The sequence below is a fragment of the Triticum aestivum genome, chromosome 2B (genome assembly GCF_018294505.1).
Source record: "Triticum aestivum cultivar Chinese Spring chromosome 2B, IWGSC CS RefSeq v2.1, whole genome shotgun sequence".
NCBI lineage: Eukaryota > Viridiplantae > Streptophyta > Magnoliopsida > Poales > Poaceae > Triticum > Triticum aestivum.
Genome location: NC_057798.1, coordinates 524,743,160 through 524,815,248, shown reverse-complemented (window position 1 = coordinate 524,815,248; position 72,089 = coordinate 524,743,160). Strand labels below are relative to the sequence as shown.

Here is a 72,089-nt window from a genome sequence, read left to right as displayed (position 1 = left end):
GAAGTACTGCTATGAATGAAGAACGATACAAATAGTGTGATAAGCAAGGGACGGGACTATTAAACATGTCCCCCTCCAGGGGTAGGCTGTGGAGTGGTGTATAAAACAGATTTAATGGTCGTAAGGGAGACCACCTGGATATTCGTCGTAGCCTTTCTCCTTCCCTGGCTGTTGCATCGTGAGTTCGGCCGGTCTACTGCCGGACAGGGCCTCTGGTGGACGGAGTCCTGTAAGAAAGAAAAAAGGAAATAAAAAAGAAATGACACACTTGGGAGCCCCTGATGTGGTTGATCCGCATTCTGGGCCTGTCGTGGTCGTGCCCCTTCCCCTATGCCCATGGTATCTCCAGAGCGTAATGATGTACGCGAAGGACCAGTCTTGCGATCTTGTGAGGGCTGGGGTTGGGGCCGCATTGCTACGCGTGCTCGGAACGCGCCAGGTGGTCTTCTTGTAGGTTACTTCGGGTGCGTTTGGCCGTGTCTGGTCGCTTAACGGTCGGACTCGAGAATTGCCTTAAGAGGCTGCATTGTACTTCTGCCGCGAGAGCCGCTGTATGTTCCTCCGTTCGAAGGGAGCGCTTGGTGTTTCCGTTGACCGTGATGACTCCTCGAGGGCCTGGCATCTTGAGCTTGAGGTATGCGTAGTGCGGCACCGCATTGAACTTTGCAAACATGGTCCGTCCGAGCATATCATGATAGCCGCTGTGAAACGGAACTATGTCAAAGATTAACTCCTCGCTTCGGAAGTTATCCAGGGATTCGAAGACCACTTCCAGTGTGACTGAGCCCGTACAATTGGCCTCTACACCTGGTATGACGCCTTTGAAGGTCGTCTTTGTGGGTTTAATCCTTGAGGGGTCTATGCCCATCTTGCACACTGTGTCCTGATAAAGCAGGTTCAGGCTGCTGCCGCCGTCCATCAGGACTCGGGTGAGGTGAAATCCATCGACGATTGGGTCTAAAACCAATGCGGCGAATCCACCGTGACGGATGCTGGTGGGGTGGTCCCTTCGATCAAAAGTGATCGGGCAGGAGAACCATGGGTTGAACTTCGGGGCGACTGGCTCCATCGTGTATACGTCCCTGAGTGCACGCTTCCTCTCCCTCTTGGGTATGTGGGTTGCGTATATCATATTCACCGTCCGCACTTGTGGGGGAAAACCCTTCTGTCCTCTATTGTTCGGCGGTCGGGTCTCTTCTTCGTCAGCGCTATGCAGCCCCTTGTCATTATTTTTGGCGATTAGCTTGTCTGCCTGCTTGAATACCCAACAGTCCCTGTTGGTGTGGTTGGCTGGCTTTTCGGGGGTGCCGTGTATCTGGCACGAGCGATCGAGTATTCGGTCCAAATTGGACGGACCCGTAGTAGTTCTTTTGAATGGCTTCTTCCGCTGACCGGGTTTGGAGCCTCTGAATCCAGCGTTGACTGTCGTATCCTCATTATTGTCGCCGTTAATGCGGCGTTTATTCTTGTTGCAACGCGACCTGCCATTGCGATCCTTGGTATCCGGACTGCCAGAATTTTTGCTGAGGTTGTTGCTGCGAGCTAGCCAGCTGTCCTCTCCCGCGCAAAAGAGGGTCATGAGTGATGTGAGGGCTGCCATGGATTTCGGCTTTTCCTGTCCCAGGTGCCGGGCAAGCCACTCGTCACGGATGTTATGTTTCAAGGCCGCGAGGGCCTCCGCATTCGGACAGTCGACGATTTGATTTTTCTTAGTTAAGAACCGTGTCCAAAATTGTCTGGCCGATTCGTCTGGTTGCTGAATTATGTGGCTTAGGTCGTCAGCGTCTAGTGGTCGCACATACGTGCCCTGGAAGTTATCAAGGAATGTGGCTTCCAGGTCCTCCCAACATCCAACTGACTCTGTTGGCAAGCTGTTAAGCCAATGCCGAGTTGGTCCTTTAAGCTTGAGTGGGAGGTATTTGATGGCGTGAAGATCGTCACCACGGGCCATGTGGATGTGAAGGAGATAGTCTTCGATCCAAACCGCGGGGTCTGTTGTGTCGTCATAGGATTCGATATTCACGGGTTTAAACCCTTCGGGGATTTGATGATCCATTACTTCGTCTGTGAAGCATAGTGGGTGTGCGGCGCCTCTATATTGGGCTATATCGCGACGAAGCTCCAACGAGCTTTGTCTATTGTGTTCGGCCCGGCCGGACTTACTGTGTCCAGCGCGACGGTTGTCGTCATGTATCATGGGGCGCCCACGCAATCCGTAGATCGATCTTGATTGTCTTGCCTTATCCTCCAATATATCTCGCAAGTCTGGAACATTCCCCTGTGGCCTTGTGCTGTTCGAGCGATGCCGGGGTACGGTTCTAGTGAAGGGCCTAGAGGCCTCTCTGTCGCGGCCACGAGGTGGCCGGTCATCCGTATTGTGCTCTGGTGATGCAGGTTTATATGCCTCCTCCTCTAATCGGGGGAGCAACTTGCATTTGGGGTAGCTTTTGGAGGGGCGTTCGAGCTCATGCTCTTCGGCCGCCAGGACTTCCGTCCATCTGTCGGCTAGCAGATCCTGATCAGCTCTAAGTTGTTGCTGCTTTTTCTTGAGGCTGTTTGCCGTGGCCATAAGCATGCGTTTAAAATGCTCTTGTTCGACGGGATCCTCAGGCACGACAAATTCGTCGTCGTCGAGGCTTGCCTCGTCTCCAGAAGGAGGCATGTAACTATCGTCCTCTACCTCTTCGTCTGCCGCCCTCTTGTGAGGGCTGGCATCTCCGTCCTCCTGCGCTGAATCCTGCTGGAGGGGGTTGTCTTCGGCACTGTCTGGGGTATTATTATCTCCGGTGCTGGAATCGCCATTCTTGTTGTGGCGGGATTTAGAGCGGCGCCGCTGACGCCGGCGCTTGGGCTGTTTCTTGGAGGGGTCTTCCTCCGTTGTTCCTTCGCCATTCCCATCCTTTGGGATATCCACCATGTATATGTCATATGACGAGGTGGCTTTCTAGTGCCTAGTAGGCGCTGGTTCTTGGTCGTCTCCGGCATCGTCGTCCATACCGTCGATGTTTTCGGAGTCGAAGTCTAGCATGTCGGTTAGATCGTCGATAGCGGCTATTAAGTGGGTGGTGGGTGGGTGTTGAATTTCTTCGTCATCCGCATCCCAACCATCCTGACCGCAGTCCGGCCAGGGCTCTCCTGATAGCGAGAGATATTTTAGCGAGCTTAGAACGTCGCCAAAAGGTGAGTGTTGAAAGATGTCCGCGGCGGCGAACTCCATGATCGGCACCCAATCGGATTCGATTGGTTGGGGTGCGGGAGGTTCGGAGTCCGGCACCTTGGAGTCACGAGCTTCATAAGGGACAAAGTCAGTATTCGGCTCTATCACCGTAGAGGTTGCAGCCCCCGAGGCAGTGTCTAACCATCCATCCTCGATCTGCGCAGCCGGCTCCGAATCGAGGGTCGGAGCGCATTCGTGTGCGGCCTCCAGGGCACTATCCGGCAGCAGAGCTAGATCATGCCCATCGTGACAGTGCGGCGCGCTCGGCTGTGGCTCGAATCTGTTGAAGATCAAGTCTCCGCGGATGTCAGCCATGAAGTTAAGACTTCCAAATCTGACCTGACAGCCAGGGGCGTAGCTTTCGATCTGCTCCAGATGGCCAACCGAATTAGCCCGCAGTGCAAATCCGCCGAATACGAAGATCTGTCCGGGGAGAAAAGTCTCACCCTGGACCGCGTCGTGGTTGATGATCGAAGGAGCCATCGATCCTATCGGTGACGACACAGAGGAACTCTCAATGAAAGCACCAATGTCGGTGTCAAAACCGGCGGATCTCGGGTAGGGGGTCCCGAACTGTGCGTCTAGGCGGATGGTAACAGGAGACAAGGGACACGATGTTTGACCCAGGTTTGGGCCCTCTTGATGGAGGTAAAACCCTACGTCCTGCTTGATTGATATTGATGAATGTGGGTATTACAAGAGTAGATCTACCACGAGATCAAGGAGGCTAAACCCTAGAAGCTAGCCTATGGTATGATTGTTGTTATTGTTGTTGTCCTACGGACTAAAACCATCCGGTTTATATAGACACCGGATAGGGCTAGGGTTACATAGAGTCGGTTACAATGGTAGGAGATCTACATATCCGTATCGCCAAGCTTGCCTTCCACGCCAAGGAAAGTCCCATCCGGACACGGGACGAAGTCTTCAATCTTGTATCTTCATAGTCTTGGTGTCCGGTCGATGATGGTAGTTCGGCTATCCGGACACCCCCTAGTCCAGGACTCCCTCACCAACCTTATGAAAATGCCAAGTTGTTTAAAGAAAAGGTTAAAAGATGGCATGACAAAAGGATACAAAAGCGTGAGTTTAATGTAGGTGATTATGTATTGCTATACAACTCTCGTTTAAGATTTTTTGCAGGAAAACTTCTCTCCAAATGGGAAGGTCCTTACGTTATCGAGGAGGTCTATCGTTCCGGTGCCATAAAAATCAACAACTTTGCAGGCACAAATCCGAAGGTGGTAAACGGTCAAAGGATCAAACACTATATCTCAGGTAATCCTATAAATGTTGAAACTAATATTATTGAAACCGTAACCCTGGAGGAGTACATAAGGGACACTTTCCAGAACGTTCCAGACTCCGAAAAGGAATAGGTATGTGGTACGGTAAGTAAACCGACTCCAAAACAATTTTTAAGGCAATATTTCTCCATTTTGGAATATTTAGAAAAATAGAAAAATAAGTAGCAGTCCGGGGAGGACACGAGGCCTCCACGAGGGTGTAGGGCGCGCCCTACCCCCCTGGGTGCGCCCCCCTACCTCGTGAGCACCTTGTGTGCCCTCCGGACTCTGTTTCCTTGCACGATACGTATTGTGGTCGGTACAAATTCATTATATATACTCCCGAAGGTTTTGACTCCCGTATCACGCAAATATCCTCGGTTTTTGTTTCGAGCTGTTGTTGTTGCAGATTAGAGCAAGATGTCTTCCCAAGAGTCAGTCAGGGAGAGCCGGGTGTCTAACCCGGCACCGGAACCAAGGGCAAACAGCAATGCTGACCACTTTGGGCCGGCAACGGAGGAAGAGATGGAGGCTGACCTGATGAGAGTAGATGCCATGGAAGATCAAGAAGTCACTTCTCGCCTCCGAGCTGGGTTTACGATGGGGGAACTACAGAGCTCAGCTATTCCAAACTCGGTTATCCCTTCCAATGTTAAATTTCTTTCCTATGAAAATATGAGGAGGAGTGTCTCTTGTTCTCCCACAGCTATGCAACACCCTTGGGTGCAAGGAGCTTTAGCCGTTACAGGAAAGCTTCACAAGGAAATAATGGACCTCAAGAAGCAAGTCAATAAGCTCGAGGAGGAGAACCGTATTCTGAGGGGAATCATCGCCAAGAATATTACGCCAACAACAAAGAAGGAGAAATAATCACATGGGTATGGGTACTCCCCTTGGCAACTGCCAAGCTTGGGGGAGGTGCCCTGGTATCGTATCACTATCACAACTCCTATCTTTACCGTTTTTCTTAGTTCGATCCTTTTAGTAGTATCTTGATTTAGTAGAATAAAGTCATGGCATGATCTAGTTTTGAGTTTTGCTTTATGATCCTTCTTTGTAATCGAGTCCGTGAGCTATATAATAAAGATTAGTGTTGAGTCAAGGGCTTGAGTGTTTTGCCATGACCTTGGGTGATTAGAAGAAAAAGAATAAAAAGAATCAAAGAGTTCATATTGATCTTAGTGAAAGTAATGACTTCACATAGAAAGAGTATGATGATTAAAAGTTGTTGGGAGTTGGCAAATATAGCTTTGGTCATCGTTGCAATTAATAGGAAATAATAAGGAAAGAGAGGTTTCACATATAGATATATTATCATTGACATCTTTTATGATTGAGAGCACTCATTAAAATATGACATGCTAAAGAGTTGATGTTGGACAAGGAAGACAACATAATGAGTTATGTTTTCTTACATCTGAGATAAAGTATGTTGTTGTTGGGGAACGTAGTAATTTCAAAAAAATTCCTACGCACACGCAAGATCATGGTGATGGTATAGCAACGAGAGGGGGAGTGTATCTTCATACCCTTGAAGATCGCTAAGCGGAAGCGTTTATCAACATGGTTGATGTAGTCGTACGTCTTCATGATCCGACCGATCCAAGTACCGAACGCACGGCACCTCCGAGTTCTGCACACGTTCAGCTTGATGACGTCCTCGCCTTCTCGATCCAGCAAGACGGGCGAAGTAGTAGATGAGTTCCGGCAGCACGACGGCGTGGTGACGGTGTTGGTGAAGAACAATTTCCGCAGGGCTTCGCCTAAGCGCTACGGAAACTATGACGGAGGATAAACTAGAGGGGACGGGGTTGCCGGCACATAGCTTGGTGTTTCTTGATGTGTCTTTGGTGCTAGCCCTGCCCCTCTATTTATATGTTGAGCCTTGGGGTCGAAACTTGGAGTAAAAGCCTCCACAAAGTCGGTTTCACCCGAAAGGCAAGAGTCCTTCTCGGACTCCAGGGCCAGACGCCAGGGTTCCCGGCGTCTGGACCCAGATGCCAGGGACCCTGGCGTCTAGCCCCTGGACTCCGCAAAACTTCCTTTTGCGCTTTCCAAAAACCTTGTGGGCTTTCCCCTTTGGCCCAAATAACGTGTTCTCGTACCCAAACATTTTGGGAAACATCCGGAACCCCTTCCGGTGAATTCCGGAACCCTTCCGGAGATCAAACACTATTATCCCATATATCAAACTTTATCTCCGGACCATTCCGGAGTTCCTCGTCATGTCCATGATCTCATCCGGGACTCCGAACAACATTCAATTACCAACATACATAACTCATATAATACTATATCGTCAATGAAACGTTAAGCGTGTGGACCCTACGGGTTCGAGAACTATGTAGACATGACCTAGAAATGTTTCCGGTCAATAACCAATAGCGGGACCTGGATGCCCATATTGGCTCCCACATATTCTACGAAGATCTTTATCGGTCAAACCGCATAACAACATATGTTGTTCCCTTTGTCATCGGTATGTTACTTACCCGAGATTCGATCGTTGGTATCCAATACCTAGTTCAATCTCGTTACCGGCAAGTCTCTTTACTCGTTACGTAATGTATCATCCCGTAACCAACTCATTGGTCACATTGCTTGCAAGGCTTATAGTGATGTGCATTACCGAGAGGGCCCAGAGATACCTCTCCGACAATCGGAGTGACAAAACCTAATCTCGAAATACGCCAACTCAACATGTACCTTCGGAGACACCTGTAGTACTCCTTTATAATCACCCAGTTACGTTGTGACGTTTGGTAGTACCCAAAGTGTTCCTCCGGTAAACGGGAGTTGCATAATTCTCATAGTTACAGGAACATGTGTAAGTCATGAAGAAAGCAATAGCAGTATACTAAATGATCAAGTGCTAGGCTAACGGAATGGGTCATGTCAATCACATCATTCTTCTAATGATGTGATCCCACTAATCAAATGACAACACATGTCTATGGTTAGGAAACATAACCATCTTTGATTAATGAGCTAGTCTAGTAGAGGCATACTAGTGACTATATGTTTGTCTATGTATTCACACATGTATCATGTTTCCGGTTAATAAAATTCTAGGATGAATAATAAACATTTATCATGATATGAGGAAATAAATAATAACTTTATTATTGCCTCTAGGGCATATTTCCTTCAGTCTCCCACTTGCACTAGAGTCAATAATCTAGATTACATAGTAATGATTCTAACACCCATGGAGTCTTGGTGCTGATCATGTTTTGCTCGTGAGAGAGGCTTAGTCAACGGGTCTGCAACATTCAGATCCGTATGTATCTTGAAAATCTCTATGTCTCCCACTTGGACTTGGTCCCGAATGGAATTGAAGCGTCTCTTGATGTGCTTGGTCCTCTTGTGAAATCTGGATTCCTTTGCCAAGGCAATTGCACCAGTATTATCACAGAAGATCTTCATTGGTCCCGATGCACTAGGTATGACACCTAGATCGGAAATGAACTCCTTCATCCAGACTCCTTCATTTGTTGCTTTAGAAGCAGCTATGTACTCCGCTTCACATGTAGATCCCGCCACGATGCTTTGTTTAGAACTGCACCAACTTACAGCTCCGCCGTTTAATAAAAACACATATCCGGTTTGCGATTTAGAATCGTCCGAATCAGTGTCAAAGCTTGCATCGACGTAACCATTTACGACTAGCTCTTTGTCACCTCCATATACGAGAAACATATCCTTAGTCCTTTTCAGGTATTTTAGGACGTTCTTGACCGCTGTCCAGTGATCCACTCCTGGATTACTTTGGTACCTTCCTGCCAAGCTTATTGCTAAGCATACATTAGGTTTGGTACACAGCATTGCATACATGATAGAGCCTATGGTTGAAGCATAGGGAACATCTTTCATTTTCTCTCTATCTTCTGTTGTGGTCGGGCATTGAGTTTGACTCAACTTCACACCTTGTAGCACAGGCAAGAACCCTTTCTTTGCCTGATCCATTTTGAACTTTTTCAAAATTTTGTCAAGGTATGTGCTTTGTGAAAGTCCTATTAAGCGTCTTGATCTATCTCTATAGATCTTGATGCCCAATATGTAAGCAGCTTCACCGAGGTCTTTCATTGAAAAACTTTTATTCAAGTATCCCTTTATGCTATCCAGAAATTCTATATCATTTCCAATTAATAATATGTCATCTACATATAATATCAGAAATGCTACAGAGCTCCCACTCACTTTCTTGTAAATATAGGCTTCCCCAAAAGTCTGTATAAAACCATATGCTTTGATCACACTATCAAAACGTTTATTCCAACTCCGAGATGCTTGCACCAGTCCATAAATGGATCGCTGGAGCTTGCACACTTTGTTAGCACCTTTTGGATCAACAAAACCTTCTGGCTGCATCATATACAACTCTTATTCTAGAAATCCATTCAAGAATGCTGTTTTGACATCCATTTGCCAAATTTCATAATCATGAAATGCAGCAATAGCTAACATGATTCGGACAGACTTAAGCATCGCTACGGGTGAGAAAGTCTCATCGTAGTCAACCCCTTGAACTTGTCGAAAACCTTTTGCAACAAGTCGAGCTTTATAGACAGTTACATTACCATCAGCTTCAGTCTTCTTCTTAAAGATCCATTTATTCTCAATGGCTTGCCGATCATCGGGCAAGTCAACCAAAGTCCATACTTTGTTTTCATACATGGATCCCATCTCAGATTTCATGGCCTCTAGCCATTTTGCGGAATCTGGGCTCATCATCGCTTCCTCATAGTTCGTAGGTTCATCATGGTCAAGTAACATGACTTCCAGAATAGGATTACCATACCACTCTGGTGCGGATCTTACTCTGGTAGACCTACGAGGTTCAGTAGAAACTTGATCTGAAGTTTCATGATCAATATCATTAGCTTCCTCACTGATTGGTGTAGTTGTCACAGGAACCGGTTCTTGTGATGAACTACTTTCCAATAAGGGAGTAGATACAGTTATCTCATCATGTTCTACTTTCCTCCCACTCACTTCTTTCAAGAGAAACTCCTTCTCTAGAAAGGATCCGATTTTAGCAACGAAAATCTTGCCTTCAGATCTGTGATAGAAGGTGTACCCAATAGTTTCTTTTGGGTATCCTATGAAGACACATTTCTCCGATTTGGGTTCGAGCTTATCTGGTTGAAGTTTCTTCACATAAGCATCGCAGCCCCAAACTTTAAGAAATGACAACTTTGGTTTCTTGCCAAACCACAGTTCATAAGGTGTCGTCTCAATGGATTTTGATGGTGCCCTATTTAACGTGAATGCGGCCGTCTCTAAAGCATAACCCCAAAACGATAGCGGTAAATCAGTAAGAGACATCATAGATCGCACCATATCTAGTAAAGTGCGATTACGACGTTCGGACACACCATTTCGTTGTGGTGTTCCGGGTGGCGTGAGTTGCGAAACTATTCCGCATTGTTTCAAGTGTAGACCAAACTCGTAACTCAAATATTCTCCTCCACGATCAGATCGTAGAAACTTTATTTCCTTATTACGATGATTTTCCACTTCAGTCTGAAATTCTTTGAACTTTTCAAATGTTTCAGACTTGTGTTTCATTAAGTAGATATACCCATATCTGCTCAAATCATCTGTGAAGGTGAGAAAATAACGATACCCGCCGCGAGCCTCAACATTCATTGGACCACAAACATCAGTATGTATGATTTCCAACAAATCAGTTGCTCGCTCCATAGTTCCGGAGAACGGCATTTTAGTCATCTTGCCCATGAGGCACGGTTCGCAAGTACCAAGTGATTCATAATCAAGTGATTCCAAAAGCCCATCGGTATGGAGTTTCTTCATGCACTTTACACCGATATGACCTAAACGGCAGTGCCACAAATAAGTTGCACTATCGTTATCAACTCTGCATCTTTTGGTTTCAACACTATGAATATGTGTATCACTACTATCAAGATTCAATAAAAATAGACCACTCTTCAAGGGTGCATGACCATAAAAGATATTACTCATATAAATAGAACAACCATTATTCTCTGATTTAAATGAATAACCGTCTCGCATCAAACAAGATCCAGATATAATGTTCATGCTCAACGCTGGCACCAAATAACAATTATTTAGGTCTAAAACTAATCCCGATGGTAGATGTAGAGGTAGCGTGCCGACCGCGATCACATCGACTTTGGAACCATTTCCCACGCGTATCGTCACCTCGTCCTTAGCCAATCTTCGCTTAATCCGTAGTCCCTGTTTCGAGTTGCAAATATTAGCAACGGAACCAGTATCAAATACCCAGGTGCTACTGCGAGCATTAGTAAGGTACACATCAATAACATGTATATCGCATATACCTTTGTTCACTTTGCCATCCTTCTTATCCGCCAAATACTTGGGGCAGTTCCGCTTCCAGTGTCCAGTCTGCTTGCAGTAGAAGCACTCAGTTTCAGGCTTAGGTCCAGACTTGGGTTTCTTCTCTTGAGCAGCAACTTGCTTGTCGTTCTTTTTGAAGTTCCCCTTCTTCTTCCCTTTGCCCTTTTTCTTGAAACTGGTGGTATTGTTAACCATCAACACTTGATGCTCCTTCTTGATTTCTACCTCCGCAGCTTTTAGCATTGCGAAGAGCTCGGGAATAGTCTTGTTCATCCCTTGCATATTATAGTTCATCACCAAGCTCTTGTAGCTTGGTGGCAGTGATTGGAGAATTCTGTCAATGACACTATCATCAGGAAGATTAACTCCCAGTTGAATCAAGTGATTATTATACCCAGACATTTTGAGTATGTGTTCACTGACAGAACTATTCTCCTCCATCTTGCAGCTGTAGAACTTATTGGAGACTTCATATCTCTCAATCCGGGCATTTGCTTGAAATATTAACTTCAACTCCTGGAACATCTCATATGCTCCATGACGTTCAAAACATCGTTGAAGACCCGGTTCTAAGCCATAAAGCATGGCACACTGAACTATCGAGTAGTCATCAGCTTTGCTCTGCCAGACGTTCTTAACATCGTCAGTTGCATCAGCAGCAGGCCTGGCACCCAGCGGTGCTTCCAGGATGTAACTTTTCTATGTAGCAATGAGGATAATCCTCAGGTTACAGACCCAGTCCGTGTAATTGCTACCATCATCTTTCAACTTTGCTTTCTCAAGGAACGCATTAAAATTCAAAGGAACAACAGCATGAGCCATCTATCTACAAACAAACATAGACAAGCAAAATACTATCAGGTACTAAGTTCATGATAAACTTAAGTTCAATTAATCATATTACTTAAGAACTCCCACTTAGACAGACATCTCTCTAGTCATCTAAGTGATCACGTGATCCAAATCAACTAAACCATGTCCGATCATCACGTGAGATGGAGTAGTTTCAATGGTGAACATCACTATGTTGATCATATCTACTATATGATTCACGTTCGACCTTTCGGTCTCCGTGTTCCAAGGCCATATCTGTATATGCTAGGCTCGTCAAGTATGACCTGAGTATTCCACGTGTGCAACTGTTTTTGCACCCGTTGTATTTGAACGTAGAGCCTATCACACCCGATCATCACGTGGTGTCTCAGCACGAAGAACTTTCGCAACGGTGCATACTCAGGGAGAACACTTCTTGATTATTTAGTGAGAGATCATCTTAAAATGCTACCGTCAATCAAAGCAAGATAAGATGCATAAAGGATAAACATCACATGCAATCAATATAAGTGATATGATATGGCCATCATCATCTTGTGCTTGTGATCTCCATCTCCGAAGCACCGTCGTGATCACCATCGTCACCGGCGCGACACCTTGATATCCATCGTAGCATCGTTGTCGTTACGCCATCTATTGCTTCTACGACTATCGCTACCGCTTAGTGATAAAGTAAAGCAATTACAGGGCGTTTGCATTTCATACAATAAAGCGACAACCATATGGCTCCTGCCAGTTGCCGATAACTTTGGTTACAAAACATGATCATCTCATACAATAAAATATATCATCACATCTTGACCATATCACATCACAACATGCCCTGCAAAAACAAGTTAGACGTCCTCTACTTTGTTGTTGCAAATTTTACGTGGCTGCTACGGGCTTAGCAAGAACCGTTCTTACCTACGCATCAAAAACCACAACGATAGTTCGTCAAGTTAGTGCTGTTTTAACCTTCTCAAGGACCGGGTGTAGCCACACTCGATTCAGCTCAAGTGAGAGAGACAGACACCCGCCAGCCACCTTTAAGCACGAGTGCTCGTAACGGTGAAACCAGTCTCGCGTAAGCGTACGCGTAATGTCGGTCCGGGCCGCTTCATCTCACAATACCGCCGAACCAAAGTATGACATGCTGGTAAGCAGTATGACTTGTATCACCCACAACTCACTTGTGTTCTACTCGTGCATATGACATCTACGCATAAAACTTGGCTCGGATGCCACTGTTGGGGAACGTAGTAATTTCAAAAAAATTCCTACGCACACGCAAGATCATGGTGATGGTATAGCAACGAGAGGGGGAGTGTATCTTCATACCCTTGAAGATCGCTAAGCGGAAGCGTTTATCAACGCGGTTGATGTAGTCGTACGTCTTCACGATCCGACCGATCCAAGTACCGAACGCACGGCACCTCCGAGTTCTGCACACGTTCAGCTCGATGACGTCCTCGCCTTCTCGATCCAGCAAGACGGGCGAAGTAGTAGATGAGTTCCGGCAGCACGACAGCATGGTGACGGTGTTGGTGAAGAACAATTTCCGCAGGGCTTCGCCTAAGCGCTACGGAAACTATGACGGAGGATAAACTAGAGGGGACGGGGTTGCCGGCACACGGCTTGGTGTTTCTTGATGTGTCTTTGGTGCTAGCCCTGCCCCTCTATTTATATGTTGAGCCTTGGGGTCGAAACTTGGAGTAAAAGCCTCCACAAAGTCGGTTTCACCCGAAAGGCAAGAGTCCTTCTCGGACTCCAGGGCCAGACGCCAGGGTTCCCGGCGTCTGGACCCAGACGCCAGGGACCCTGGCGTCTGGCCCCTGGACTCCGCAAAACTTCCTTTTGCGCTTTCCAAAAACCTTGTGGGCTTTCCCCTTTGGCCCAAATAACGTGTTCTCGTACCCAAACATTTCGGGAAACATCCGGAACCCCTTCCGGTGAATTCCGGAACCCTTCCGGAGATCAAACACTATTATCCCATATATCAAACTTTATCTCCGGACCATTCCGGAGTTCCTCATCATGTCCATGATCTCATCCGGGACTCCGAACAATATTCGGTTACCAACATACATAACTCATATAATACTATATCGTCAACGAAACGTTAAGCGTGCGGACCCTACGGGTTCGAGAACTATGTATACATGACCTAGAAATGTTTCCGGTCAATAACCAATAGCGGGACCTGGATGCCCATATTGGCTCCCACATATTCTACGAAGATCTTTATCGGTCAAACCGCATAACAACATATGTTATTCCCTTTGTCATCGGTATGTTACTTACCCGAGATTTGATCGTCGGTATCCAATACCTAGTTCAATCTCGTTATCGGCAAGTCTCTTTACTCGTTACGTAATGTATCATCCCGTAACCAACTCATTGGTCACATTGCTTGCAAGGCTTATAGTGATGTGCATTACCGAGAGGGCCCAGAGATACCTCTCCGACAATCGGAGTGACAAAACCTAATCTCGAAATACGCCAACTCAACATGTACCTTCGGAGACACCTGTAGTACTCCTTTATAATCACCCAGTTACGTTGTGACGTTTGGTAGTACCCAAAGTGTTCCTCCGGTAAACGGAGTTGCATAATTCTCATAGTTACAGGAACATGTATAAGTCATGAAGAAAGCAATAGCAGTATACTAAACGATCAAGTGCTAGGCTAACGGAATGGGTCATGTCAATCACATCATTCTTCTAATGATGTGATCCCACTAATCAAATGACAACACATGTCTATGGTTAGGAAACATAACCATCTTTGATTAATGAGCTAGTCAAGTAGAGGCATACTAGTGACTATATGTTTGTCTATGTATTCATACATGTGTCATGTTTCCGGTTAATACAATTCTAGCATGAATAATAAACATTTATCATGATATGAGGAAATAAATAATAACTTTATTATTGCATCTAGGGCATATTTCCTTCAGTTGTCATGGATCCTCTACCGTGTTGATCTTGCCTTTCCCCCTCATGCTAGCCAAATTCTCAGCACTAAGTAGAAATACTACTTGTGCTTCCAAATACCCTTAAACCAGTTTTGCCATGAGAGTCCACCATATCTACCTATGGATTGAGTAAGATCCTTCAAGTAAGTTGTCATCGGTGCAAGCAATAAAAATTGCTCTTTAAATATGCATGACTTATTAGTGTAGAGAAATAAGCTTTGTACGAACTTGTTGTGGACGCAATAAAAGCGACAGACTGCATAATAAAGGTTCACATACAAGGGGCAATATAAAGTGACGTTCTTATGCATTAAGATTTTATGCATCAACCCTAAAAGCGCATGACAACCTCTGCTTCCCTCTGTGAAGGGCCTATCTTTTATTATTATCCTCTACCTTATGCAAGAGTCACGGTGATCTTCACCTTTCCCTTTTTATTTTATCCTTTGGCAAGCTCAGCATGTTGGAAAGAACATGATATATATATATATATATATATATATATATATATATATATATAATTGGATGTAGGGGAGCATGAATTATTATTGTTGACATTACCCTTGAGGTAAAAGGTTGTGGGGCAAAACTATAAGCCCCTATCTTTCTCTGTCTCCGATTAAAACTCCGTAACCACAAGTCTTGCGTGAGTGTTAGCAATCATGAAGGGCTAAGTGATAGTTGAGTATGTGGACTTGCTTTTAAGCTCTGACATAGACTCTTACCGATGTTATGATAAATTGCAATTGCTTCAATGACTGAGGGTATAAATTGTTGGTGCTCAATAAGGTTTCTGATTTATGCTTTGGCTTTGTGAAAAGATCATCGATTGAACATGAGTAATCATATGACAAAATCTATATATTTTGTTGTTATGAAATAATCATGATGCCTTCATGTCCGTATTTTATTTTATCGACGCCTATACCTCTAAACATGAGGACATATTTATTGTTATCGGCTTTTCGCTAGAGGACAAGCGAGGTCTAAGCTTGGGGGAGTTGATACGTCCATTTTGCATCATGCTTTTATATCAATATTTATTGCATTATGGGTTGTTATTTCACGTTATGTCACAATACTTATGGCTATTCTCTCTTATTTTACAAGGTTTACATGAAGAGGGAGATGGCTGGCAGCTGGAATTCTGGGCTGGAAAAGGAGCAAATATTGAAGGACTATTCTGCGCAACTCCAAAAGTCCTGAAACTCCACGGAATACCTTAAAATAAATAAAGAAAAATCGTCGCCAAAGATGAAGGCCAGGGGGGCCACACCCTGCTCACGGGGGTGGGGGGCGCCACCCCTGGGCGCGCCCCCCTACCTCGTGGGCCCCGGCTCTTCGACGCCCATATTCTCCTATATGAAGTCTTTCGATGAGAAAAAAATAGAAGGCAACCTTTCGGGACGAGACTCCGCCGCCACGAGGCGGAACCTTGGCGGAACCAATCTAGGGCTCCGGCAGAGCTGTTCTGCCGGGGACACTTCCCTCCGGGAGGGGGAAATCATCACCATCGTCATCACCAACGCTCCTCTCATCGGGAGAGGGCAATCTCCATCAACATCTTCACCAGCACCATCTCATCTCCAAACCCTAGTTCATCTCTTGTATCCAATTCTTGTCTCCAAGTCCGGGATTGGTGCTAGTAGGTTGCTAGTAGTGTTGATTACTCCTTGTAGTTGATGCTAGTTGGTTTATTTGGTGGAAGATCATATGTTCATATCCTTTATGCACATTATTACCCCTCTGATTATGAACATGAATATGCTTTGTGAGTAATTACGTTTGTTCCTGAGGACAAGGGAGAAGTCTTGCTATTAGTAGTCATGTGAATTTCGTATTCGTTCGATATTTTGATAAGATGTATGTTGTCTAACCTCTAGTGGTGTTATGTGAACGTCGACTACATAACACTTCACCATTATTTGGGCCTAGAGGAAGGCATTGGGAAGTAATAAGTAGATGATGGGTTGCTAGAGTGACAGAAGCTTAAACCCTTCGTTTATGCGTTGCTTCGTAAGGGGCTGATTTGGATCCATATGTTTCATGCTATGGTTAGGTTTACCTTAATACTTTTGTTGTAGTTGCGGATGCTTGCAATAGAGGTTAATCATAAGTGGGATGCTTGCAATATTTTTGACGATGTATATATTATGATGATTATAATAAAGCAGGGTCTCTGTTGTTTCATCTTCAACAATGATGTGTCTTCATCATCATAATTTCAAAGACCAATTGGGGGCGAGTCGTATTCGAATCATGCTATTAACCTCTTTTGGTTCGGCTTCCTGGTCGTATTGGAACCATAGCCGTAAACACTTAGATCATTTGGGGGTTGGATAGTATTTGAATCATAGATTAACCCCTTTTGGTCTGACTTACTGATCGTATTCGAATCAGAGTCATTAAAAGCTTCAAGGTCATTTGGGGGCTTCCTGTTCAAACATGGGTGTATTCACCAAAGAGAACACAGTTGTTGGTACCCTCTTGATCGGCGCAATGCCAACACTTCAAGGTCATTTTGGGGGATTCCTGTTCAAACATAGGTGTATTCACCAAAGAGAACATAGCTGTCGGTACCCTCTTGATCGGCGCAATGCCAACATTTCAAGGTCACTCGGGGGCTTCCTGATCCTATTCGAATCATAATTGTCGGGACCCCTTTGATCGGTGCAATGCCAAAAACCATTAGGGGGCTTCCTGATCGTATTCGAATCATAGCTATTAACCCTTTTGGTCTGGCTTCCTGGTCGTATTCGAACCATAGCCTCGCTTTTTGACATTTGGTTTGATTTTTTGACAATTTTTTCCGGTTCTTCTTGATACTATCTCATGTTTGGTTAAATGGTTTTGGCCTATCGCCTTCCGTCTTACAGCTCATATTTGAAGCTGACCCGTGGTTTATACTACCCAGCTTAATAAGAGGCGACAAGACGCCCGTACATGATGATAGCCAGCACTTGGAAATATTGGCTTCTGAAGATTTGGGTATTCACCCTTACTGCACAGGTATTGTAAACCGGCAGCACAATTTCACAGGTATGATATTATAATTGTTATATTCAAACTCTGCTTTAGTCAGCCTTACCTATAGCTATTTCAAGCATCAGTGGTTATATGCAAGATATTATGACCCGCCCTGCGGTAAATCGCCAAGGGGTCTCTTTTGATTTACATGTGTGCAGGATAAAATTGAAATTTTTCTACACCACTCAAAAATCATAAGTCTCAGGTGGCGATTTAACAGTATGGAGCATAACACAAAACGTGCACGATGGCACGGCAAGAGCAAAGTTGTTGCTACCCTATTACATGACTCCCAGAGTCCAAATGATTAACTGTTTTTTTAAAGTCACAAGTATGAACCGCCCAGCGGATCAATCTTCCTGCCTCTGCTGGCCTGAGGCTTCTGGATCATCCCTCTCCGTGTCTTCGTCCTATTCTATTACCTAGAAGGTGGGCGATGACCAGTCAATGCCACTTAAAGCTTCAAATTCAGCCTCACCATCAATAAGCTCTTCCGGGTTAACTTCAAGAGCGAAACTGTGCTTACGAATTGGGGGTATTGGATTTTGAACTTTATAAGATGGTGTTGGCATTTTCTGATTCTCCAAATCATAAGTCGGCTGATATTAGGATAGATCAGTTTCATTGGCAATCAGGCTAGCCAGGGGACGGATGTCCTTCACACAGGCGGCAAAGTCCTTCTTGTTAAATGGGTGCCGTCTTATTTTAAGCTCGGGTACCCGGTTGATATATCAGCCGACTCTAGCTTTGGTAGCCAAGCTTTGGCCCGGCTTAAAGCTATTACAGCTCCTGCTCTCGCAGATGATCGCTTCATTTCACTAAGCCGCTGGGGCAGCACGGAAAGCTTCCTTAACACATCAACCAAGAGAATGGGGGCTTCATTGGATGGAGAAATTGTGGCCAATGCGCGCTGAGCACAAGTATAAAGCTGCTCCACCAATGTATAAACTGCCTTTAGCTTCACAAGCATGTCTTCGTTGAGATTGTTGCTCCTAGGGCCTGCTCAATAAACACGGAGGGGTTAAAAGCAGATAATATTGTCAAGAAAGATGTTCAAAATTGGAGAGTCATCAGGCGACTTACCAAAGATAGCAGAAACCATCTGAGACACTTGGCGTTTTAAGCCGGTGAGTTCAGTGGTCGCTTCCTGGAGAGCCGCCTCCACCTTCTCAGCCCGTTGGGTCAAGGCAATTTTCTCTTCAGCCCAAGCGTCCTTCTCAACTTTAAAGCCGGCTTTCACCTTTTCCGACTCAGTCATAGTAAATTCAAACTTTGAATTTGCTTTCTGGGTCTCAGCCTCTTGCAGATCCAGACGAGTCTTCAACTCAGACAGCTCTGTTTGAAGTTGAGTAGTGGTGGTCTGTTCATAAACCGGATCAAAACCAAAATTCAACATTAGTTCAAAATATCGAAGTCCCAAGCCTTTTGCAAGCAACAACGCTTGGCACTTGGGGGCTAATGTCTACCGAAAGTTCTATCTAAATGGCGGCTTAAGTGAATAAGTCCCAAGCACTTTGCGAGCAAGAGTACTTGGTAATTGGGGGCTAATGCATATCGCTTGTCTTGTTGTAAGGTTACAACGACCCCTTGGTGCTACAACCGGCCATAGCCGGCTCATGAGAACTATACAACTTTAAGCTGGATTTTGAAAGGATTGCTTCATAGGTTATTATTCATGTTCATGGTGATCACGTCTACAACATATTCAAAATAAGTAGTACATACTTGGGGGCTGGCACGATATGCATAACTTAAGGGTAAAAGAGATCATAGCTCAAATTTGTGGTGCATCTGTTTCACCATGTCAACTTCAAAGTCACGGTTGCTGTGTACTTGGCTAAGAAAGCCAGAGTATATTTCACCAATGCTCAGTTGAGCATAGTTGGCGACATCAAATCGCACTTTCTGTAGCTCAGCATGTTCTTCTTTGGCAGAATGCTTGGCCAACACAGTAGGTCTCCCCGGTTCAGTAAAGCCGGTCTTGGTGATCCCTACATCATCATCTTGCATGTTGGCTGTCTTCATAGGGCTTGAAGCTTTTAGATTTAAAGAGTCATTGTTGGCTTGATCAATAGGTGGGTCAATAGTCATTGTTGGAATGTCATGAGCCGGCTCAATCAGTTCAGGAACAGAGGCCTCAGGAGCTGTGGTTTGGAGCTCTGGCTCATGGACTTTTGGCTCTTTGCTCGGCTTGTTCTTCTTTGCCCTCTTACTGGGCCTTGCTTTTCCACTGCATGAGCCATAAAGGTTAGTATAAGGGTAAAAACATTATAATGAGTAAATTATAAGTAATTTGCCATTACCCAGGAGCAATCCTGAAAGCCGGCATATTGGATTGGATTGAATCACCGGAAGAGGAATGAGATGTTTCCTGATAATTTGAGTTGGAAGAATTGAGTGGCTCGCGAGTGAGACCCGCCAAAGGGTAAAAAGAGTTTAATTCAGGGGTGACCTCATTTTGACGCTTCCTCGGCGTGTTCGGTAAGCCGGAGGAAAGTTCCACATCCTTGCTCATCCGAGTTTGTCACCGGCTCTTGTTCTGCTGTTGTTTCAAAATAAAGTGAGGATCCAGATGAGCTAAGGGGTGTGAAAATCTTACTTTCTGGGTTACTCTTCGGATTTTTTGTCTTGGCAAAGGCTCGGAGTTGGAGGAAATAATAGTTACCTCTTCTTCCACTCCCTGACTCGTTCCCGTGTCATCCTGATGATAGTCAGTGTCAATAAGATGGTTGAAAAAAGAGCCAAGAGAATCAAGGGCTACCTTCGACTCAGAGGTGTCGTCCAGTTGAAGTAAATCAGAAGCGTTGGGCTTCTTTCCTCTCTTCTTGGTGGCTTTCCTGGCGGCTTTCTTGGCCTTCCTGGCTCTCTTTGCAGCCTCATGGTCATATTCTTTCTTCCAAAACTCGTCATCAGCCTGTGAAAATCATCAAAGGTTGAGTTAAGATAAAGCATCAAAGATAAAGGTAAATTAACTAAGTTTGGCGGCTTACCCCTGGAGCCGGGTTAGCTGTGTAGAAAGGGCTTAGGCCCACCTTGCCACAGTCTACTAGACTTTCATTCAGAAGCAACTTCGTCATATCATTGATGGCCTCATCGGTTAAGTCCACGGAGTTGTGGCACAGTGGATCCTTCTTCTCACCCGTGTAGGTGCACATTAAACCCGAGCGGCGGCTCCTACCTCTTGAGCACTGCGTTGGTTTTCTCTTGAAGAGGAAAGAATGATGCAGCAAAGTAGCGTAAGTATTTCCCTCGGTTTTTGAGAACCAAGGTATCTATCCAGTAGGAGGCTCCACACACGTCCCTCGTACCTACACAAACAAACAAGAACCTCGCAACCAACGTGATAAAGGGGTTGTCAATCCCTTCACGGCCACTTAGGAAAGTGAGATCTGATAGAGATAATAAGATAAGATAAATATTTTTGGTATTTTTATGATATAGATTGGAAAGTAAAGATTGCAAAATAAAGTAGATAAGAAACTTATATGATGGAAAATAGACCCGGGGGCCATAGGTTTCACTAGTGTCTTCTCTCAAGATAGCATAAGTATTACGATGGGTGAACAAATTACTGTCGAGAAATTGATAGAAAAGTGCATAGTTATGAGATTATCTAGGCATGATCATGTATATAGGCATCACGTCCGCAATAAGTAGATCGACTCCTGCCTGCATCTACTACTATTACTCCACACATCGACCGCAATACATCATGCATCTAGAGTATTAAGTTCATAAGAACAGAGTAACGCATTAGGCAAGATGACATGATGTAGAGGGATAAACTCAAGCAATATGATATAAACCCCATCTTTTTATCCTCGATGGAAAAAATACAATACGTGCGTTGTTGCCCCTGCTGTCACTGGGAAAGGACACTGCAAGATTGAACCCAAAGCTAAGCACTTCTCCCATTGCAAGAAAGATCAATCTAGTAGGCCAAACCAAACTGATAAATCGAAGAGACTTGCAAAGATAACCAATCATACATAAAAGAATTCAGAGGAGATTCAAATATTTCTCATAGATAAACTTGATCATAAACCCACAATTCATCGGATCTCGACAAACACACCGCAAAAAGAGTTACATCGAATAGATCTCCAAGAAGATCAAGGAGAACTTTGTATTGAGATTCAAAGAGAGAGAAGAAGCCATCTAGCTAATAACTATGGACCCGAAGGTCTGTGGTAAACTACTCACAACTCATCGGAGAGGCTATGGTGTTGATGTAGAAGCCCTCCGTGATCGATTCCCCCTCCGACGGAGCGCCGGAGAAGGCTCCAAGATGGGATCTCACGGGTACAGAAGGTTGCGGTAGTGGAAATAGGTTTTCGTGGTGCCCCCCCGGTGTTTTTAGGGTATGCAAGTATATATAGGCGAAATAAGTCGGTCAGGAGAGCCACAAGGGGCCCATGAGGGTGGGGGGCGCCCACCCCCCTAGGGCGTGCCTGGCACCCTCGTGGCCGCCTCGGCTGCTTCTTGACGTCCACTCCAAGTCTCTTGGATTGCGTTTGTTCCAAAAAGATCGCTCCTGAAGGTTTCATTCTATTTGGACTCCGTTTGATATTCCTTTTCTTCGAAACACTGAAATAGGCAAAAAAAATAGCAATTCGGGCTGGGCCTCCGATTAGTAGGTTAGTCCCAAAAATGATATAAAAGTGTAAAGTAAAGCCCATAAACATCCAAAATGGGTAATATAATAGCATGGAACAATCAAAAATTATAGATACGTCGGAGACGTATCAACTGCTCAAGGGGATGATCCACCATGCCACCCAACATCGAACCAAGTCAATGTCATTTAAGTCGTTCCCCAACAGAGCCTTGACTTTGGTAATGGTAGGGGCGAGTTTCTTGTGTTCAGCAGCTGACAAATTTTCGGGGAGCGGATGATTGGATTCGAGACGCAGGGCGCGAAAGCCGGGCAGAGGGTTCTCATCAGCTGGAGAAGTATCCTGGCAGTAGAACCATGTCTGGTTCCAGTCCTTAGGATGGCTCGGCGGTTGCTGATACGTCTCCAACGTATCTATAATTTTTTATTGTTCCATGCTACTATATTACCCCTTTTGGATGCTTATGGGCTTTATTTTACACATTTATATCATTTTTGGGACTAACCTACTAACCGGAGGCCCAGTCTGTATTGCTGTTTTTTGCCTATTTCAGTATTTCGAAGAAAAGGAATATCAAACGGAGTCCAAACGGAATGAAACCTTCGGGAGCGTGATTTTTGGAACGAACATGATCCAGAGGACTTGGAGTGCAAGTCAAGAAGTAGCCGAGGCGGCCACGAGATAGGAGGGCGCGCCCACCCCCTCTAGGCGCGCCCCCTGTCTTGTGGGCCCCTCGGGCGGCCACCGACGTACTTCTTCCTCCTATATAAGCCTACGTACCCCGAAAACATCCAGGGAGCCAACGAAACACAATTTCCACCACCGTAACCTTCTATATCCACGAGATCCCATCTTGGAGCCTTCGCCGGCGCTCCGCTAGAGGGGGAATCGACCATGGAGGGCTTCTACATCAACACCATAGCCCCTCCGGTGAGTTGTGAGTAGTTTACCACAGACCTTCGGGTCCATAGTTATTAGCTAGATGGCTTCTTCTCTCTTTTTGGATCTCAATACAATGTTCTCCCCCTCTCTTGTGGAGATCTATTCGACGTAAACTCTTTTTGTGGTGTGTTTGTCGAGACCCGATGAATTGTGGGTTTATGATCAAGTTTATCTATGAGAAATATTTGAATCTCCTCTGAATTCTTTTATGTATGATTGAGTTATCTTTGCAAGTCTCTTCGAATTATCAGTTTGGTTTGGCCTACTAGATTGATCTTTCTTGCCATGGGAGAAGTGCTTAGCTTTATGTTCAATCTTGCGGTGTCCTTTCCCAGTGACAGCAGGGGCAGCAAGGCACGTATTGTATTGTTGCCATCGAGGATAAAAAGATGGGGTTTATATCATATTGCTTGAGTTTATCCCTCTACATCATGTCATCTTTCTTAATGCGTTACTCTGTTCTTTATGAACTTAATACTCTAGACGCAGGCAGGAGTCGGTCGATGTGTGGAGTAATAGTAGTAGATGCAGGCAGGAGTTGGTCTACTTGCCGCGGATGTGATGCCTATATACATGATCATGCCTAGATAATCTCATAATTATTCGCTTTTCTATCAATTGCTAGACAGTAATTTGTTCACCCACCATAATACTTATGCTATCTTGAGAGAAGACACTAGTGAAACCTATGGCCCCCCGGGTCTATCTTTTATCATATAAGCTTTCAATCTACTTTTGTTTGCATCTTTACTTTTTGCATCTATATTATAAAATACCAAAAATATATTGATCTTATCATACTATCTCTATCAGATCTCACTTTCGCAAGTGGCTGTAAAGGGATTGACAACCCCTTTATTGCGTTGGTTGCGAGTTCTTTGTTTGTTTGTGTAGGTTTGTGGGACTTTTGAGGAGCCTCCTACTGGATTGTTACCTTGGTTCTCAAAAACTGAGGGAAATACTTACGCTACTATTGCTGCATCACCCTTTCCTATTCAAGGAAAACCAATGCAAGCTCAAGACGTAGCAAGAAGGATTTCTAGCGCCGTTGCCGGGGAGGCCTTCGCTCAAGTCAAGACATACCAAGTACCCATCACAAACCCATCTCCCTCACATTTACATTATTTGCCATTTGCCTCTCGTTTTCCTCTCCCCCACTTCACCCTTGCCGTTTTATTCACCTTCTCTTTCCCAATCTCCTCCTCTCTTTTCGCTTGCCTTTTTCTCTTTGCTTGTGTGTTGGATTACTTGTTGCCATGGCGCAAGATAATACCAAATTGTGTGATTTATACAATACCAATAATAATGATTTCCTTAGTACTCCGATTTCTCCTCTTAATGATGTTGAGTCTTGTGAAATCAATACTGCTTTGCTGAATCTTGTTATGAAAGATCAATTCGCCGGCCTTCCTAGTGAAGATGCCGCTACTCATCTAAACAACTTTGTTGATTTGTGTGATATGCAAAAGAAGAAAGATATGGATAATGATATTTTTAAATTGAAGTTATTCCCGTTTTCACTTAGAGATCGTGCTAAAGTTTGGTTTTCGATGTTGCCTAAAAATAGTATTGATTCTTGGAACAAGTGCAAAGATGCTTTTATCTCTAAGTATTTTCCTCTCGCTAGGATTATCACTCTTAGGAATGATATTATGAATTTTAAACAACTTGAATATGAGCATGTTGCCCAATCTTGGGAAAGAATTATATTGATGATTCGCAATTGCCCTACTCACGGTTTGAATTTATGGATGATCATACAAAAATTTTATGCCGGTTTGAACTTTGCTTCTAGAAATCTTTTAGATTCAGCAGCAGGAGGCACGTTTATGGAAATCACATTAGGAGATGCTACAAAACTTCTTGATAATATTATGGCTAATTATTCTCAATGGCACACCGAAATATCTTCTAGTAAAAAAGTGCATGCTATAGAAGAAATCAATGTTTTGAGTGGAAAGATGGATGAACTTATGAAATTGTTTGCTACTAAAAATACTCCTCTTGATCCCAATGATATTCCTTTGTCTACTTTGATTGAGAATAATAATGAATCTATGGATGTGAATTTTGTTGGTAGGAATAGTTTCGAAAACAATGCTTATAAAGGAAACTTTAATTCTAGACCGTTCCCTAGTAATTCCTCTAATAATTACGGAAATTGCTACAATGATTCTTATGGTAATTTTAATAAGATGCCCTCTGATTTTGAGAATAGCGTGAAAGAATTTATGATTTCTCAAAAGAATTTTAATGCCTTGCTTGAAGAAAAATTGCTCAAAGTTGATGATTTGGCTAGGAACATTGATAGACTTTCGCTTGATGTTGATTCTCTTAAACTTAGATCTTCTTCTCCAAAGCATGATATCAATGAGTCTCTCAAAGCAATGAGAATTTCCATTGACGAGTGCAAGGAAAGAACCGCTAGATTGCGTGCTAAGAAAGATTGCTTTGTAAAGGCGTGTTTTTCTAGTTTCAATGAAAATAATGATGAAGATCTTAAAGTTATTGATGTGTACCCTATTAGATCTTTGTTTTTCAATATGAATCTTGATAATAATGGGACTAGAGATGAGTCAATTTTAGTTAGAAGGCGTCCCAATAATTCAGAGTTTTTAGATCTTGATGCTAAATTTGGTAAAAGTGGGATCAGAGAGGTCATGGCTTTAAATAGCATTGAACCCACTATCTCGGATTTCAAGGAATTTGATTATGATAATTGTTCTTTAGAAGGTTGTATTTCCTTGTTGCAATCCATTGTTAATTCTCCTCATGCTTATAGTCAAAATAAAGCTTTTACCAAACATATCATTGATGCCTTGATGCAATCTTATGATGAAAAACTTAATTTGGAAGTTTCTATACATAGAAAACTTAATGATGGGTGGGAACCTACTATAAAGATTAGAATTAAAGATCATGAGTGTTTTGCTTTGTGTGATTTGGGTGCTAGTGTTTCCACGATTCCGAAAACTTTATGTGATATTCTAGGTTTCCATGATCTTGATGATTGCTCTTTAAATTTGCACCTTGCGGATCCACCATTAAAAAGCCAATGGGAAGGATCAATGATGTTCTCATTGTTGCAAATAGAAATTTGGTGCTCGTAGATTTTATCGTTCTTGATATAGATTGCAATCTTTCCAGCTATTATTCTTGGTAGACCTTTCCTTAGAACGATTGGTGCGATTATTGATATGAAGAAAGGGAATATTAGATTCAAATTTCCACTAAAGAAAGGCATGGAGCACTTTCCAAGAAAGAAAGTCAAATTACCTTATGAATCTATCATGCAGGCCACTTATGAATTGAGTGCCAAAGATGGCACTGCTTAGATCTATCTTTGCTTTTATGCCTAGCTAGGGGCGTTAAACGATAGCGCTAGTTGGGAGGCAACCCAATTTTATTTGTGTGTTTTTTTGTTCCTGTTTAGTAATAAATTTTGCATCTACCTTCTTTTTAGATGTGTTTTTATCTTTTAATTAGTGTTTGTGCCAAGTAGAACCTATAGGATAACCTATGATGATAGTTGATTTGATTCTGCTGAAAAACAGAAACTTTGCGCGCACAAATTTAGTTTTGTTAAACCACAGAAATGTGCTTTTGCGTTGATTCTTTTTGCTGCTGATCAACAGACAAATTGTCTAGGACTTCCTATTTTGGTAGGATTTTAAGATTTCCAGAAGTTTGAGTTAGTTACAGATTGCTACAGATTGTTCTGTTTTTGACAGATTCTGTTTTTCGTGTGTTGTTTGCTTATTTTGATGCATCTATGGCTAGTAAAATAATTTATAAACCATAGAGAAGTTGGAATACAGTAGGTTTAACATCAAAATAAATAAATAATGAGTTCATTATAGTACCTTATGTGGTGGTTTTGTTTTCTTTCACTAACGAAGCTTATAAGATTTCCTGTTGAGTTTTGCGTTGTGAAGTTTTCAAGTTTTGGGTAAAGCTTTGATGGACTATGGAATAAGGAGTGGCAAAAGCCTAAGCTTGGGGATGCCCATGGCACCCCAAGATATTCAAGAATAGACAAAAGCCTAAGCTTGGGGATGCCCCGGGAAGGCATCCCCTCTTTCGTCTTCATTCATTGGTAACTTTACTTGGAGCTATATTTTTATTCGCCACATGATATGTGTTTTGCTTGGAGCATCGTGTATTATATTAGTCTTTGCTTTTTAGTTTACCACAGTCATTCTTGATGTACACACCTTTTGGGAGAAGCCTACTTGATTAGAATTTGCTAGAATACTCTATGTGCTTCACTTATATCTTTTGAGCTTGATAGTTTTTGCTCTAGTACTTCACTTATATCTTTTACAGCACGGCGGTGGCTTAATTTTGGAGAAATTGCTAGTCTCTCATGCTTCACTTATATTATTTTGAGAGTCTTTTAGAACAGCATGGTATTTGCTATGGTTACAAATTTGGTCCTATAATGATAAGCATCCAAGTTGGGTATAATAAAAACTATCATAGGAAGTGAATTGGATGCTATGATCAATTTGTTGCTTGATAATTGTTTTGAGATATAAAGGTAGTAATGTTAGGGTCATGCTAGTGGGTAATTATGAAATTGAGAAATACTTTTGTTGAAGTTGGCAAGTCCCGTAGCATGCACGTATTGTAAAAGTTGTGTGACAAATTTGTTGCATGAGGTGCTCTTTTGATTGTCTTCCTTATGAGTGGCAGTCGAGGACGAGCGATGGTGTTTTCCTACCAATCTATCCCTCTAGGGGCATGCGTAGTAGTACTTTGTTTCGAGGGCTAAGTAGGCTTTGTAATAAGTATATGAGTTCTTTATGACTAATGCGAGTCCATGGATATACGCACACTCATCCTTCCACTTTGCTAGCCTCTATTATACCGCGCAACTTTCGCCGGTATCATGCATCCAATATTTACCTTCCTCAAAACAGCCACCATACCTACCTATTATGGCATTTCCATAGCCATTCCGAGATATATTGCCATGCAACTTTCCACTGTTCCGTTTATTATGACACGTTCCATCATTGTCATATTGCTCTTTGCATGATCATGTAGTTGACATCGTATTTGTGGCAAGGCCACTTTCATAATTTTCATACATGTCGCTCTTGATTCGTTTGCATATCCCGGTACACCGCCAGAGGCATTCATATAGAGTCATATCTTGTTCTAGCTTTGAGTTGTAATTCTTGAGTTGTAAATCAATATAAGTGTGATGATCTTCATTATTAAAGCATTGTCTCAGTGAGGAAAGGATGATGAAGACTATGATTCCCCCACAAGTCGGGATGAGACTTCGGACTTTACAAAAAGTAAAGAAAAAGAAAAAGGAAAAAAAAGAGAAAGGCCAAAAAAAGAGGCCAAAGAAAAAAAAAGAAAAAAATGAGAGAAAAAGAGAGAAGGGACAATGCTACTATCTCTTTTTCCACATTTGTGCTTCAAAGTAGCACCATGATCTTCATGATAGAGAATCTCCTATGTTGTCACTTTCATATACTAAGTGGAATTTTTCATTATAGAACTTGGCTTGTATATTCCAATGATGGGCTTCCTCAAAATGCCCTAGGTCTTCGTGAGCAAGCGAGTTGGATGCACACCCACTTAGTTTCTTTTGTTGAGCTTTCATATATTTATAGCTCTAGTGCATCCATTGCATGGCAATCCCTACTCACTCACATTGATAACTATTGATGGGCATCTCTATAGCCTGTTGATACGCCTAGTTGATGTGAGACTATCTTCTCCCTCTTTTTGTCCTCACAACCACCATCTTATACCACCATAGTGCTATGTCCATGGCTTGCGCTCATGTATTGCGTAAGAGTTGAAAAAGCTGAAGCACGTTAAAAAGTATGAACCAATTGCTCGGCTCGTCATCGGGGTTGTTCGTGATGGGAGTATTTTGTGTAATGAAAATGAAGCATGGCCTAACTATATGATTTTGTAGGGATAAGCTTTCTTTGGCTATGCTATTTTGATAGGACATGATTATTTGTTAGTATGCTTCGGAGCATTATTATTTTTATGTTTTATAAGCTTTTATCTTGAATCATTTGGATCTGAACATTCATGCCACAATAAAGAAAATTACATTGAGAATTATGCTAGGTAGCATTCCACATAAAAAATTCTGTTTTTATCATTAACCTACTCGAGGACGAGCAGGAATTAAGCTTGGGGATGCTTGATACGTCTCCAACGTATCTATAATTTTTTATTGTTCCATGCTATTATATTACCACTTTTGGATGTTTATGGGCTTTATTTTACACATTTATATCATTTTTGGGACTAACCTACTAACCGGAGGCCCAGCTCGTATTACTATTTTTTTGCCTATTTCAGTATTTCGAAGAAAAGGAATATCAAACGGAGTCAAACGGAATGAAACCTTCGGGGGGGTGATTTTTGGAACGAACATGGTCCAGAGGACTTGGAGTACAAATCAAGAAGCAGCCGAGGCGGCCACGAGATAGGAGGGTGCGCCCACCCCCTCTAGGCGTGCCCCCCTGTCTTGTGGGCCCCTCGGGCGGCCACCGACGTACTTCTTCCTCCTATATAAGCCTACGTACCTCGAAAACATACAGGGAGCCAACGAAACACAATTTCCACCACCATATCCTTCTGTATCCGCGAGATCCCATCTTGGAGCCTTCGCCGGCGCTCCGCCAGAGGGGGAATCGACCACAGAGGGCTTCTACATCAACACCATAGCCCCTCCGATGAGTTGTGAGTAGTTTACCATAGACCTTCGGGTCCATAGTTATTAGCTAGATGGCTTCTTCTCTCTTTTTGGATCTCAATACAATGTTCTCCCCCTCTCTTGTGGAGATCTATTCGATGTAAACTCTTTTTGCGGTGTGTTTGTCGAGATCCGATGAATTGTGGGTTTATGATCAAGTTTATCTATGAGAAATATTTGAATCTCCTCTGAATTCTTTTATGTATGATTGAGTTATCTTTGCAAGTCTCTTTGAATTATCAATTTGGTTTGGCCTACTAGATTGATCTTTCTTGCCATGGGAGAAGTGCTTAGCTTTGGGCTCAATCTTGCAGTGTCCTTTCTTAGTGACAGCAGGGGCAGCAAGGCACGTATTGTATTGTTGCCATCGAGGATAAAAAGATGAGGTTTATATCATATTGCTTGAGTTTATCCCTCTACATCATGTCATCTTTCTTAATGCGTTACTCTGTTCTTTATGAACTTAATACTCTAGATGCAGTCAGGAGTCGGTCGATGTGTGGAGTAATAGTAGTAGATGCAGGCAGGAGTCGGTCTACTTGTCGCGGACATGATGCCTATATACATGGTCATGCCTAGATAATCTCATAATTATTCGCTTTTATATCAATTGCTCGACAGTAATTTGTTCACCCACCGTAATACTTATGCTATCTTGAGAGAACCCTCTAGTGAAACCTATAGCCCCCGGGTCTATCTTTTATCATATAAGCTTTCAATCTACTTTTATTTGCATCTTTACTTTTTGCATCTATATTATAAAATACCAAAAATATATTTATGTTATCATACTATCTCTATCAGATCTCACTTTCGCAAGTGGCTGTGAAGGGATTGACAACCCCTTTATTGCGTTGGTTGCGAGTTCGTTGTTTGTTTGTGTAGGTGCGTGGGACTTTTGAGGAACCTCCTACTAGATTGATACCTTGGTTCTCAAAAATTGAGGGAAATGCTTACGCTACTATTGTTGCATCACCCTTTCCTCTTCAAGGAAAACCAACACAAACTCAAGACATAGCAGTTGCGCATAAGGAAAAATGGCGTCTCTCCGTCGTTGGATTGAGACCCCGCCAAGTTCCAAGCTAGGTCTGTTGGAGTATTCATTCTGGCGGTTCAAGTAAAAGTATTCTCTGAAAAGTTCCAAGCTAAGCTCTTCTTCAAGGTACACCTCACAGAACACTTGAAAGTTGCATATGTTAGACACATAATTGGGTCCGATGTCTTGAGGATGGAGGTCAAAAAAGCGCAGAACATCCCTGGAGAACTTAGAGTCAGGCGGTGAGAAGCCCCGGTTAATATGATCAGTGAAGACAATGATTTCCCCTTCTTTGGGCTGGGGTTTCTCTTCTGTCGGTTTAGGGGCGCGGTAAGACATGACATCCTTTTTTGGCAGATAACCGGTTTTCACAAAGTCTTCGAGTGTATTCTTTGTGATGATGGAGCGAACCCAGTTACAGGAAGTGGTTGTTTTGGGCGGCATTGTGAAGAAGGAAGCCTAAAAAGAAAAGAATAAATTTGCAGGTTCAAATTTAACCCGGAGGAAAAGGTATTACAACACATATCAGACTGGCGGCTTATAAAGGGGCCTAATGGTATATGACTAATTACGTCAGGTTATTTAAGCTGCCATGAGCAGTTTTATGTTATCTATTGAGCATTGCAATTAAAGCCGGTGGTATGAGCCGCCATGGCTAGGTGGATCTATCAAGGTGCAGTTTTTTGCGAAGTACCGTACAAACAAGTTTCACAAATTGCAAGTATTATTTCAGATCAGCGGCAGTTCAGAAAAAGGAAATAATTCAAGGCCTAAAATCAGTACAAAGGAGTTCATAAGCCCTAATGAGACCTCTTTCCAAGGAAAGGGGGTCCGTTGGTATTGAAGGCGAAGGCAAAACAACTACCGCATAAGTTCTATACCGTTTCTAGATCAAAAGGTGCTATGGTGGAAGAACTATGAAGAAACTAGGAAGAACACAATGAACAGTCGGAACCCTATTGCGATCTGACGCACTGGAGGAGAAGCACTTACAGATGCAGATTCGACTGCGGTGGAGCGCCGGTGTACTCTGATCCGACACAGGTTGATGTAGCGGCCAAGGTTGAGGAGGACGAGGTGCTCTACGGCGGAGGCGGAGCTCGAGCGGTAGAGGGTCACGAGAGGAAGAAGACGATGGAAAAGGGGGAGAATGAGAAGAATACTGGTCGTGGCTATTTATAAGGAAAGGCTAATAAGTGGGCGCAAAAAACGAGGAGGCCAAAACATGGTTATCCAACTGCCCAGACGCCTCGATTTTTGAAGCGGTTATTAAGATAAAGATCCGTTGAGATATGTTGGATAAAGTGTGAATTAATGGCAGGTGACGTCATGGCAGATTATCACAAATCCATAAAATGACGTCATGGCAGGTTATAAACTCTCGCACAAATGAAGAGGAGAAGATTTTTTCTAAGTATTGAAGATTGACATGAACCAGTTCAAATCAGTATGGGGCCTAATGTTGGGGATATAACTATTAGGTATGACCAGCCCAGGAGGGGCCGGGTTATACCTATGGCGATTCATCATATGAAGCCCACGAAGATATTTGAAGATGGCAGTTTAGTTAAGGGCCCAAGGCCCAAAGGCGATTTAAGGCATGTAAGAGTAAACTGCCATATATGTATGACTTGTGTTGTAAGGCATGAATAGATAGTTATCGAGCCGGACACTGTTTATGAGCCGGCCGAGACTCCGTGAGCCGTTGGGCGTCGGCCTGTGTATATAAAGGGACGACCCGGCGGCGATTCAAGGACAAAAAACAACAGATCGAAAGCTAGGTCAAGCGGATTCGCTCCCTGGTGATCGAGACATAAGCAGTACCACCTCAAACTGGATTAGGCCTTTACCTTCACCGCAAGGGGTCGAACCAGTATAAACTCCCGTGTCCTTTGTCCCGTTTAACCCCTTTAAGTTTCCTAGTTGCGATGGCTCCACGACTAAGTCCTTTTGCTAGGACATCTGCCGTGACCATTCCACGACAAGGTGGCTAGGAAATGCCACACTCCGGGAACAATATCCAGCTCTATACAACATTGTGCGCCACATGGGTGATACTATCGCCATGGTAATGGAATCATTTCCGCCAAATACGACATTTAGAAGAGATTTAATTGGACCCAGACTCCAATCGTGGAACATCCTGCTCCAGCGGTTGTCCACAGTGCACCTGTCACATGGGCCTGATGTATTTCGATGGAACCTTCATGGGAATGGAAAAATCTCAGTGGATTCTATGTATAGAGCGTTAATCCAGTCTGATGTGCCAGTTGATAATAATAAGAAGATCTGGAAGATGAAGATACCTCTTAAGAATAAAATCTTTGCATAATCTCTTCATCGCGGAGTCATTCTTACTAAAGATAACCTTATTAAGAGGAATTGGCATGGAAGTCCGCAATGTGTCTTTTATCACCATGATGAGACAATAAAACATTTATTATTCCAATGCAAATTGGCTCGGTCTATATGGTCAGTCATCCAAATAGCTTCTGGCTTGTATCCTCCTTCTAGTGTTGCTAATGTATTTGGCAACTGGTTACATGGGCTTGATCACAGGTTTAGAACTTGTCTCAGGATGGGAACGCTTGTCGTTATTTGGTCGCTTTGGCTATATAGAAATGATAAGGTTTTTAGCGATAAAAGTACTTCTCTGATGCAGGTTATCTACAGATGTACCGGGACTCTCCGTTTATGGTCCTTTCTACAACGCGTGGAGAATCGAGACCTGTTTATGGAGGTGTGTACACGATTGGAGGCTACGGCGAGGGATACTTTTACCCAACATGGGTGACAGCATGATCTTAGGATTGGTCCCCCTTGGCTTCAGGCGTTATATATACGGACTCTTCATGTTTTTGTATTTCGCCTTTTTGTTTTTATTTTTTTTGTGTGAGAAGACCTTATTTGGCTGTGTGCATCTTAGTAATGCAGAGGCCGGGTGTAATGCTTAAATCTTTTAAGTAATAAAGCACCCATTTCGGGAAAAAAACTTGTCTATCTTGACTTGTCCCTCTTGGGGTACCTTGCCCCTTCTTATATAAGTTGAAGGGCCTGCTTACAAGTAGAGTCCTAGTAGGACTACAACTAGTCTATTTTCTATTACAAGTCGGATCCTAGTCCGGGTCTTTTCTTCCAAGTTAAGACAATCCTTCTTGTGCCTTCTCCATGAGTCGGCCCTTCGGGATTCCTTCATGAGCTGGCATTTGGCCGGGTCTCACTCTTGGGCCTCCGGGCCCTTCTTGTCTTCTTGCCATGACCCGGAAAATAAGGTGACCCATAAAGCTGCCATGCTTCTGGTCGGGTCACACATTTGGCTGAGTCTTGGTCATAGGGAATATCCCCAACAGGTACAGCCCGCGAGACTTTACCCCGGCCTTCTTTGGAATTTTGATAAGAGAAGATCGGTTTTTAGCGCAATGCAAAACTCTGCCTGGTTGTGGGATCTCTTCCATGGATTCAGAGATGAAATGCTTGTTGAGCTTATAAAATTATCCTCCAGGATAGAGATCTTAACGCTCAGCCTGGGATGCCGGACTTAAATCTTTGTAAGCTCTCAATGGATGGTGTGTACTTGGCAAGGTCGGTGTACCACATGCTTTTCGTTGAAAAAGTGAGCAAGCCATTTGTTCATCTGATGTGGCGTGTGCGAGCTCCCCTCAAATGCAAGTTCTTCTTGTGGATGGTCGTGCATCACAAAATTATTATGGCAAATATCCTTCTGCTAAGGAGGTGGGAGAACAATTATTTTTACCCCATGTGCATGCATAATAAGACGGATGACAACATTCTCAAGAAATGTCCTCGGTCACAAGAGAAGTTTTGTCGCTTCGTTGGAAAGTATAACGACACTGTCATCAGCAGTTTGGCAGGCTTCAGCTACAACTATTGACTAGTGTTCTTCACTCTCGTCAAACCTTCCCAAGCCTGATTGTGCAGCCGAAAAGTCCTTGACCCTGCTTCTTTCATGGAAAATCTATCGTGAGCGTAACCGTTGAATCTTCGAGAAGAAAGAACTGCCGGTGCAGGTTGTTATAAATCTAGCTTGCTAGTTTGTCTCATGAGTAGACAAAGATCTATAATGGATGGTGTAGGACATTCTTCTACCCTTTGTTTTGTTTCTCTTCTTTTTCTTGCCTTCGGGTTGTTTCTTGGTACCTTGTCCCATCTCTTGTACTTTGCCATCGGCTTTCTCTTTTGAAATGGAATCTTAGCAGTTCTCCTACTAACTTTCGAAAAAAGGAAGAAGAGCCCTCAAACCATGATAATTATAATAACGGTTGGACTTGCCTTTGGAAGATTCACGTCCCAAGTAAAATCAAGATGTTTCTATGGCATCTAGTGAAGCATTCCATACCTACTAGAGAGGTTCTTCGCCATTGAAACATGTCGCCAATGTCGGTTTTCCCTCTTTGTGGAGCTAAGGATACATGGAGACATGCCCTCCTTGATTGTTCTATGGCCAGAAGCAGTGGCGAGTCCAGTAGGGGGGCTTCAACAGGCTCTAGCCTACCCTCTAAATATTCATTTTTCTTTTACTACTACACGTCCTAGCCCAGCAACCCAATCTTTCATTCTTAGCCATACAATACCAACAACCCACATGCAAGTAGCGGACAGCACAAAGCAAATATATAGTACTCCCTCCGTCCCATAATGTAAGACGTTTTTTGACACTAGTATGGGACAGAGGGAGTAGCAATCTGGCAAATTTTGAGCTTATTTGAAGAAAAAGGATTAAGAGATAATGACTATATTTTGCTAAATAAATTCAAATCTTGGTTAAAATTTTGATATACTTCTTTTGAAAATTCTAGCAAATACTTCATGTTTCCGGTAGTAATCTAGGAAAGTTTTACCTTGTTTGGAGCAAAAGGACTAGAAGATAACGAGTAATTAGGTAGATAGATTTAAACTTTCATTCAAAATTTTATATTAAGAAAAACCAGAAAATTATAGTAAGACTACATATGTTTTCAGTAGTACTCTTGGCAAAATATTAGCTTATTTGGACAATAGGATTAGGAGATAATGCATTTTTCTTTTTTTTTCTTTTTGACCGAAATGCCTTTTTCTACTCAAATGCCTTTTTCTACTCAAAATGACGCAATTTTCTCGCTGTTAACTTTGAGCCCACCCTTCACTTTCTTCCTGGATTCGACACTGGCCAGAAGTGTGTTAGATTTGGCTCCAGAGACGGTGGTCGAACACATTTGTCCCAAACAAGATCAAGATGCAAAAGGTTGGCTCTTTTCTTTACTCAAGAATACGTTGAATGTCGAATTCGTCACCATGTCAGTCACATTATGGGTTGTTTAGCATGCCAGAAGAAAGGCTATTCATGGGGAGATAATCCAGAGTCCTTTCTCAACTGATATGTCCATAAACTCTTTCTTGTCTGAGTTCCAAATCTTAGAGAAACCAAAAGCCACATTCATCAAGTCAGGGCCTATAAGGCATAATAATTGGCTGGTAGCACCAAAGGGACTTTGCAAAATCAATGTTGATGCAGCGCTGACTAGGAACGAACCTATTGGTGTTGTGGGAGCCTTATGCAGAGATCATTAGGGACTTTTCTTGGGAGCATCGGCACTGGTCTTCGTGGGATATGATGATCCTACTACCTTGGAAGCATTGGCTGTGAGGGAGGTTTTGGTATTGGCTAATGATCTTTAGGAGCAACACATCCATGTGGCGTCGGACTGCAAGGTGGTCATTGATGAAATCAGGAAAGGAAGTGCAGCCAGCTATGGTGTCTTGTTCGAGAAATTACCAAAAGATCTAGACTCTTTACTAGGTGCAAAAAAAGCATGAATTGAGGAGCTCGAACGTGGAAGCTCACGGTCTAGCGAAACCCTTCATTTTGTCCCTGTAAACATTATGATGAGTTAAAGCTTCTCGTGATTGTCTCAAAAAATCAAGACGTTTTTTGTGTTTTCTCAAAGAAAAAATCATCTAAGAAACCAAAGAACATCAACATTAGCACTAAAAAGATTAATATCAAGGAAAACAAAATCCAGTAAAGTGGATAGACAAGTAGACATAGAACGGCCAGTAAAAGATAAAATTACATTGAAAATCATACTAGTCTTCTTCCTCCGATTGTATGCTGCCCGCCGGAGATTGAAAATTGCACAAACCAATAGTAAAGAAAAGGTGAACCTGCAAATGCCCTCACCATACCATGCTTTGAAGACCACAATAGCCACTCATCCCATGGGATGAGATCCATAAATCGCTGAAGCAACATCAACTGGAGCATCACCCTACGTATAACAGGTTTGCATTCCATCACCACCAGTTCAGAGGATTGGAGAAACCGTGCCAAGCTACAGAACAATACGGAATAAGATGTCGAAGTCGGCACACCAATAGCCAGTCAATAGCTCTCCTTGAAGGACACGTGCACTGCCAAGATATAAAGGGAACCAACATATTTGAGTACCCAAACACTCACGCTCCCTTGGTTGGCGTTAGATGGAATGTCACCAAGGTAGGGAGAGACCGGAGAGACTTTTCCAACACGACATCGCCTCGTTGATGTGCGATGTCACCAGCAAAACAAAAACCTAAGAAAAATAAAACAAGACGGACAGGTCCCCACTCCACTTGTCACCGGCGAGGCCGCTAGACGAGGAAGAGGAAAAGTCTTCGCCAATGGCTAGGGTTTGGGAGGAAAAGTCACACATGTGCAATTTCATGCTGATGGCGGTGACCTTTTGGGTGTCTTTATTTAAAAAAGACCATACTAGAGTGAACAGTGATCAAAACCATTGTTTTTAAGGCGTCCTGCTTTAAACGTTTAGGCGTCGTTTAGGCTAGGCGCCCTCGCAGCAACACGCCTTAGAAATATGACCGTTTTAGACGCTTAGGCGTCAAAGCAGGTGGTGCTTGACTTAGATAGCATAACCGTCTTGTAAACAATGATTGAAACACTCCATTTTTTATTTCACACCGGGGTGAGGTATACTCCGTCAAACAGATCCGTTATTACAACGCCATGTAAACCGCAGTACAGCTAAAATACGTAAGATTTTTATCCGTGATACTTTCACTCTTCCTAGCTAAACAAACCTACAAGGATCGAGGGAGGTACTCTATGCAAGGGTGGGCGGTATCCAGATGTAACCGTGGGTCTGCATGTACCCGACCTTCTCACTCAGTTCATCAGCTTCCTTGGGGCCTCGGCTGCCAGGCTTGTATGAAACAGCCTTCAGCTTGCCGGCGTCGATGTCGTGCAACAAGGGAGTGAAGATCTGCCAGGCAGCCTGAAACAACCAGATACAATGTCAGTGACAGAACGGAAAGTAGAAGAGTTCCATTCAACAAGATATAGTCTCAGTGACAGAATGGAAACGAACCTTCAGCTCATCTCGGCGCACAAAGTGTTGCTGGTCTCCTCTTATTCTGTGGAAACATGTATGCCCATCAGTCCAAGTTACCATTATAAAGGACATACTGAACAAATTTCTCTTTCAAGAAGAAACAAAAATTTAGGAAGGATGGTACTACGTACGTATCCAAAATGAGGCGTTCGTATGCCTCTGGAATTTTGACATCTTGGTAACGCATCCCATATGACAGATCAAGTTCACTCTGTTCAGTAGCCATTTCCAATCCAGGTTTCTTCACCTGCACAAAATCGCGTAAACTCAATAAATTATATTAGGGGTTCTGTTCTGCTCAACATGTCAGAAAATTTTACTGCAGAAAAACAGCATGAGACATTACTCGTACACAAGTAGCTAGACTTACAGTTAGTTTCATGTACATGGCTTCTGATGGCTGGAGGCGTATGACAAACTCATTTCTTCCTTGCTTCTTACCTTCAACATGTTAAATTCAGTTCAGTCATTAGATCTCAAATTTTGACTTGGACATAAAAAGAGAAGAAAAAACAGAGCACACTAATATTGATAGCAAAAATGTATAACAGGAGAGGCATTCATCTAGACACTAACCTAAAATGTGACCAAAGAGTCATCTTAATCTCACACCCTAGCAAATCTACTGACATGCCATGGTAGGGTAGGGCGAGCTTACAAAATATGATATGTATTGCGTAACTAAAACTTTAGACAAGTTAAAAGACGACTAATGCATTATACTATGTTAGTGAACAGCCAAATACTCTCTTGCGTTGTTTATCTAGTTGTATGCTTTGTACACAGGTCTCCCTATTTATTGTCTACCTCATCTCTTTGTGTTTACGTTATTCAACATAAGGCAAGTGCTTTCCTGGCTTCATGGATTTTCTGTGCATGGACCAGTTTTGACTATTTTGTACTGTCAGTGGAACTTCACATAGTAGTTTCTTCTTGTTTAAGATGTGGAACTTTACTTATGAAAGTGCGTCTATTTTTCTACTGCCTAGTCTGGCTAGATAATGTATGGGCACTCCATTAGTACTTCGTAGTATAGTACTGAAAAACACGATTAGGTAGTGACGTTGTATGCACAGAGTTCACTGCACCATGAAAATTAACTTTGGAGTACATACATTTAAAAATGTCACCGGGAACATCCTTGAACTGCACACGAATTTCTGCTTTTCTTGAGTTCAATGCTTTACCAGCTTTAAGAATGAAAGGGACACCTGTTGGATATGAATATTTGGGAGTTAATACCAAAACTGAAGATGCTATGATCCAGAACAAAGGCATATCCAGTCAAAGAAGAAATGCTGGTTAAAAGACATACCTTCCCATCTTTCATTGTGTACCCTAAGTACAATAGATGCAAACGTTGGGGTATTAGAGTCATCTGGCACTGTAGGGTCATCCTTGTAGCCCTGATATTGTCCAAGGACTACCTCTTCGTCCTTTATCGGGTTCACGGATTGCAGAACCTGACATTAACAAGGAAGTTGATTTTGATTAGGACTAAACTAGAATGAAAAACATATGATGTGTACTCTGCTACACTAGTTTGTTCTAACTAGCAAATCTGCACTACAGTAGTAGCATGTGGAGAGTAGAGGGAGATAAGAACCTTGACTTTCTCATCTCTAATGTGCTCAGGCTTAAGAGATACAGGCTTTTCCATTGCAACCAAACAGAAAACCTGCAAAAGGTAGCAATAATTTATTATTGGGCTGTTCAATGCCTAAAAACATTTGTACTCTACAAAGAGTTCTACAATAGTCTATTAGTTTATTAATTAAGCCATATACGATTCAGCATGAAAGCTGTGCCAATCAATGTTAAATACAATGAAGCTGTGCTGAATATTTAATAATCAGATGCCAAAAAGTAGCCATGGGTAGTAAAAAGCTAGTTGGATAAGCTGGAATATCATAATCCACCGCAATGGCAAACGCAGCCTTACATGGATAAAAGTAATATAAAATAAGCATTTACCATCGCAAATCAAGACTAAATACTAAAGCCAAGGATAAAATGACAAAATAATATCGTAGGGAATCTTATTAGTTTTTACCTGCAACAAATGGTTCTGAATGATATCACGGATGATTCTGCAGTAACAAGAGAGGGAGGTTAGGTACTTCTATGCTAAATAATGAAGATATGCAGGTAAAATCCCAATAGTTGAGGATGATATAAGCAGACTGAATTTTAGAATTCAGTAATGAGTGCTTTGGTTGCTGTAAAATTGTAATCTAATAATTTTCCATGTTGAACTCTACACAAACTTTGAAAATAAAGCCAAATATACAATTCACACTTTCAAATGCAGAAATGAATATGTTGATCAATAAGGACCAACTAGGAATCTAGGACCTATGACATATCTAAAATATATCAACCTTGCCTACCAGATATTTTATAAGATCAATATGCTTATAAGGGTATGATTTCAGATTATAGAACAAAGGGATTAGACAAGTTATTAATAAAATGTAATGTTTCTACTTACCCATATTGATCAAAATATCCTCCACGCCCATCAGTTCCGAAGTCCTCCCTGAATACAATCTGCAATATTGGATTCGTCACAGACTGAAGCTATTATTAAGTTCCTACTTTGTAGCTGCCGCACAACTTCTTGTTTATTTGGGAGCCATACATGTCAGTGGTATTAGATTAACTTCAGTTCAACTCAAAAAGATAATGATATTTATACGTAGAAAAATCTTATGCAATAACCTACATAAAATATATTCATACATGGTGCAGTAACTGCAGGTTACGAATTTCTTGAGTCAGCAATTGTTAGTTTGTTACTTTGTAAATTACCTACTTCTAACTCCTAAGTACTAACAAAACAACGAGAAACAAGCATACCTGTATATTATCAACATTGTCACGGTTCCAAAGTGGTAAGAACAAACGGTTCGCAAAACGAAGCACAAGCTGTGAAATGTTATTAGTTCAAAAAGAATTAGCCCAATGTTAGAAAAATACAAATATCTGAACAAAGTTACAAACATTACCAAGTTTTGGACCAACTCTTTTCCCAAGTAGTGGTCAATCCTGTAGAGTTGATCTTCCTCGAATAGCTCCCCAAGTTGGGAACTTAATTCTTCTGCGGAGTCCAGGTCCCTTCCAAAGGGCTTCTCAACAATTACTCTAGTCCATCCAGTGCGAGAAGCTGCAGACGCAAACGTTTATGTTTGTCAAATTGACAAAAGTAAAAGTGCAATTTAGCACAGTAGCGTGTAGTTCTGTTTTTTCTGAGCTGAAGTGAACAGTAGGTAGAAACCAGATGGTCATGTCCTCGTTACTACTGCACAGCTGGAAGTGCGGAATAAAATCATATGCATGTATTACCCTATAAATAAAGCAAAGGAAAAGGGTCCTGATGAAGATAAAGCTTCTGAGAAAGCATAGAAAAAATAAACTTACTTGGACTCATGCAATATGTTCGGATCATTTTGCACACTGAAGGGTAGACAGATGGAGGCAATGCCAAATAAAATAGCCTACGGGAGCTTCCTGAGTTGTTTGACATCTCATAATCTGATATTTCCTTGTTCAGTTTTTCAAAACCTTCTCCACTGTCATAGGAACCACTGACATATTTTATCTGCAATACATATTTACCACAATGACATGCATGTTGCACAAGGAATTGTGAGTAGTTATATACAACAACTTACCAATTGCAAGAATTCTGAAACATGTTCCTCTGAGGCTCCTTTAAGGTATCTGTAATTTTTTGTAAGATAAACCATCAAGACATGCAAACATGATGGTTGAAGTTCAGTGAGTATAGGAACATGCTTTGTCAGTTTCAAGAAACCACCGTCTCAGTTCATATAGCATATCGCAGATCAACAGTATCCGTGCTTAACTACAGGGTTGAAGTCTAATTTTGTAAACATCCGTCCTAGTATGCAGAATTCCGGTAGATACAGATGCACATATGCTTAAAAGATGCTAGAAGTGTTTAAATGCAACAGCGAAATGTAAAAATCTGGAGTCATTTTTTCGAGTACACAACAGAGCCAAGAGCCTTCTTCTAAATAACGTTTTACTATGGAAAGCAAGGAGGTTCTTTGCACAGCAAACACAAATTCTATGTTAGGCAACCATAGAATTAATTCCAGCCATCAGAAACTTACGCACGGATGCGCCCTCTCAACCCATCATCAGAAAGATTTGTTCTCGCATACCCAACTATATGCACTTCACCAGATTGTAAGAACCCCTGTAACACATAGCAATTAAAGTAAATAAATATATCAACAGACCTGAAAAGCACAGTTTATATAACAGAAACTGTTCAGAAATAGCATGCAAGTGAAGACTATGTTTTATGTATTTGCAAATGGTGTTAACACAGGTTGTTGTTGAATAAGTAGAATCTTAAACCATAGTTTTCCGCCAGTCCGAATTAACTCCTAAAACATTTAATTCATATATCCAGGAACAAAAATGGTTACAGCTGTTTGCACTTATACTTGTGTTCAGTGAATACCGATTACTCCTTTTTCTGGAATGCCTCAACTCAATGTGCATTCCCTTTAACAATAGGTTCTGCAAATTGCATAAGGAACAGCTAGTTATTGTCACAGCACCTGCTCAAAAAGGTGGTAGAGTGCCGGGAACGTTTTCTTCTTGGCAAGGTCTCCAGAAGCCCCAAGTACAACGATGGTGAGGCACCCTTGCTCCAAAGGAAGTTCTAGGTCCTTTGCTAATGAGTTGAAACTGCTTTGTCTCGATGAGACCGAGGAGTCAGTTCCGGCCATGACAAATAGGATGATTCTCTTCTTCCTTCAACGGTACACCTAACCAAGTGAGCAAGATATGATGAAATGGTAAGATTATCCGAACTTAGCCTAACAATTGCCATGTGACACATTGAAATGGAAGATTTGATATCAGACAAAATTAGCTAGTAGAGCGTATGAATGTTTTGCTTTGTTTGGCTTATCCGATGCATTGCCAATTTATACTACTGTTGCCCTTAAAAGCTGGAAACAGAAACTGGACATGACTAGATCCAAAATCACATTTCCCCCGAACTATTTGTAATGATCGGTCTGCCTCACTCTGATAACAGAAACAGAGTGATCTCAGCTTATCTCTGTCAAGAACACTCAAACCGTTATGCATCCATCCAAGATCCACATAGCAGTGTTTGACGACCTCGTCTAAATTTAAGAAAGCAACAACCAACATGTACCATTAAGGATTACACCGATCGCAACCTTAAAAGGGCTGAAATCAGTCATACAACTACTATACACAACTTAAGGAACATAAGCCCGTGCTTGAATCGATCTTTGCAAAACTTACTTGCGGTGAAAACAGCAAGTGATTCTAGTAGTAGAGCTGAACTGAAACAAGAAAGGACTCGAACAGACCAAAACAACATTCCCTGGTTCATAGCAACAGACCAAACCGCTCTCCGGAAAAAAGAAGGCCCGACGAAACATCCGGCGAACAGATTCCCCGAAACAGAAAAAACGTGCAGTTCCTAGTAGTACCCCAGAGCTTAGGAACACCTGTACACCGGGCTTAAGCTTGACCACAACTCTCGCCATTTAATGGGAGAGATCCTCAAAGAGAAACAGAAATCTGGGAGCGACAAGAACATCTCCATCGCCGCTGTAGGCATCACGATTACGAGATCCAACGCCGAAAAACCTCACGGACAGAAACCCGGCGGGGTTCGAGGCAAGAATCTAGTCTAGAAATAACCGAAGAAAGCGCGCTGAAGACGGCGACGGCGACCCAACCCGCCAAAAACCTCCCGAAAAGCCTCGCCCGGAACAGGGCAGGCAGAGCGCAGCAGAGCAGGACGGACTGCGACGAGCCGCGCCACGCCACCGATCGAGAAACCTCGGACCTACTCGCGGAAGCAAACAGGAGAGACTCTCCCACGGGAGACGAGCGAGAAGAATTAGCGGCGGCCGGGGGTTGGAGATGGATCACTGACCAGTGGCGATCGAGATTCGCGCGCGCGGCGAGCGGGCGCGCCGCGTGGGAGGGAGGGCGGGAGAGTTACTGCCGAGATGCCGGGTGGGTGGGAATGGGGAGGGAGGGGGGTGGCTCCTTCCTTCCTTCCTTCCTTCCTGACTGTGGTGGGATTGGCAGCTCCGCCATTTATACCCACGACGGCGTCACCTCGGCCGCCTCCCGCTTTCGCCTCACCTGTCCACTACCTACCCGCCTTTCGGCCTGGCCGCCTGGGAAGCGGGGCTGCGTGCTCTGTGCTGTGCCACCAACCGCGGAGCGCACGTGTATCTGACAGTGGGAATTTCCAGGACTTCAGAGGGGGCTTATGTGAAAAGGAGGCGCGGTAACGGCAAGGAAAAAGTTGTCGATTGTCCCCGTCCGTTAATTACTGTACACTGCACCATTGGAAAATAAAATTGTATGTGCGCCTGTGCGGCTCTTGCTTCCAAACTTCTTCCAGTTTCTTTTGGAGATTTGATAAAGTTACTAGCATGATTAGCAAATGGTCCCCGTGTATAAAGCGGAAATGAACAAAAACCTTATCCCCGGACTTAAGAAATAGTGGCGGCATTTGGTGACATAGGTGTGGTGTCATCACGCACCACTGAGATAGTAAGAGTGTGCATGCACTTTCAACAGCAACAAAATGATTTTCAATCAAGAATCTTACATGTGGGGGAGGCATAGAATGAAATCATTTTATTTGGAGTGCGGCTTTTCGGTGCCCAGACTCATCTGCACCTGGTAAAGAAAAAAATCACAAAAAATAAAAAAAATGAAACAATTCCAAAAAAATGCATGGTAGTAAATTTATCGCGTGAGGTCTGCTCCAATTTTTAGATCATTTGGACATATGAGCAGCTCTCAGCAAAAAAGACAAATCGGATCAGAACAATGTGTGAACGGTAAACATTTTTACGCACCTCGAATTTGTCCTTTTTTGTCGAGAGTTGCTCAGATATCCAAATGATTTGAAAATTGGAGCGGACCTCACGCATCAAATTATCTACCACACAAAAGAATTGGAATTTTTTTAATTTTCCTAGTATTTGTTTTGAGTTTTTTTTCGTCAGGGCGGGTGTAGCTGAGTCTGGGCTCAAAAGTGGGTTACCCTTTATTTTGAGGAAACACTTGGGGGGGAGAGGGTGCACACGTGAATACATCACTCAAATCAACAACAAGTTACAACCTCCTTTGGTGCGAAAAAAATGTTGAAATAGGAAATTTTCTATAGTGGTACTATTCATGGCTTTGGTTCAAAAGAATGGGGCAAAGGAAAATTTTCTTTGGCCACTTATTCTAAGGAAAAACACAGAAATTATAACATCCACTTGGACCTCTTTCTCAAATTCCCATGCATCGAGAATAAGAATAATATCCTTGTTAGCATAATAACATTCTAGCCACCCCCGCAAAAAATAACATCCTAACTATACATTTTCATATGGTTTGACTTTGATTTGACCTTGTTTATTAGAATTCTTGTGTGTGTTTCTAATTCTTCTTTTTTGGGTGTGTGTTTCCAATTCTTTTGAACCAGACAGTCATTCCTACATTTACTAATCCTATGTTTTTGCACATGCATTCCTATACTATTCATGTGTTTTTCCTATCACTGCATTTTTGAAATACTACAAACCAAAGAAATCCTTCAAGATCGCACCAAGGCTGGAAATAGGTAGGCCCGGGCAACTACCTCGTCGACTAGTTCAACAAACCTGTGAGCCTAAAGATCAAAGTTTGTATAAGTGTTGCTAGTTGTGGTTGAGCTAGAGTGATCTAAATTACGTAAGATATAAACATTCCCGTAATCCCAAATCTTCCAGAGAACGGATAGGAGGACTTCCTAGGTCTTCATTTTTGTGCTTCTTGTTAATGATCCTCCTAGGACAACTAAGGTTCTTGCTCAATGTTGCTCTATGAAGCTAGCACAAAATCCTTGAACAAACTTTGCCGCATCGGGATGCAAGTCTGCCGCCTTCACAAACAACAACTTTTGTCCCTCGGCTTCAGCCTTGATAGAAAGCTTCATCTCCTCGAGCTCAATCTTCTTGTTTTGCATCTCCATAAACATGTCAAACCTCTCCACCATCTTTTTCACCTTCGTAACATTGTACCTGACAGCCGCTCATCCTTCTTTGCCATTATGACCTCAAATTTCTTTGTCATCTTGGTCGCTGCTCCTTCTCGCTTCTTCTTCTCTGTCTCACACTTTCTCCCCCTTGACCTAGCCACACGGGTGGCCGGTGCATCCATCCGATGGTTGTATGATGCGCATCGTCATCGGCTTTGGCGCCAGCGGTCTAAATGGAGTGGGAAAGGTTTGCTCGCTTGTTTTGCCTATGTAACTTCATCCAACAATGCATCAACGTGAAAGGCTTCTTCTCCGTCTTCTTGTACAAAGCGCATGTGCACCTAGCAGAGCAAGACAATGACATGATTAATAAGTTCCAACCTTGAGCAAATCAAAGGACCAATGCATAGAGCAACACAAAGGAAAACTTATAAGCTCGAGGAACTAATTGGCCACCGGTTTTGTGGTTGTTAATACGCGTCAGCATACTTGTTGACCTCCAATTAAATGATTTACCATCGATGGGCAAGTGACTTTGGATTCCAATTATGGATCACTTTGTTCTTGCATGGGTCATATTGCTTTTGCTCATGAAACCAATCATGCACACTCCTCCAAAAAGTTGAGCCCTTTGGTCCGTGCCTTGAAACAGATCAACACTAGTGATGAACCACGACAAATACAACAATTCATCCTCCTTCTCCCCCATACATCTTGCCCTCTTCTTCCTTGGGTTGGCATTTGGCTTCTCGGTCTCGTCGGGCTCATCGGTGTCATATACAACTCTTTCTCCGGCATTGGTGGGTAGAGGTCCTCGACTTGTCCATGTTCGTGGTCGTCAATATTGTGGATCATGTTCATCATTGCCTCGTCGGTGGATGCCATCGAACTTGGGGGCATTACACTGAACAGAGACCGAGCACCGATGGATGATGGCTCCTCCGATGGGAACCCCGAGGATACGAGTGTCAACAAGTTCACGAACACGTAGTCTAAGTTGCGTGATGTATAGTGGAGGGTGGCCATACGCAGTGGAGTGTTGTGATGGTTGTTGGGTGTCAGGCTCGACTTTTAGATCGACGATGTAGTAGTACGATGGCTTGAACTAGGGGCAGGGTTGTGATTTCTTGGGCGGCGTCGACGTGGCGGGCCACTTTGCACGAGGAGCTACAAGCCTGCAACTTGAGCATCCACCAACTTCTTCTCCCTTTCCTTCATGCACCGCCCTTGTCGTTCTGCGGGCACAACCACACACACACACACATGGGCCACTTCCAGGTCTAGAAGGACCATGAACCTCTCAATGGGCCCTTGCGGATCCATTGTGGTGGGGGAGGGGTTGTGATCTGGGTGGAGTAGTCGATATTTCGAGTAGGAATAGCGAGAGGCTTGTCCAAATGTGTAGGCTCCAAAGGGTGTCAGAGCCCGACATGGTAGACGTCTGGACTACCTAGACCTCCTTCCAATTTGAGGCCAGTTTGTGGGATTTCAGACGTCTGGACCGGTCCAGGCAAATTTTGTGAGCCGCGTTGGATGGCTAAAAGTGTCTAGACGGTCCGGTCTGGACATTTGCACATGAATAGGTGCTGTGAGTTGTAGTTGGTCTAAGGATTTTCCAAAGGATATGGAAAAGGCTAGCGCCCAACTGACTGATTTTCTATCGCGTGGTTCACCACATCGTGTGCTTGACGTGTGTTCCTTTGGGAGCTCGATCGGGATTTAGACCATGGCCCATGTTACAATCGCAAACACGGCCAAATTTTCAAAGGATGGGGGCAACACGTGTCATGTGTCCACATGGAAGCTCAGTCTGGAATTACAATATGCCCCATGTTGCAAAGGACGGGGGCAGCGTGAAGCTCATGTTCATGTGGGAGTTCAATATGTGATTTGCAACATGACCCATGTTGCAAAAGATGTGGGGCAGCACGAGGCGTTGTGACACGTGTGGGAGCTCACTTGATATTACAACATGGCTCATGTTGCATTTGCAACAGGCTTCATGTTGCATTTGCAACATGCCTCATGTTGCAAAAGGGTGGGGCAACAACAGAGGCGGTCGAAATACATACCAAGTTGCAATGAAAATATTTTTTCTCACATGAACCATAGAAAATGGTTTGATGGGCGCAACACAATTCCTGTTGCAAAGCCCTGATAACAACACAAGCAGTGTTGTGAATGGCCTGGAGCACATAGCTGACGTGGGAAAGATCGGACGGCAAGTGCGCAAACAATCCAATGGTTGTCGAGACAGTCGATGAGATCCGGTTATCATCCGACCGACATGTAATGATACGTCTCCAACGTATCTATAATTTTTGATTGCTCCATTCTACTTTATCTACTGTTTTGGACTATATTGGGCTTTATTTTCCACTTTTATATTATTTTTGGACTAACCTATTAACCGGAGACCCATCCCAGAATTGTTGTTTTTTTGCCTATTTCAGTGTTTCGAAGAAACGGAATATCAAATAGAGTCCAAATGGAATGAAACATTCGGGAACGTGATTTTGTCACCGAACGTGATCCAGGAGACTTGGACCCTACTCCAAGAAGCAAAGAGGCGGTCACGAGGGTGGAGGGCGCCCCCCCTAGGGCGCGCCCCCTGCCTCGTCCCCCTTGTTGCTCCACCGACGTACTCCTTCCTCCTATATATACCTACGTATCCCCAAACGATCAGAACAGGAGCCAAAAACCTAATTCCACCGCCGCAACCTTCTGTATCCATGAGATCCCATCTTGGGGCCTGTTCCGGAGCTCCGCCGGAGGGGGCATCCACCACGGAGGGCTTCTACATCAACACCATAGCCCCTCCGATGAAGTATGAGTAGTTTACTTCAGACCTTCGGGTCCATAGCTAGTAGCTAGATGGCTTCTTCTCTCTTTTTGGATCTCAATACAATGTTCTCCCCCTCTCTTGTGGAGATCTATTCCATGTAATCTTCTTTTTGCGGTGTGTTTGTTGAGACCGATGAATTGTGGGTTTATGATCCAGCTTATCTATGGAAACAATTTGAATCTTCTCTGAATTCTCTTATGTATGATTGAGTTATCTATGCCAGTCTCTTCGAATTATCCTTTTGGTTTGGCCAACTAGATTGGTAGTTCTTGCAATGGGAGAAGTGCTTAGCTTTGGGTTCAATCTTGCGGTGACCTTTCCCAGTGACAGAAGGGGCAGCAAGGCACGTATTGTATTGTTGCCATCGAGGATAACAAGATGGTTTTTTTTATCATATTGCATGAATTTATCCCTCTACATCATGTCACCTTGCTTAAGGCGTTACTCTGTTTTTAACTTAATACTCTAGATGCATGCTGGATAGCGGTCGATGAGTGGAGTAATAGTAGTAGATGCAGAATCATTTCGATCTACTTGTCTTGGACGTGATGCCTATATACATGATCATTACCTAGATATGCTCATAACTATGCTCAATTCTGTCAATTGCTCAACAGTAATTTGTTCACCCACCATAGAATATCTATGCTCTTGAGAGAAGCCACTAGTGAAACCTATGGCCCCCGGGTCTATTCTCATCATATAAATCTCCTTTACTTTATACTTGCTTTGTTTTTACTTTTCCTTTTACTTTTTACTTTGCATCTCTATACCAAAAATACCAAAAATATTATTTATCATCTCTATCAGATCTCACTCTCGTAAGTGACCTGAAGGGATTGACAACCCCTAATCGTGTTGGTTGCGAGGAGCTATCGTTTTGTGTAGGTACGAGGGACTTGTGCGTGGTATCCTACTGGATTGATACCTTGGTTCTCAAAAACTGAGGGGAATACTTACGGTACTTTGCTGCATCATCCTCTCCTCTTTGGGGAAATCCAAAGTACTCAAGAGGTAGCAAGAATAATTTCTGGCGCCGTTGCCGAGAAGGCTCACGCAAGCAAGTCAACCATACCAATTACCCATCACAATCCCTATCTCTCGCATTACATTATTTGCCATTTGCCTCTCGTTTTCTTCTCCCCCACTTCACCCTTTCCGTTTTATTTGCCCTCTCTTCTTCGTTCGCCTTCTTCCTGTATGTATCTTTGTTTGTGTTCCTTGTGCCTTCTATATGCTTGCATCTTTGCTTGCTAAATATCTATTGATATGGATCCACTTAAAGTGTTCTACTTGGATCATCTTCGATCCTTATGCGCTCGTGCTGAAACCCCAACTAGCCTAGTTGATGGGAAATCTTTAGATGAGCATGCTCATTTTGTGCGTCATCGTTTGTCTGAAAAAGGGAGACTCTTATGGTATCATATAAATAGTTTGATATGCTATGCTAGGAATCTTTGTGAAATGTGTGATTTTACTTGTTGCTCTAAGAACCCCAAAAAACACCTTCCCTACCTATGTGAGTTCAATGATAATGAAATCTTATCTTCTTATGCAAGGGGTGTTTACAGTTACTATGATATCGAACAAATTGAAGAATTTGTCGTTTTTAAGGGTGCTCATGAAGTTGCTTCTTTGATTGAAAAGTATGATTTTACTCCCAACAAATCTTAAAATTCCGTCATACTTAAATATTGCAATGAAAACCTTGCTCATAATGTCTATGTCCAAGAATTTATTGAAAGAATGACCGTTGGTTTGGAAGAAAATAATGATATGCATGAACCTATAGATAATGATGATTCTGATGATTTGGTTGAAATATCCCTTGATGAACATGATGCTTTATACTCTTGTGTCCATGATGTCAATATTTATGAAGACGAACTTGCTATAGTTCCTTATGTTAAAAATGAGATTTTTGCTATTGCACCCGTGCTTGATAGTTCCCTCGATGAAAAGCATGATTTCAATGATTTTACTATAAATTCTCTTGATGTCAATTGTGCTAATAATATGCAAAACCCTAAGCTTGGGGATGCTAGTTTTGCTATGTCTACTACTTGTTGCAATGATCATGATTGGGGTGATTCTTCTTATGATCTTGAAAATTTATTTAATCCCCATGATGAATATGAGATTGATAATATTGTTTGCAATAATATTGAAAGTGGGTTTGGAAGAGTGTCAACTTTAGGTCCCACATATTTGGAGAATATTCAATCTTATGAAATTTTTGATAAAAGTGGGTTTGGAGAGGTCATGACTTTAGTTAATGTTAATCCCACTATTTTGGAAGAGTGTCAACTTTGCATGCATGTGGATCGTGTTGAAAATATTTTATGTGATAGATATATTGTTGAATTTGCCTATGATCCTACATGTAATTATTATGAGAGAGGAAAATATGGTTGTAGAATTTTTTATCTTACTAAATTACCTCTCATCATGTTGAGATTGCTACCGCCTCTTTGTTCTTCCTTGCATATGATAATTTGTTTGCCTATAAGATGCCTATGCATAGGAAGTATGTTAGATTTAGATGTGTTTGTCACGTGTTTCATGATGCTCTCTTTGTGCTTCAATTCTTGTCTTTCTTGTGAGCATCATTGAAATCTCAATGCCTAGCTAGGGGCATTAAACGATAGCGCTTGTTGGGAGGCAACCCAATTTTATTTGTGTTTTTTGTTTTTGCTTCTGTTTAGGAATAAATAATCCATCTAGCTTCTGTTTGGATGTGTTTTTATGTTTTAATTAGTGTTTGTGCCAAGTAGAACCTATAGGATAACCTACGATGATAGTTGATTTGATTCTGCTGAAAAACAGAAACTTCGCACGCACGAATATAATTTTGTTAAATCATAGAAACGTGCTTTTGCGTTGATTCTTTTTTCTGATGTTCAATAAACAAATTTTCCAGGACTTCCTATTTTGGTAGGATTGTTAGAGTCCCAGAAGTTTGCATTAGTTACAGATTGCTACAGACTGTTCTGTTTTTGACAGATTCTGTTTTACGTGTGTTGTTTGCTTATTTTGATGAATCTATGGCTAATAAAATAGTTTATAATCCATAGAGAAGTTGGAATACAGTAGGTTTAACACCAATATAAATAAAGAATGAGTTAATTACAGTACTTTGAAGTAGTCTTTTGTTTTCTTTCTCTAACGGAGCTCACAAGATTTCTATTGAGTTTTGTGTTGTGAAGTTTTCAAGTTTTGGGTGAATTCTTTTGATGGATTATGGAACAAGGAGTGGCAAGAGCCTAAGCTTGGGGATTCCCATGGCACCCCAAAGATAATCCAAGGACACCAAAAAGTCAAAGCTTGGGGATGCCCCGGAAGGCATCCCCTCTTTCGTCCACTTGCATTGGTAGTTTACTTGGAGCTATATTTTTATTCACCACATGATATGTGTTTTGCTTGGAGCGTCTGGTATTATTTGTGTCTTTGCTTGTTAGTTTACCACAATCATCCTTGCTGTACACACCTTTTGAGAGAGCCATACATGAATTGAAATTTGTTAGAATACTCTATGTGCTTCACTTATATCTTTTGAGCTTGATAGTTTTTCTCATAGTGCTTCACTTATATCTTTTGAGCGTGATGATTTTTGCTGTAGTACTTCACTTATATCTTTTAGAGCACGGTGGTGGATTTGTTTCAAAGAAATTATTGATATCTCATGCTTCACTTAGATTATTTTGAGAGTCATTAATAGCATGGTAATTTGCTTAATGTTAATATACTTGGTATTCAAGATATGTGAAACTTTCTTTTGAGTGAATTGAATACTAAGATAAGTTTGATGCTTGATAATTGTTTTGAGATATGAAGGTGATAATATCAAAGTCGTGCTAGTTGGGTAATTATGAATTCAAAGAATGCTTGTGTTGAAGTTTGCAAGTCCCGTAGCATGCACATATGGTTAAAGTTGTGTAACAAATTTGAAACATGAAGTGTACCTGGCTTGTGCATCCTTATGAGTGGCGGTAGGGGACGAGCGATGGTCTTTTCCTACCAATCTATCCCCCTAGGAGCATGCGCGTAGTAATTGATTTTTGATGGCTTCTAAATTTTTGCAATAAGTATATGAGTCCTTTTGACTAATGTTGAGTCCATGGATTATACACACTCTCACCTTTCCGCCTTTGCTATCCTCTTCGGTACCGTGCATTGCCCCTTCTCACCTTGAGAGTTGGTGCAAACTTCGCCGGTGCATCCAAACCCCGTGATACGATACACTCTATCACACATAAACCTCCTTATATCTTCCTCAAAACAGCCACCATACCTACCTATCATGGCATTTCCATAGCCATTCCGAGATATATTACCATGCAACTTCCATCATCATCATCATGACATACATTACTTTTGTCATATTGCCATTGCATGATCATGTAGTTGACATTGTATTTGTGGCAAAGCCACCATGCATTATTTTTCATACATGTCACTCTTGATTCATTGCACCATCCCGGTACACCGCCGGAGGCATTCATATAGAGTCATATCTTGTTCTAAGTTTTGAGTTGTAATCCTTATGTTGTAATCAATAGAAGTGTGATGATCATCATTATTAGAGCATTGCCCAAAAAGAAAAAAAAGGCAAAAAAAGGCCCAAAAAAAGAAAGTCCCAAAAAAGGAAAAAAAAGAAAATAAATAAAAAGGGCAATGCTACTATCTCTTTTTCCACACTTGTGCTTCAAAGTAGCACCTTGTTCTTCATGTAGTGAGTCTCATATCTTGTGCTTCAAAGTAGCACCTTGTTCTTCATGTAGTGAGTCTCATAAGTTGTCTTTTTATACTAGTGGGAATTTTTCATTATAGAACTTGGCTTGTATATTCCTACGATGGCCTTCCTCAAATGCCCTAGGTCTTCATGAGCAAGCGAGTTGGATGCACACCCACTAGTTTTCTTTTGTTGAGCATTCATAGCTCTAGTGCATCCGTTGCATGGCAATCCCTACTCCTCATGTTGACATCAATTGATGGGCATCTCCATAGCCCGTTGATTATCCTCGTCAATGTGAGACTTTCTCCTTTTTTGTCTTCTCCACACAATCCCCATCATCATATTCTATTCCACCCATAGTGCTATATCCATGGCTCACGCTCATGTATTGCGTGAAGGTTGAAAAAGTTTGAGATCATTTAAGTATGAAACAATTGCTTGGCTTGTTATCGGGGGTATAGAAGTTGGGAACATCTTTGTGTGACAAAAATGAAGCATAACCTAACTATATGATTTTGTAGGGATGAACTTTCTTTTGCCATGTTATTTTGAGAAGACATGATTGCTTTGATTAGTATGCTTGAAGTATTATTATTTTTATGTCAATATGAACTTTTGTCTTGAATCTTTCGGATCTGAATATTCATATCACAATTAAGAAGATTTACATTGAAATTATGCCAAAGTATCACTCCGCATCAAAAATTCTTTTTTATCATTTACCTACTCGAGGACGAGCGGGAATTAAGCTTGGGGATGCCTGATACGTCTCCAACGTATCTATAATTTTTGATTGCTCCATGCTACTTTATCTACTGTTTTGGACTATATTGGGCTTTATAATCCACTTTTATATTATTTTTGGACTAACCTATTAACCGGAGGCCCAGCCCAGAATTGCTGTTTTTTGCCTATTTCAGTGTTTCGAAGAAACAGAATATCGACGGAGTCCAAACGGAATGAAACCTTCGGGAACGTGATTTTCTCACCGAACGTGATCAAGGAGACTTGGACCCTACTCCAACAAGCAGAAGAGGCGGTCACGAGGGTGGAGGGTGTCCCCCCCCTAGGGCACTCCCCCTGCCTCGTGGCCCCCCTGTTGCTCCACCGACGTACCCCTTCCTCCTATACATACCTACGTATCCCCAAACAATCAAAACAGGAGCCAAAAACCTAATTCCGCCGTTGCAACCTTCTGTATCCACGAGATCCCATCTTGGGGCCTGTTCCGGAGCTCCGCTGGAGGGGGCATCCACCATGAAGGGCTTCTACATCAACACCATAGCACCTCCGATGAAGTGTGAGTACTTTAGTTCAGACCTTTGGGTCCATAGCTAGTAGCTAGATGGCTTCTTCTCTCTTTTTGGATCTCAATACAATGTTCTCCCCTCTCTTGTGGAGATCTATTTGATGTAATCTTCTTTTTGCGGTGTGTTTGTTGAGACCGATGAATTGTGGGTTTATGATCCAGCTTATCTATGGAAAATATTTGAATCTTCTCTGAATTCTTTTATGTATGATTGAGTTATCTTTGCAAGTCTCTTCGAATTATCCTTTTGGTTTGGCCAACTAGATTGGTAGTTCTTGCAATGGGAGAAGTGCTTAGCTTTGGTTTCAATCTTGCGGTGACCTTTCCCAGTGACAGAAGGGGCAGCAAGGCACGTATTGTATTATTGCCATCGAGGATAACAAGATGGGGTTTTTATCATATTGCATGAAGTTATCCCTCTACATCATGTCACCTTGCTTAAGGCGTTACTCTGTTTTTAACTTAATACTCTATATGCATGCTGGATAGCGGTCGATGAGTGGAGTAATAGTAGTAGATGCAGAATTGTTTCGATCTACTTGTCTTGGACGTGATGCCTATATACATGATCATTACCTAGATATGCTCATAACTATGCTCAATTCTGTCAATTGCTCAACAGTAATTTGTTCACCCACCATAGAATATCTATGCTCTTGAGAGAAGCCACTAGTGAAACCTATGGCCCCCGGGTCTATTCTCATCATATAAATCTCCTTTACTTTATTACTTGCTTTGTTTTTACTTTGCCTTTTACTTTTTACTTTGCATCTCTATACCAAAAATACCAAAAATATTATTTATCATCTCTATCAGATCTCACTCTCGAAAGTGACCGTGAAGGGATTGACAACCCCTAATCGTGTTGGTTGCGAGGAGCTATCGTTTTGTGTAGGTACGAGGGACTTGTGCGTGGTCTCCTACTGGATTGATACCTTGGTTCTCAAAAACTGAGGGAAATACTTACGCTACTTTGCTGCATCATCCTCTCCTCTTTGGGGAAATCCAACGCAGTGCTCAAGAGGTAGCATGTAACATCACCCAAAAGATATTTCCTCCTTCAAGTGTTGTATTCACAGTCATCTGGGTGCACACTACATGAACTGAGGGTGGTGTGTCACCAGCTTTTCTTGGTTAGTTACAAGGAATATAATTATGTATACACATGCAAAGGGATATTTGTATAAATGAAAATGTTATTGATCTGAGGTTAGCTCAGAACAATTCTCGAGTGAACATTCTATGAGCCGTTATTGAGGCACACGAATCTCAAGCTCGTTCACTAGGAAGGCCAATGGGAGGGAACGGTCAGAGAAAACACAACCGTTTACTCTTTTGACGCTACCAGGGGAATGACCTTCGCGAGGGAACCTTTTCCCCTATATTAACATCATGGCAATTTCTATGTATACCATGGCAGTTTCTTCTGATGAAACATAGCAAATTCCTGAAGACACGTGTCACAATTTCTCTTCTACATCCTGACAATTCTCCGTGTTATAGCATGATAATTCTCCTCTTTGTGGCATGGCAAAACATGCGCATTCGTGGCGAGCTTTCTCCTGTTGTAGGATGGCAAGCTCCTTTTTTGCCATATGTGAATCTCTTGTATGCATGGCAATTTACTCTGCTGCGACATGACAAATTCTTGAAAATTCATTTTGCTAGCATGACAATTCATCATTTTAAACATGGTAAAACTTTTAGTAATAGCATGAAAAATACACGTGCTATAACATGACAATTCCTGAGCATTTTGCTGGGAGTGGTTTTTTAAGGGAACACTTCTTAATGGCGCCATTCACTCAAACAAGTCTCCTGGAGAGAACAATCATTCGCTTGTATGACCCCCTTGAAGGAACGTTAACATGCATTATTGTTGTCCTTATATAAAGCAAATCATGATATGCACCTCGGTCTTTTATATAAAGCTATTCAGACTTATTATTTTGCCTTAATCCTCTTTATTTGTATATGAACTCCTTTTGGGGCTTTTTCATTGGTAACATTTCAAGACACATGAATCCATACCAATTTTGTATTTAAAAAAGTTCATAATCACTTAACCCCCAATGCGATATACATTTTCTCATGGCATCCTACATACCTAAATAGTTGATCTTCAACATATTATCATAACATGCAATTATACCACCTCAACATGCATTAATTTATGAAAAAAGATCCACCTCAATATTCAACCATGCAAAAAGATTCAAATATCACTACAAAAAAGACACATCCGTGACATTTTGGACCGAATGAAAAAATATTATGTCATACTTATGACACTTCTATGACGATAATTGTGACAAAACCCGGTATCATCATAGATGTGGTGGGCTCCTACTTCTATGCCAAAAAATCATGACAGAAAATGGGCTTTTCGTCCTGGGCGGGCCGGAGACGCAGCTGCATGACATTCTTTGGGTCGTCCATGACGGAAAAAACCATGGTAGAAGCGAGGGCGAGGAAAATATCGGGGTGTTCCCGGTTACGGTGGGTGGTCGGGGCCGAGCGATGCATGGAGGTTTGCGCATTTCTCTCGTACATGCAGGCGCGTGGGCGCGAGTCGTTGGGCTCTAACTGAACCCGAACGAGGCGTTCGCCTACTGAACCAGAGCGATTGCACTGCAGGCTACGCGTTACTGAACCTGAGCGATCGATCGATGGCTGTTAACTGAACGTGATCAAGCGATTCCTTCGCTACTGCTGCTAACTAAAGCCGATCGATGCTGCCTCGGGATGAACAGTGAGTGTTGTTGGGGGTTGATGAACAGTTCCCGGTGGGGGTTGGATGAACAGGACCCCGTGGTAGTAGAGGCCTTTGCCGCTGGATGAACAGGACCCCGATCGATCGAGCCAGTTGGGGTTGGATGAACAGGACCCCGTGGAGGGCTGGATGAACAGGACGACCCCGTGGAGGGCTGGTTGAACAGTAGCTGGTGGAGGACTGGATGAACAGTAGCCCGTGGAGGGGTGGTTGAACAGGACCCCGTGGAAAGGGCTGGTTGAACAGTAGCCGGTGGAGGAGCGCGCGGTGGAGGCTGGATGAACAGGAGCCCCGTGGATGAACAGTCATAGTGGAGGCTGGAGGAGATCGACGGTGGATGAACAGTGGCCTGTGGAGGGTGGAGGAGGTCGATGGTGGAGATGAACCGTATCCCGTGGAGTCCCGTTTTGCGGTACGCCACACCCCTCCCGATGGACAGGACCCCTATTTCGACCGTAGCGCTCCAACACAAGTCTGCTTCCTCCGTTTTGCGGTACGCCACACCCCTCTCGATCAATAGGACCCCGTTTCGACCGTACGAGGTCTAACAGAAGTCCGTTTCCTCCGTTTTGTGGTACGCCAGACCCCTCCTGATGAACATGATCCCGTTTCGACCATGGCCGGTCGAACACAAGGCTGTTTCCTCCGTTCTGCGGTACGTCAGGCCTCGTTTCCATCGGCTGTTCCGTCCAAGCCATCCCGGTGAACACGACGATGCATTCCGTTCCGACCCAGCCGGTTGGCTCCCCATGAACACGACGACGACACAGTTTCTCCGTTCTGACCCAGCCATGTACACGAGCCCTGGCCGTACGTATGCGTGAGTAGGCGTTCGAGACCCCGCCCGTATGTATGTACGTGGTCGTATTTACTTTCTTGCACCCTGGCCGCTGTACGCACGTGTATATGCTACGTGCGCGCCTCTACTACGACACGTGCGCGCATCTACATCGACCAGTATGTACGTACATGTTCGCGATCAGAATGACAACGCTACATACGCTTTGACCAGGTGGGTCCCGACTGTCAGGCACTTCCTTGCGTGCGAAGATGTAGTTGGTGGGTCCCAGCAGTCAGGGGGCGAATTGTTTTCTTTTGCCTGTAATATGGACACACTTCCTTGCGTGCAAAGATGTAGCTGGTGGGTCCCAGCAGTCAAGGGGGAAACATTTTTTTCACGAAATACAGTGGTCCGTCCGGTGGGTCCCTGCTATTAGGTGGAGGAATAATTATTTTGCGCATAATAAGGAGTCAATTCCTTGCGGCTGTCGTGGACCCAACTGTCAGCCTATGAACGTACAGTACTCTTCTGATGGAAGTCGTTCCTTGACCACTTTGACCATGCCGTGCTGCACCAGGGCGGTGGATGACGGCGAGGCCTAGGAAGGGGACGACACGGAGCTGGGGAAGACGCGGTAGTGGATGCCCACGCGTAGAGGAGTACGCGAGTTCACTGGTTCGGTTGCGGTGTGAGGCTGCCGTCACCGCAGAATAATATGGGGTGTGGGTGAGTAGAGGGATGGCCTGGCCAGCGGTGGGTGTAGTAGGGGTGGTGAGGCCTCCACGACATCACAGCCGGCCACGGGAGGTAGGAGCACGCGGCACGACCGGCGCTGGTTTGGGCGGCTGGAGCAAGAAGACCAGAGGTTGAAGAAGCACTACGGCCGTTGGATGGACATCGTACGGTCACTAGAGCTAGAATCGTTCATATATTGACTAAGTTGACAAAGCCCTCCGTCCCCGTCAACTTAGTAGGCCCATAAGTCAGCCTCCCACTACGGTGGGTACCAGCTGGCAGGGGGTATTCAATTTTTTGTGCGCAATAAGGAGGCACTTCCTTGCATGCGAAGATATAGCTGGTGGGTCCGACCTGTCAGCGGGGGGAATGTTTTCTTCACGAAATACACAGGCCCTTCCGATGGTCCCAGATGTCAGGTGGAGGAATCATTATTTTGCACGTAATAAGGAGGAATTTCCTTGTGTGTGGCTGTGGACCCAGTTGTCAGCCTCTCCACGTACAATCAACTTCCGATGGATGTCGTTCGTTGACCACATTGACCACGCCACGCCGACGGCACCATGGCGGTGGACGACGGTGAGGCCTACGAAGGGAATGACACGGAGCCGGGAAAGACACAGCAGTGGCTGCCCACGCAGTGGAGAGTACGAGGATTGACTGGTTCGGCTGCTGTCGCCGAAAAATAACAGGAGGTGTGTGTCACACCCTAGCTAGTTCATGCATTGGAGTGTTGCATCATGTCTATCATATCATCAGAAACTTGAAGTGGGGATGCCAGAACCCCCAGCCCCCTCTGAAAACAACTAGGGTTTACTAAAAATAATTTCAATGAACCTGAAATGCCCTTCTAAAATGTCCATCATTTTTGTCTTGGTTCAGAACCTCTGCCAAAAGTGTTGCACATTTTTCTAGGTCATCCTAAGGTCTTTGAGTTAATTCATAATTATTTGAATTTGGGCATTTTAAATTTATAAAATATTTCAAATGCTCAAATATCTCCAAACTAAAATGTTTCATGTTGGAAATAATCCAACTATGGACCAGGAGCAGTTTGGTGATTTTAGGAGTTGCCTAGGTATTTTTAATAATTCAACAAAGTTGCAGAATAATAGAAAAAGAAAAAAACAGAAAGGAAACTTACCTGGCGCCTGCAACTCGGCCCACCTGCCGGCCCAGCCCAGCGTCGCGCCAGCGAGCTGCTTGCCGGCCAGGCAGGCAGGCAGGTGCCCGACGGCGGCCGCAGCGTGCGCCACGCAGCTGGCCGTCGCCCTGCTTCACCTCCTCGCCTCGTTGCTGGCTTGGATGAACTCCACGTCGAGCCGTGAACCCCCAGGACACCTCCATTCTCCCCCAACTCCTCTCCCTCGCTCTCCCATGCCATGGCCGACGCCATCGCCGCCACCCCCTCACCGTAGCCACGCTCTCCGTCAACCCCACGCCGTGCCACCGTGTCCAGGAGCTCCGCCACCCTCCTCTCCTTCGAGCAAGCCGAGCCCCGAGCGCTCGCATGCCCCGAAGCCACCGCACGGACCTCGACCGAACCGCCGTTGCTGGAGATCCCCTTCAATGCCGTCGCCGCATCAGCTCGTCCCCGACCCCGCCGGTGGCCTCTACGGGTGCTCTGTGAGCCTAGCTACCCCTCCTACCCTTCCTCTCTCGCCCCCGAGCCGTGTAGCCACCGCACGAAAATCACCCGCACGCACCGCCGTGGATCTCGTCGCCGATGTGCTCCCGGCCATTCTCCGGCCACCTCTCGGTGTCCATCGCACTCACCATGCTGCGTTGGGTCCAACCGTGCACTCCCCGCACCTCACCGCACACCCTAGCCTCGAGTTTGTCTTCACCCGAACTCCGGTGGCCGCCTAGGTCGTCGCCGGCGCCAACTCCGGCCACCCCGACACCAACTGACTCCACCAAGAGCTGCGGTTCGTCCCCAGCTCCACGTAGATGCCCTCCGCGCCCCATTTGGTGGACGGAACGGCCAAAACCACTTCCGCCGCTGCGTCGGGCTCGCCGGCGGCTAAACGCCGGTGCAGCCGTGTTGACTTTGACCACGGGTGGGCCCCGGTTGACTCTATTCAGTCAATGACAGGTGGGGCCCCCTTCTGCTAATTATCCAGATTAGTTTAAACTAAATTAAATTAGTTAATTAGCCACTGACACCCTGGACCCACGCGTCAGGTTTGACCTGGACCGGGTCTGTTGACTTGCTGAGGTCAGCATGACCTCATGCTGACGCAGTAATCCTTTTCTGGAATTAAAATAAATCTAAAATGATTTATAAATTCCAGAAAATAACCCAAACTTCAAAAATTCATATAAATTCAACTGTAGCTCCAAATCAAACAAATTATATATGAAAAATGATCAGAAAAATCCAATCTATCCATCTATACAAGTTTCATGCATGTTTAAACAAACTAAGTTGAGGTTTAGTGAAGAACAAGATAAAATACTTTAAAGGGCCATTTATGAGTTTGAAATTTGAATCTTTGGTTCAAATTGATTCAAACCCATCTGGTTCTAGTTGCATTAGCCCAACACACTCATATTGCCATGTTTCATGCATGCATCATATTGTCGCACATTGTTTGGTGATGGTTGTGTATCGGTGTTCTTTGCGGCAGGTTCTGCCTCCGAGGAGTACCGTGACTACCCTAGCGAAGAACCGTATCCGTGCATCGATCCATCAGGCAAGCAACCAACCATTTGATCATATCGATACAATCCCATGTTCTCGCTCCTGCTCTCTTTTACTGCATTAAGACAACGCGTTTCAAACTGCTGTGTGCTACGGTAGTTGAACCCATTTCCTCTGCATGACCTGTCATTGCCACAGTAACTAGATGAAACCCACTAGCATGTGTAGGAGTTGTTTGAGCCATATGTATGTGTTGTTCCTACCTTGCTATGCCTGCTATGCTTAGAGTCGTGTCAGGTCTGGTTCATCTGGGTGATGGGCTAGAGTGAAATGATTGTGCCGGTAATGAGAGTGATGTGGTGAACACGGTTTGGTAAAGGTATCGATGAGAGGCCATGTAGGAGTACATGGTGGGTTGTTTCATTGAAGCCGACCTTAAGCACTGAGATCTGTATACGTGATTTAAGATACAACTACTACCATGCATTGGGCCCTGAAATATGACCCCGCTCGACTTCTTATTCACCCTAGTCCTCTGTCCAGGAGTTGCAAGTAGTTTCTGGTGTTTGTAGCCTACTGGAGGCCGTGGACAGCGCTGACCGTAGGGGTGGGCTGTGATGCGGTAGGTACGTGGCCGGGAATACCGGGCACCCGTTAGGTGTCACGGAACCCTGTACACATCATTCGGGGCCGTATGGGAAACCTCGGTCGGACTCCCTGCGGATGGAACCTGGATAGGCGATAAACCTGGATTGGAGACTTAGGTGATTAGGTAGGTCGTGGCCGACACCCACGTTGGGCTTCCGCTTGAAGGTTGCCGAGTACACGTCGTGTAAACGACGGTAAGTGGTGAGAGCGTGTATGAAGAAGTACACCCTTCCAGGGTTAACCTAATCTATTCGAATAGCCGCGTCCGCGGTGAAGGACTACTTGGTTGCTTATATAGTTCATAGACAAGTAAACTGGAAACTACTAAAAGCTTCAAGATAAGCGTGAGTGCCGAGGATGGCCCCTCCGTAGGAAGACGGAGGTGGATTCTCGGTAGTGTATTGAAGTGGTGAGTAGTGGACTCGTGTGCGCAAAACCATTTCAAGTTGGAGTCTCGTAGGATAGCTTAGCCAAGAGTCAAAGCTGGCTTGCTGCAATAACTCCACCAACCCTTCTTGATAATGTGCATGTATGTAGGATCTGACGTAAGTCTTGCTGGGTACCTTTGTACTCATGTTGCTATAATTTACATTTTACAGAAGATGCTGCAACCCCTTCTGATGGGTTCTTCGTAGACGTTGACATCGACGGTTTAGACTAAGGCCCAGGTGGTTATCCTGAGCTTGTGAAGGTCCACGTAGTATAGCTAGGCTTTCCAAGCCTCTTTTATTTTACTAGGTGTCTGTACTCAGACAAGTTACTTCCGCTGCTGGTTTGTATGACTGTATGATTTGAATGTGGGTCGTGTGACCCGTACCTGTATGTATGTTATGTATGGCTCTCTGAGCCTTTAAATAAGGTACTTGTGTCGTAGAGTCATGTTGTGATGCCTTGTTGTATTTGCACATATCGAGCATATTGTGTGTATGATTGAAATGCTTGGTATGTGTGGGATCTGACTATCTAGTTGTTTATCTTTAGTAGCCTCTCTTACCGGGAAATGTCTCCTAGTGTTTTCCATTGAGCCATGGTAGCTTGCTACTGCTCCGGATCACTTAGGCTGGCCGGCATGTGTCCTTCTTCGTTCCTGTGTCTGTCCCTTCGGGGAAATGTCACGCATTGAGTACCGGAGCCCTGTTAGCCCGCTACAGCCCGGTTTACCGGAGTCCTGCTAGCCCAGTGCTACAGCCCGGACCCACTTGCTGATGACCGACACGTTCGATGTTGGGTCATGGATGCCTGTCCCTGTAAGTCTGTGCCACTTTGGGTTTACGACTAGTCATGTCAGCCCGGGCTCCTTATCATATGGATGCTAGCGACATCATCATATACGTGAGCCAAAAGGCGCAAACGATCCCGGGCAAAGGTAAGGCGACACCCGTGGGAATACCGTGCGTGAGGCCGCAAAGTGATATGAGGTGTTATAGGCTAGATCGATGTGACATTTGAGTCGGGGTCCTGACAGCGTTGGTATCAGAGCCGGACTGCCTGTAGGTTCTCCAAGCCAAACTGGTCGATGTTGAGTCTAGAAATGCTTTAGTTATATGTAGGGGAATTGATTGTGGGATGGTACGTAAGGCTCTTTTTACTTCTTTACCTCATGGCATTCTGATCTGAGTCAGTCCATTCTTCTACCGGGGATTAAGGATTAGGATCTTCTCTCTCTATCAGGTTCACGTGTTACGAATCAGTAGTACCTTATAGGTTTGATGACTACAAGCCTAGTTCAGCTCTACTACCTTGTTATGCTGATAAGTTGAACCCAGAACCTTGATATGATATTGTTGGGTGTCTATGCATTTTTTTTGATAAATGTCTCAAACCCTTCTTGAGCATTTACAGCCGTTATGCTGTCGAAATTTTGCTAGAAATTCTAATGCCTTTGCATTATGGTTGTGCTTTCAGATGGCCACTCGCGACCAAAATCAAGTGGTTCGCCTGACCCGATGCATTGGTGTGACCGGTCATACGTCTATGTTAGTCCGAGTGATGATCGAGACGGGTTACCGTTGGTATCCCGAATACACGGTCGAAGAGCAGTTTCGAGATTTTAACCAAAGCCAGTATCTTTGCACCGTCCGGATATTTCCCTCTTATCCTGGTTCTACCAAGGCTCTTCACTGTTTCTATGGGCTCGGTGTTACTATTGAGATGGCTGTGCAAGATGCGGCTTATTCTATGATGACCATCATGCGAGTCAGGTCTGGCCTGCTTCGCAACACCGACTTCCGGTATATGCCGGCTTCACTTCCCGGAGCGCACGGATATCTCCGGGCTATCTATGCTGACCCTAGTCAGGAGGACTCACTAACTCGCACCACTACTGAGTTGCTCGAGGATAAGGACCGAGAGAATCGGGCCTTGAGAATGGAGCTTTTCAACACCCGCGCCGGTCATTGGGCCACTTTGACTCGGTTTGCACCGGCTGTGCAAGCTGGATGCATGGATATGAGAGATCTGTATCCTGTTAGGTCTGCTCTGCCGGACATGATGGATTGGCGTGATGTGGGAGGCATCACCCCACCTCGTGGTCCTCGCAGGCCACCGTTTGTTGGTCCAAGACCTCACCCTAGCCCTTTTGGTCCACAGGCTCCTCAGGACCGTTTGTTTCCGGATGCTCACGTTGAACTTCCAGGCTATGGAGGAGACTTCTATGAGAAGTACTACGGAGATGACTGAGATAGTAGTAGTTCCACTAGGTATTGTAATAGTTGTATTTCCACCGTCCTGCTTGACCTGTGGAATATGACTTAGCATGTAGTAATTCCGGGGGTGTAAAAAAATAATGTATAGGAGCTTGGGATGCCTCTGATGAGATGTAATCCTCCTCTCACCGTAGTAGTACTTGTTGGTCTTGTACTAAACCTCGTATGGTGTTTATGACGATGGAATAAAAGAAGTAGTTTCTGTATCTACCATGTCATACGGATGATCATCTTGCATTCCGAGTTGTCCATTACATTCTACATTCTATGTCGGAATCTTGCCATGTTGGACTAAACCATTGTCTTGTTTCCCTAGGATGGTCAACACCCGCAACAACCCTGCTCCCCTAGAGCAGGCCGAAGGTAGCAGAGTTGGGGAAACAAATCTGCCTCACCCTCCCTCTCTGGCAGAAGTTATGCTAGAGGCTGAGAGAAACAAGCGGGAGACCAACCGTTTGTTGGAACGTATTGAACAGAACACAGCACACCATCAGAGGACTAACTTGGTGTCACTTAGTGATTTCATCAAGTTACATCCACCCACGTTCCACCACTCCGTCGAGCCTCTCGACGCTGATGACTAGCTTCGCAGTATTTCTCACAAACTGCGTTCTGCGCTAGTAGCTGAGGCTGACAAGGTCACCTTTGCTGCATATCATCTTGAAGGCCCCGCCAGCCTATGGTGGGAGAATTATGGAGCTATGCGCCCAGCAGACCATGTCACTACTTGGGCTGAATTCAGCGAGGCTTTCCGTGAACACCACATTCCGGAGGGTCTCATGGACCATAAACGTGAGGAATTTTGCAGTTTCACTCAAGGTCGACTCTCTGTGGATGCTTACAGCAGGGAGTTCGGTAACCTCGCACGATATGCAACTGAGGAAGTTTCTACTGATGCCAAGAAGCAAGCAAGGTTCCGTAAGGGACTTAGTCCTGAGCTTCGCCGCGACCTCCGTCTGCATGAGTGCACATCTTTTCAGAAGCTTGTTAACAAGGCCATCAGTGCTGAGACTGGTCAGACTGATTATGAAGCAACACGCAAGCATGGTCGTGACTTGGGTCCCTCATCCGGTGCTGGTCCTCAGAAGCGCCGCGTGTGGGTGCCTAATACTGCCCTGCCACCCAGGTTCACACCAAGGCCATCCTTCCAGGCACCTCGCCCAGCTCAGCCATATGCACCAGCCAAGCCCTATGGTGGTCCAACCAACAATGCTTCCCCACGCACCAGCTCTGTGACTTGTTTCAAGTGTGGGGAATCAAGCCACTATATGCGCGAGTGTCCCCAAACCAACCCCAACCAGACAGCAAAAACCGTTGGCCGCGGCAAGCCGACAGGGAAAGTGTTCCACGCCAAGCCGGCCACCGCTGCACGTGGCCATGTCAACTGTATCTCTGCTGAGGAAGCTCAAGAGGATCCCAACGTCGTTCTCGGTATGCTCCTTGTTAATTGCCACTCGGCATCTGTTCTTTTCGATACAGGAGCATCTCATTCTTTCATATCCGAAAATTATGCTCGTTTGCATAACACCGCATTCTGTGACATGCCATCCACTATGGAAATTTCTACTCCTGGTTCTAGATGGCAAACCTCTAGAGTAAGCCATGGAAATGAAATTCAAGTCGACAGACTTGTTTTACTCGCATCTTTGATAGCTCTCAAATCTTCGGATATTAATATCATCTTGGGTATGGATTGGATGTCAGCCCATCATGCCAAAATTGATTGCTTTTCTAGGACTGTTCAACTCACCCATCCTTCGGGGAAGATAGTCAATGTCTTGACCCGAATAGCCAAGCGACAGTTATATTCTCTTAACGCCAGCCCTTTGCCAGACCTTGAGGACGTTCCGGTAGTCCATGATTTTCTGGATGTCTTCCCAGAGGAATTGCCAGGTGTTCCACCTGACAGAGATGTTGAATTCGTGATAGATCTCATTCCAGGAACTGTCCCGATTTCCAGAAGACCCTACAAGATGGCACCTTTTGAACTAGCCGAGCTTAAGAAACAACTCGATGAGTCCTTGAAAAAGGGTTTCATCCGACCTAGTTCATCTCCTTGGGCTTGCCCAGTCCTCTTCGTCAAGAAGAAGGATGGTACGGACCGGATGGTTGTAGATTATCGACCTGTCAACTTGGTCACAATTAAGAACAAGTATCCGCTCCCCAGGATCAACGACCTGTATGATCAGCTCGTTGGATCCTCAGTCTTCTCTAAAATGGATTTGAGGTTGGGCTACCATCAAATCGAAATCAGGAACGGGGACATTCCGAAAACGGCCTTTGTTACTCGTTATGGCCAATACGAGTACACCGTCATGTCCTTCGGTTTAACCAACGCTCCATCCACCTTCTCTCGGCTAATGAACTCAATCTTCATGGAGTATTTGGATAAATTCGTCGTGGTTTACCTCGATGATATACTCATCTACTCCAAGAACGAGGAAGAACATGCCGAACACCTAAGGCTAGTGTTGAAGAAACTTCGAGAGCATCGCCTTTATGCCAAATTTTCTAAATGTGAATTCTGGTTGTCAAAAGTGACCTACCTAGGCCACGTAATTTCTGGTAAGGGCATTGCTGTCAATCCCGAGAGAGTCAAGGCCGTTCTCGATTGGACTCCACCTGAGACCGTTAAACAAGTTAGGAGTTTCCTTGGTCTAGCCAGCTATTGTCGCCGCTTTGTTGAAAAATTCTCCAAAGTAGCCAAACCCCTCACGGAACTTCTCAAGAAAGATAAAAAGTTCGAGTGGTCTCCACAATGTGAGAACAGTTTTCAGGAACTGACAAGACGTTTAACCTCTGCTCCCGTACTGGTACCACCGGATTTTTCCAAGGATTTTGTTATCTACTGCGATGCCTCACGACAAGGACTAGGTTGTATCCTCATGCAAGATCGACACATAATTGCTTATGCTTCATGGCAACTACACCCACATGAGGAAAACTACCCCACTCATGATCTAGAGCTTGCAGCCGTAGTCCATGCACTCAAAACATGGCGACATTATCTTCTCGGTAATCATTGCGAAATCTACACTGATCACCAAAGTCTGAAGTATATATTCACCCAACCGGATTTAAATCTCAGGCAAAGACGTTGGGTCGAGCTGATCACAGATTTCGACTTAGGGATAACTTACACCCCAGGGAAAGCCAACATCATGGCTGATGCGCTAAGTCGTAAATCTTATTGTAACAACCTAATGTTACAACAAAGTCAACCGCTTCTCCATGAGGAATTTCGGAAGCTTAACCTTCACATTGTTCCTCAAGGTTTTCTTTCCACCTTGGTGGTGAAACCTACTCTTACGGATCAAATCATCACTGCCCAAAAGCGAGATAAGGGAATATCTAAGATCAAGGAGAACATTGCTAGCGGAGGTGCTAGATGTTTCTCAACAAATGATCATGGTGTTGTGTACTTTGAGAACCGTTTAGTGGTTCCCAAGAACCAGCATCTACGGCAATTGATCCTTAAGGAGGCTCATGAATCTCCTCTCACCATTCATCCCGGTAGTACCAAGATGTATCAGGACCTACGCCAGAGGTTCTGGTGGACTAGGATGAAGAGAGAAATTGCTCAGTATATTGCTAATTGCAACGTCTGCCGTCGTGTAAAAGCAGAGCATCAGCGGCCTGCTGGCACCCTTCAACCCCTAGCTATTCCTGAATGGAAATGGGATAAAATTGGTATGGACTTCATCACCGGTTTTCCCAGGACCAAGAGAGGGAATAATGCTATCTTCGTCGTTATCGATCGTCTTTCCAAAGTGGCCCATTTCCTGCCTGTTCGTGAGAGTATAACTGCTAGTCAGTTAGTAGACTTGTACATCTCTCGAATAGTGTCTCTCCATGGTGTTCCTTTGGAAATTAACTCGGATCGAGGAAGTCTTTTCACCTCTCGATTTTGGGAAAGTTTCCAAAATGCTATGGGCACCCGCCTTTCTTTTAGTACCGCTTTCCACCCTCAATCAAGTGGTCAAGTGGAACGCATCAACCAAATTCTAGAAGACATGCTTCGAGCTTCTGTTATCTCTTTCGGAATGGAGTGGGAGAAATGCCTTCCATTTGCCGAATTTGCTTATAACAACAGTTATCAATCCAGCTTGGGCAAAGCCCCTTTTGAAGTTCTTTATGGACGAAGGTGTCGAACGCCTCTTAACTGGTCAGAAACCGGGGAAAGACAATTCTTTGGCCCAGATATGATTCAGGAAGCAGAAGAGCAAGTTCGCATCGTTCGTGAAAAGTTGAAAACAGCCCAATCTCGTCAAAAGAGTCAATATGACCGAAAACATAAGGCTATGACTTTTGAGATTGACGAGAAGGCTTACCTTCGGGTTACTCCTCTGAAGGGAACCCATCGCTTCGGTATCAAGGGCAAATTGGCTCCTCGTTACATTGGACCCTTTCGCATTCTCGCAAAACGAGGAGAAGTTGCCTACCAATTGGAACTACCTCCGCATCTCTCCAGAGTCCACGATGTCTTCCACGTTTCCCAACTCAGGCGTTGCTTCTCGGATCCTATCCGTGGAGTGGACCACGAAACGCTTGATCTCCAAGATAATCTCACGTATCGAGAGTACCCCGTTCGTATCCTCGATCAAGCTGAGCGTACCACTCGACGTCATAATATCAAGTTTCTCAAGGTTCAATGGTCGCACCATTCTACGAATGAAGCAACTTGGGAAAGGGAGGATCATCTTCGACTCGAGTATCCCGCCTTCTTCCCGAAGGAACCCAAATCTCGGGACGAGATTCTTTTGAGTGGGGGTGAGTTGTCACACCCTAGCTAGTTCATGCATTGGAGTGTTGCATCATGTCTATCATATCATCAGAAACTTGAAGTGGGGATGCCAGAACCCCCAGCCCCCTCTGAAAACAACTAGGGTTTACTAAAAATAATCTCAATGAACCTGAAATGCCCTTCTAAAATGTCCATCATTTTTGTCTTGGTTCAGAACCTCTGCCAAAAGTGTTGCACATTTTTCTAGGTCATCCTAAGGTCTTTGAGTTAATTCATAATTATTTGAATTTGGGCATTTTAAATTTATAAAATATTTCAAATGCTCAAATATCTCCAAACTAAAATGTTTCATGTTGGAAATAATCCAACTATGGACCAGGAGCAGTTTGGTGATTTTAGGAGTTGCCTAGGTATTTTTAATAATTCAACAAAGTTGCAGAATAATAGAAAAAGAAAAAAAACAGAAAGGAAACTTACCTGGCGCCTGCAACTCGGCCCACCTGCCGGCCCAGCCCAGCGCCGCGCCAGCGAGCTGCTTGCCGGCCAGGCAGGCAGGCAGGTGCCCGACGGCGGCCGCAGCGTGTGCCACGCAGCTGGCTGTCTCCCTGCTTCACCTCCTCGCCTCGTTGCTGGCTTGGATGAACTCCACGTCGAGCCGTGAACCCCCAGGACACCTCCATTCTCCCCCAACTCCTCTCCCTCGCTCTCCCACGCCATGGCCGACGCCATCGCCGCCACCCCCTCGCCGTAGCCACGCTCTCCGTCAACCCCATGCCGCGCCACCGTGTCCAGGAGCTCCGCCACCCTCCTCTCCTTCGAGCAAGCCGAGCCCCGAGCGCTCGCATGCCCCGAAGCCACCGCACGGACCTCGATCGAAACGCCGTCGCCGGAGATCCCCTTCAACACCGTCGCCGCATCAGCTCGTCCCCGACCCCGCCGGTGGCCTCTACAGGTGCTCTGTGAGCCTAGCTACCCCTCCTACCCTTCCTCTCTCGCCCCCGAGCCATGTAGCCACCGCATGAAGATCACCCGCACGCACCGCCGTGGATCTCGTCGCCGATGTGCTCCCGGCCATTCTCCGGCCACCTCTCGGTGTCCATCGCACTCACCATGCTGTGTTGGGTCCAACCGTGCACTCCCCGCACCTCACCGCACACCCTAGCCTCGAGTTCGTCTTCACCCGAACTCCGGTGGCCGCCTAGGTCGTCGCCGGCGCCAACTCCGGCCACCCCGACCCCAACTGACTCCACCAAGAGCTGCGGTTCGTCCCCAGCTCCACGTAGATGCCCTCTGCGCCCCATTTGGTGGCCGGAACGGCCAAAACCACTTCCGCCGCCGCGTCGGGCTCGCCGGCGGCTAAACGCCGGTGCAGCCGTGTTGACTTTGACCACGGGTGGGCCCCGGTTGACTCTGTTGAGTCAATGACAGGTGGGGCCCCCTTCTGCTAATTATCCAGATTAGTTTAAACTAAATTAAACTAGTTAATTAGCCACTGACACCCTGGACCCACGCGTCAGGTTTGACCTGGACCGGGTCTGTTGACTTGCTGAGGTCAGCATGACCTCATGCTGACGCAGTAATCCTTTTCTGGAATTAAAATAAATCTAAAATGATTTATAAATTCCAGAAAATAACCCAAACTTCAAAAATTCATATAAATTCAACCGTAGCTCCAAATCAAACAAATTATATATGAAAAATGATCAGAAAAATCCAATCTATCCATCTGTA

The 72,089-nt window shown here is 44.1% G+C and overlaps 1 protein-coding gene across 1 annotated transcript; it reads right to left on the bottom strand.

Moving 5' to 3' along the window:
* Window positions 1–37,925: 37,925 nt before the first annotated feature.
* Window positions 37,926–44,569, bottom strand: LOC123045808 (glucose-6-phosphate 1-dehydrogenase, cytoplasmic isoform). The gene is made up of 16 exons (XM_044468983.1): window positions 44,346–44,569; window positions 42,982–43,191; window positions 42,526–42,611; window positions 42,061–42,109; window positions 41,807–41,987; window positions 41,395–41,552; window positions 41,246–41,314; window positions 40,878–40,936; window positions 40,440–40,476; window positions 39,993–40,064; window positions 39,702–39,849; window positions 39,502–39,597; window positions 38,757–38,827; window positions 38,518–38,633; window positions 38,363–38,408; window positions 37,926–38,269 (listed from the first exon to the last, which is right to left on the bottom strand). Exons 2-16 carry the CDS (start codon window positions 43,150–43,152, stop codon window positions 38,099–38,101), a joined length of 1,530 nt encoding a protein of 509 aa, XP_044324918.1. The 5' UTR covers window positions 43,153–43,191; window positions 44,346–44,569; the 3' UTR covers window positions 37,926–38,098.
* Window positions 44,570–72,089: the final 27,520 nt, after the last annotated feature.

What these genes read in the sequence shown, in the direction of transcription:
- LOC123045808 (XM_044468983.1), bottom strand. Translation starts at nt 43,152, where the DNA reads ATGGCCGGAACTGACTCCTCGGTCTCATCGAGACAAAGCAGTTTCAAC. An exon ending in GGATATTTTGATCAATATGG is followed by an intron (nt 40,477 to 40,877) that starts GTAAGTAGAAAC and finishes TTGTTACTGCAG; the next exon opens with AATCATCCGTGATATCATTC. An exon ending in TCCCGGTGACATTTTTAAAT is followed by an intron (nt 38,828 to 39,501) that starts GTATGTACTCCA and finishes AACATGTTGAAG; the next exon opens with GTAAGAAGCAAGGAAGAAAT.